The sequence below is a fragment of the Ascaphus truei genome, chromosome 2, assembly GCF_040206685.1.
Source record: "Ascaphus truei isolate aAscTru1 chromosome 2, aAscTru1.hap1, whole genome shotgun sequence".
Lineage (NCBI taxonomy): Eukaryota > Metazoa > Chordata > Amphibia > Anura > Ascaphidae > Ascaphus > Ascaphus truei.
In genome coordinates this window covers 64,337,329-64,401,840 of record NC_134484.1, presented here as the reverse complement: position 1 = coordinate 64,401,840, position 64,512 = coordinate 64,337,329, and the positions used below count along the sequence as shown (strand labels likewise).

Below are 64,512 nucleotides of genomic sequence, written 5' to 3'. Positions count from 1 at the left end.
CTGTGTCCGCTCCCGCCTCCACGGTTAGTCCGGGCACGAAGGACTGTATGGCCCATAGGTAGTGGATGCCACATTGGGGGCACCTGGCCGTTGTGCTGACCACACCACCTGGCAGCCGGCACTGCATGCATAAGCACTTAATTATTTCCTTGCCACCCGCCGAGAGCACCAGGAAGCCTCCTGGGGCTGAGTAGGGGTGAGCGGAGATGTCCATCTCTTCCTCTGCTTTGCTGGCCATGATGATTACAGGAGACACTTTCTGCAATGGTCTTGCCTGTTCGCCAACTCCTCGCAACTGAAGTGCAGGAGTTGGTTTGATAACTCCTCCCTCCGCCAGCTCCACTCTCATTTGGCACAATTGGAAACCACTCCCCCTGGTAGACATTAGGGGAGGGTCCCACAGATTCACTGGGTGCCCCAGCACTGGCTCTGAGCCTGTCACTGTCCATGAGGGCACGGCCACAGCTTTCGCGCCATACCCCCCAGCAGGGTGGGGTCCTTTACTTGGCACCAATCCCGGCCAACTCCTTGCAACTTTTGCATTTGCAGAATTTTCTGCACTCGGCCCACACGGTCTCCCAGGGAAGCGGGAGCCGCCATCTTGGTTCACTCGGCCATTCACTTTAGCAGAGGTAGATTTTTTGTTATAGCTCACTGTCTGGCAAGCAGATTCTCCATTTCCACCGCACACAACCACAATGTCCTCAACACTGTCCTCCAGGGTAGCACCCCTTGATCCTAGGCAGGACCAAAACGGAACAGCCACTGCCTTAGTGCCATTCCACAGCATGCTGGCAAAAGTTCCTTCTGCAGCTTGCTCTTCAGTAGCACGCACACCACGTGCACTCCCTCCATTAGCCGCGGTCCGCCATCTTGGACTATCCGCACCACGCGGATCTTCCATTCTTGCGGTCGCCATCTTTACACTGTACTTATTCATATCGCACATGGAGCTCCTCTCTGCGGGGCAGCTGCCATACCGATGCAATAAAGAATGCCACGATGCACCACCTACGTGTACCTAATGTAAGTCTGACTCATGTTGCACTACCTCAGGCTAGGCTCACTCTCTCAGTGTATGCTGTGTCCACCTTCCTCCAGTCTGTGCTCTGTGGTAAGTGGTCTGGAACTGGCTAGAGTACTCTGGCTTCTCCATGCAGTACTAGGGCGTCTATTGACGCTGCGTGGGCGTGTGACGTCAGGTCACATGGTGCCGTGGCGTCTATTGACGCCGCGTTGCCATGGTGACGCAACACAGACGGCTGAATCCCGGTAAGTAAACAGTTGCAGGGGCCTCACGCGATCCCCCGGCATTTAATTTAAATGCCTGGGGGAAGAGCGCGGGGCCTCTGCAACTGCCCGCGCCCCCCCAACACAATCTCCCGCCCCCCCTGGGGGTCGCGCCCCCCACTTTGCGCACCGCTGATCTAATGTATTGATCCTATTGCCCGCTCATACCAAGGGGGGTGCATTCAATCCCTAGAAATTAACATTGTTAATATTTCCTTTATCACAACTCGTGAAATGTTTAGAAACTGGATGAGTGGTCTCATTCTTAATGATCAATCTGGCATGTTCTATAATTAAGAATGTAGGTAACCGGTGCATCAGACATGAAAAAGTCCCTTTAAATATATACAGTAAGATCTCCGCTAGGACCACTCCAATATAAACTATATATAATATAGCTTCCCTAATAGGGATGGGGGATAGTACCTAGTGCTCCCTGGCACAAATACACAGTACATAGATTGTCCCATACAATATAGAATAAGGGCATGAAAACCCACAGGAATAACTCACTTTTTGCCTCCACAGTCCATAATGTGGTCCCAAGGTGGTAATTCAACGCCGTGCAATCCACCGAGCGAGGTAGCAGGATACAGGTGAAAGAGGCAGTGCACTGCCTAAAAAGCAGGAGGAGGCTCACGACTGCATAAAAATGGCTTTATTCCATAAGTGGATCAAACATGACCCCCAAGAGCAACAGCAGGTAACGCACCTACGCGTTTCGGGCCGTGTGCCCTTTATCAAGGTGCCTCTTTCACCTGTACCATGTTCCATAATTAGACTGTGATGTACAGACTGCTCTCCAAAACATAATGTGCTCACAGACAATTGTCATGGTTTCATCGTCATGGTACCGATCACCTACCTCAGGTCTCCCAACAATTCTTTACAGCATTCTAATTGTAAACAATCCACATTTTTTAATTCACATTGTATAGTTAAACACACCATGCTATTTATTGAAAATGTACCCTACATTTATAATATGGTTATAGAGTCAGATGTCCACATCACTTATTTAATAAAAGGGTGCTCCACTCATTTGATTCGATTGTGTTCATCCCCTCCCTTACTTCCAAGTATCCTGTGTTTAAATCCCTCTATCCTATTAGAAAGTGCCACACTGTCACCGTGGAATGTTTAGTTCTAGTGACCTCACAAACTATGGTCTTAATGTTATTATGAGGTCATCGGAACCAAGCATTTCACAAAGCAGCTTAATTTTCCACCAGCCTGTCATTGAATCACCATCTGCCCACATAGAGGAAGGGTCCAAAAAGGTGCTTTCCAGGCAAAGTCAACAACAAAAGCGATGTTGGCTGGTGGCAACTACACCCCTGAAAGACACCTCATACAGCTGGTTGCAGACATCTGGATGGCAGAATATGCCAGTGTTCCGGATACCAGCTTTCCAGTGAATTAGGAGTCCACTCTTCTGACACCCATACTGAGGCAGAAAAGCATAATGTATGGTATGTGATCTCCACAGATGTTATGGTTTTATTTAACCCTATTTAATATGCTGTAGTAAAGAGGTCTTCCCCTTGCTTGAAAAAAAAACAAAAAAAAAAACTTGAGACTCATTGAAATAAATGCAGCTAAGCACTAAGGTCAGGTAAGTCAGGGCAAATAATGTCAGGTTATCTAAAATAGTAACGGACATTATTTTCTCTGAGTTTAATGCATATCCACAAAGTTAATGATATGCTCAAACAATGGCAGCTGCCCCAAATCATTAGGATATGGGAAAAGGCTTAACACACTCTCCTTAAGTAGTGCCTATATGCAATAAAATCAGTAGCGCATATACACGTCAAGAAAATAAAATGCACATGAGCACAGAAATAGACAGTATCATCTTTGACTGCTTTCTGCTCCCTAGAAATAGAACACTTCCGCTTTGCATGCCAAATAACATTCTACTATGGCAGGGGGGGGCGCAAACGTTTTTCCCTGCGACCCCCTGCCGGCAGTCAACCCACCCCCACTTACCTCAGCTTCGGCGTCATGACGTCACATTGACATAGCGACGTGACGTCAAATGACCTCGCGGTGTCATTTGACGATGCGTTGCCATGGCGACGCGTGTGGAGCCAAAGTAAGTCAAGGTTATCAGAGGCCCTGCAGCCCCCCGGCACTTAATTTAAGTGCCTTCGGGAAGCGTGCGGGGCCTCTGTAAACCACACGCCCCTCCCATAGGCAGTCTCGCGCCCCCCCTGGGGGTCGCGCCCCACAGTTTGCCTCTTCGCACACCACTGTACTATGGTACAAAATCAGGGTCTGGCTTGGTGGAACACCCCGATTTTGCATGACTTATTTAGTGTTGAGTTATTTCCCTGTTAACCTGAAAGGCCTTTAGTGGCTATGCGATGTTAGAATAACGCTTCATTTGCATTTCATTTACACCTAACGGGGCGTACAAATGTATCGCTTTGGTTTATTTAGGTTAGCGTTGCTTTAAATAGCCTAATCCAGTTTACTGCATCTGGGCCGAAGGGTTCGAAATGTAAAGTTCAGATAGGTTCTGATTTTGCACACTCGGCTTTGCTTTAAAGGTATTATCCATTTATGAACCTACAATAAAGTTTCCCAATAGCCTGCACTCATGGCTATTGTCCCACAACCGCTCCTACCAACCATTGTGGCCAAGCGCTGCCATATACTGTACTTATTTCCTCACCTGCTGTCTCTGTACGTCTCCCAACAAACCACTTAGATTGTAAGCTTTCCGAGGCAGGGATTTCCTTTCCTATTGTCTGACTTTGCTCCGCTTATTATAATCCCCTGTACTGTATTGTTACATATATACATACATACATACATACATACATACCTCGTCCCAAGATGTATATCTTTAAATGGTTATTGAAATGCAAACAGAAATAACAAAGGACAAAGTATGTAGTTGTAATATTATTATGTAAGGCCTGTTGATAAATAAAGAAAATAATAGCTGTGGTTATGGTTGTGGATATGCGGGGGTGCAACAAACAAAACAGACAGTTAAACACTAAAACAATTCAATGACTTGCTGCAAACGCATGATTACAGTAATCACGTGGCTCTGGCTCCTTTGGCTTGCCTTGAACATTACAGCAAGTGTAATTACTGTTTGAGCTGCGCTGGAATGAGTCGTAGCATTGTGAGATTGTCTGATTGTCCTTAGGGCCATAGGCACAGCGACTCTTGTATGATGCCTGGAATAGCAGGCAAATCCTATTTTACAGCACCAATCCATGGTTCGAGATTACCTTGGACACATATAGCCATCTTTTCATGAGAGTCTCTTATTCCCGAGAGTTGCATCAAAAGTAAAATTACAAGTTCAACCTTATGTTTTGGTTTAGATAAGACTGGAATATGTACCTATCATGAGGAGACTCGGAGAACGATTTGATGAGACCTTTCCCTAGGAAACAGGCATCAATGCCATATTGAAAGCTGGCAGTAAAGTCTTTCCTTTCCAGTGTACAGGGCTATATCTCTATATGGCAGTCAGTCCTGTTCTCTATTCTTTTCCGTTACAGGATTGAAAGTAGACGCACAGGGCTGGATCCGCCTGTCTATCAGAGTCTGTTTTACATTGCCTAACGATTTGTTGAAACTTGTTTCTAAAAGCATATTGTAAATCCCCCTTCCCCCTCCACTTTATTGCTCTTTTAAAGTAATTATGCCTTCATTAAAAGCATACAGGTAAAAGTGGCAGATTACAAGTATCTGACAGACAGTGAATTCCACAGGCCCAAAGTAAAATGATTTCCCAGTTCATGCACAATATGTTGGGCCTCTCCTTGCTTCAATATACACATTCCTAGCAATGTTTGAATGTTCAAGAATTTGAACCCCCTCCCCCCAAATGTTTTTCCCCAAGTTGTTGTTAAACCGTGGCCTCCCTCAGATCTGATCCATGGTTCCCCATCCTCTGAAGACACCTTAAGTCCCAAGATGTTTAAAAAAACATTTTTTTTTAAATTAAATTCAGTCCTGGAAGCCCTTACAGGGGCTACAAATAAACCAGGATATAGAACACACATTCCTTTGTGATATAGTAAAATTAACACTTTGTTTTAGGGGGGTGGGGAAGGCGTGTTTTTTTTCCCCCCATGGTGCTTAATTTCCAAAGAAACAAAGCAGTCAAACATTTGCTTTAAGCATGGTTAGATTTGTTTATGGACTACATTGTAAAAAAATGATTCACAAAATGGTTTCGGTCTGCTTTCAGAGATGGCACCTTTAAAATGTAGAGAATGTCAGGATGTGTAACCCCTCCTTGCCCGGCTCCCTCTAAGGTGGGTTACAACTAAGTGTGAGGTGATGAAATAGGTTTGTGCAAGTGTTGGTATGTAGACTCTCATACCTCTCTCAGGCATCCGGGCTGGCTGGTACTGCAAGGTGACATAAAAAGGGTGCCAGGGACTTTATGTGACAAATATTGCGTTTATTGAGACAAGACATATTTCTAGTTAGGGGACACTCTTAACTATAAAACAACAAAAGGTGACTGGGCTTCTTCTTTCAAAGTTACACATTAATGACACACTATTACCACCATACATTTAAGACAGTGAAACCCCTCTCCTCTGGTGTCCTCAGGCAGCTCCTTTTATACCCCTGTGTGATGTCACTACCCTGCCCCTGTAACTGACCAAGATGCAGACATCCTTAACCAATCAGAATCCACACATGTCATGTTCCAGTAGGTTCTGGAACTAGGGAGGGGCCACTCACCTGACAGGAGCTACTTTGGCCATATAAACTGGCAACCTGAAATTAATTACATAGAATAAGCTACATCTCGTTCGGACCTTTCCTATACATGAACCTGTTACTCCCCTTATCTTTACTGAAGTACTCCCACTAGGGGTGGTTACAGATGAAAAAGTAAACACAATTTGGGATGAGGCGTCAGGGGAAGGAATGGTGTAAATAAAACAACACTTTTAAATGCCCATGCTTGCCAATGAATTCCATTAAGTTGTAAGCTCTGAAGGGTAGATGCTCCCACATTCCTACTTGTTAACTTTCTGCTAAGGTGCTTGTGGAAATGTATATATTGTCTCCCTGTAGCAGGGCTGGACAGACATATAGAATTACTTTAGGTCCCAGACAGAATTATTAGGAGTCCGCATTGAGAGGGAGGGGGGTTTGTGTTCCGCACTCGCCCCCTCCCCCCTGCTCATCCCAGATACATGCCAGTGTGTATCTGTGACCTGCTGACATACACATTGACAGACGCTCCTCCCCCCTCCCCAATGTCACATTGTGATTAAGGCCTTGCCCCCGCTGCCTACTACAGCGTCCGCTGTGGCGGATGCTGCACGGACGAGAGCCCTCCCCGCAATGGCGCCGGGCCGCTGCGAGGGGGGGCCGCAGCGCTCGCGCGAGAGCTACTCCTGCTCTCAATAGAATTGAGAGCAGGACTCGCATCGAGCGATTAGGCACGCCCCCCGACGGTTCAGCCAATGAGGGCGAACCTGCCGGGTGATGTCATGGCCGCGCCCCCATCACTCCTCCGCCACGCCCCCCCCCGGTCTCTGCTCCTGCAGTGAGCTGCAGACCGGGGAATCGGCTGAACGCGCCGCCAAAAGCGCGGGCACGCGTTACAGCGTCGTGACCGGGGCCTTAGCCTAAGGCCTCACTCAGCAGGCCGCGTGGCGACGTGCATGCGCTTACGTGCGCGCGCACATCCGTCGCAATTTCGGGTTGTTCGGTGGGAGTTTTCAAACTGAAAACTCCATCGGCGGCAAAGTGCAGCGTTGTCGCTGGGACATTTTGCCGCCACAACCAAAATTTAAATTTGGTGCTACAGTCACGTGACGTGAGCTGATTCAGTCAATAAAGGCGAACCAGCTCCGTGACGTGTTTGTTACGCACCCCCCGCCACACCCCAAATGCCGCGACCCAACTCTTGCAGTTTGCGCAGAGATCGCTGGGCTGCAGGAGCGCGCGGCGGAGGCGCGAACGCAAACACGCTGAAGTAGCAGTCTGTCTGAGCGAGCCCTTAGAAAGCAGGAGTCCTGGATCGCTCTAACTCGCTTCCGCCCCCAGCTGTCACGTCTCTGCCACCCGCTCTCTGATCCAACCCTCCCCTCCCTACACACTAAGCAGCATGGTGGCTGATCTGTCAATCACTACCGCGGCCTGTCAGAGCACCCGTGAAGCAGCATTGGGCATGCAAACTGGAGAGTACTGTTGCTGCTCATGGTGGGTAACTGATGGTTTAGTCAGCACTGAGCTCAGCACAGGCGCTAGGGGCTAAATTTTAGGTAACCGGGACTTTGCCACCCCCAGCTCGAATACCTCTTATCGGAGTTTAGCAATCCCCTCCTCCCCACCCCCAAAGTGCCATGGGCAGTGTTGTGTATGTAGCCCTTTTTGTGAACCGGCCTGACCCACCCAATCTCACATTGGCCCCTTGTGGTCTAACCGGTCCCTTTCCTTGCGACACACCTCTTCTAAGGGACTACTGGTAACTGCGTAACACCTGTGGCTCCAGGAGATCTGAGCCTCCGCTAGCTGGGAGCCTGGGGAAACCCTTACCATTTACCTGGTGCAGCGCCTCCACTTACCCAGGATCCCCGTTATGAAAGATAGCCCTGGGTAAGAAATACAATAACACACATATGCGATAAAACAATAACTAACACTTTTACTTTAGAACATATAACACATTACATAACATCATGCTCTATCCGCATCACCTTAACCATATCACCTCAGCCCAATGTCTGGTGTTCCCACCCAGTGTCCTGTGATCCCCCACACCCAATGTCCCGTACTCCTACGGAGGTCGTGGGTGACTGCGCAGTCACTATGAACTAATAGGCCTGTTGGTGCACATATAATACAGCGTTACCTGCCGAGCACTCTGGTGCTCGGGCCTGCAACGATCTTCACAAAGGGTCAGACGTGCGATGCATCCGTCTGATCCTATCCAGGTGACATTCTCCAGGAACCCCAACGAGGGTCCCACCGCTTCACGGGAACACAACCGTCTCTCGGTAACACACCGTCTCACGGGAACAGCAACCGCCGCTATCCCTATCTATCCCTAACGTGACAGGAACCCTAACCTAGGGCCTGTCCCTGATGAACCGCAACCTGGGGTGGCTTGGGGGAAATCTCCTAGGGCCTGCGGAGTAATAACCTGCCCCCCTCCCCTCGCTCGTCCCAGTCCTATCTGTAACTCACTAACAACTAGGTACTAACTCCCAGATACTAACAGCCTGCAGCAGACACACAGCTAACACAGTCAGCCTGCAGACCTTCACACACGCTGCACACACTGCGCCCAGCACATGCAGCGACAACACACAGCAACGATACACACAACATCCACTGGAACCCGCAGCAAATCCACTGCTCGCACTCTGTGCCTATTTGCCAGTGCGCACAGCACTACCCGCTGTGGCACTGCCAAACCTGCACCTTACACACCTAAGGGTGACCTTCCCTATCTAGGGCCGTCCCTCTTCAGTTACCCCCTGCCCTTACCGGGAATTGGGGCCTGCCTGGGGACCTAAGGAGAACCCTTACCTGGTACAGGAGCCACTCGCTCCCTGCACCCTTCCTTCTCCTTCCTCTGCCTCTGCCTGACTGACGCGTGCAAAGCCCGGGAAATGTATCTATTCTCCCGGGCTGAGCTTCCTCCAGCCCTATTGGCCGCTATCAGGCACCTGGTGCCTGTCTCCCTATGCCTCCTGGGAATTGTAGTTCCCAGGGGGCTGTCTATGTATTAGGGCCGCGTGCGCACTAGCCCTGCGCATGCGCGAACTACCAATGGCCGCCACAACTCTTTCCTACACTTCCCTACTCTCGCGCGATCTCTCTGGGGCCTTCCCTGCGCTGGCTGACTACTGCGCATGCGCGAGCTAACGCGCAATGGCGGCGCCCTCTCCTTTACAAGCCGGGCCGGTGGCAACGCGATCGCGGCCCTAGCGACGGCCCGATCGCGTCCCCGGCAACCGGCCTGCACCGCAGGGCAACGCGCTACTCCCTGCACTGGCCCCCACCCTCGCGAAGTGCCGGCGGGTCCGTCGCAGCCTCCGGCGGCACCCGCTACCACACGGCACTCGCGGAGGGGGGCCAGAAAGTCAGAAATTACCTCGGGGTTACATGTACTATCATATTTGATCTAAAGGATCAAATACATTATATGTTTTGTTTATGTTTTCATTAAGAATTATTATTACTACACAGACCATGCATTGCTGGCTGAGGGAGTTTTTTTTTTTTTTTTAACCCCGGAAATGAGATCATTTGAATTAAAGTGTGGCCCGAATCTGTTTTCTTTGGAGCAGTTTGGCCCTTCTCACTTTCCATGTTGTGCAGGACTGGCTTAGACCTATCCCTAGAACAGAATGCATCAGTAACACTATATCACTTTCAATACTTTATGGAGTACAGGCAAACCTCGCTTTAAGTACACCCACTTTAAGTACACTCGCGAGTAAGTACATGTCGCCCAATAGGCAAACAGCAGCTCGCGCATGCGCCTGTCATCACGTCCTGCACAGCATTACCGGCTCCCTACCTGTACCGAAGCTGTGCGTAAGCGGGGAGACTATAGAGCCTGTTACACATGCGTTATTTACATCAGTTACAGTACATGCATCGATAAGTGGGGGAAAAGGTAGGGCTTCACTTTAAGTACATTTTGGCTTTACATACATGCTCCGGTCCCATTGCGTACATTAATGCGGGGTATGCCTGTATGCAGCTAGGGAAAGAGAATTGGCTATATATTTATGGAAAACAAATACAAAAACCCTGCGCTCTAAACAAATACAAAAAGCTCTGCGCTCCCATATAGGCTTGCAATTTATTAGTGAATGCTTGCATTTTGATCCGCACGCTTTGTCCATAGTAGGACGCTATTCTGAAGCCAGGGCACGTTAGTATGAATGGCTCCCGATAGCATTAACACAGTTCCCTTTTAAATCACTCCAAGTCCTGTAATATTTCCTCCACTTTATTGGGAAAAGGTAGCAGGGTACAGATACTTGTGGATGGTGTGTAGTGGTGATTATTAGTTAGAAACCGGTAAAAAGAGATGGCCTCACCAAGGGTTATAAACAGAGAAAAGTTCTTTACTCACTGTCTCCAGGGTTGAAAAGGAAGTGAGGTGCGGTGTGGGCAAAGGAAAAGTCTAGGGGCAGACCATGTCTGAACAAACAGGAGGGGGGGCAGACTAGCCCATTCTGGTGAGGATCTCAGAGACTGCTGTAGCAGCTCACTGATGTCATGCTCGCAGGCAAGGAGTGCAACATTGTAGCAAGCCACGCAGGCACAGTATGTGTCTGCAGACTCCATGCAGCTGGGAATAAAATCTGACAAGCAGAAACTGCAAAGGAGAGAGGGGGGTGAGTCAGAAATGTGGCTCTTGTTCCATAACACTCCCCGTCTGGTATCTGTAGATACCACTATATGGCAAGCTATGTGGAACATATGTGCAATACATACAACATAACAATATACTGCAAAGGTCCATATTTCCATAGCAATGTGATACCGGCTGGTACCACTGGCATCAAAGTCCTTTGGCCAGGCCTTCCAGTAAGGGAAGCCAGGTGGGTGCACAGCTCTTGGTTAGCTTGACGCACCACAATGTCTCTTAAAAGTCCACGGCACTGGTAACCAGTTTTTCCCCATCACAGTCCGATTTGGGCATTAGAAGGATAGTCTCTGTAATGGGTCTTAGGAAGGTTTTAACGATCCCATTCTGGGCCACTCGTACTTCCACTTTGCGAACCCTTTCGTCTTCGCTTGGGATAGTTCTTATTATAAGTCCCATGGGCCATTCATTTCTTGCCACCTGTTTATCTTTCAACAAGACCACATCCCCCACTTGGATATCTGGTTTTACTGTTTGCCATTTGTGGCGTTCTTGAAGTGTCACCAGATACTCGCGTCTCCAGCGGTCCCAAAATGTGTTGGCCAAGTACTGCACCTGTCTCCACTGTCGTTTGTGCATATCCTTAGAATGGAAGTTTTCGACTGGTGTGGAGATGTTCCCTACTTTCTGGGTTAACAGCATTGCTGGTGTCAGAATACTTGGCGATTCTGGATCTGTTGACACTGGGATCAAGGGTCTAGCATTGACTATTGCTGATATTTCGGCCATGAATGTGGTTAGCACTTCGTGAGTGAGTCGAGTCAGATCGGTTTTTAGCATTATAGAATCCAAGATACGCCGAACCACTCCGATCATGCGTTCCCATGCTCCGCCCATGTGAGAGGAGTGAGGGGGGTTGAATGTCCACGTGCACTCTTGGTCGCGCAGGTATCTTTGGATACTATTGTTTCTATTGTCTTTAGTGTCCATTTGTAATTCCTTGCATGCTCCAACGAAATTGGTGCCACAATCCGAGCGTATTTGTTTAACTGGTCCTCTGACGGCAAAGAACCTTCTGAGGGCATTTATGAAGCTTGAAGCATCCATAGATTCTATAACCTCGATGTGTATAGCTCGTGTGCTCATGCAGGTGAAGAGTACCGCCCAACGTTTGCTGTTTGCTAGTCCGCCCCTAGTTCTACGCGAGATGACCATCCAGGGCCCAAATACATCAAGTCCTACATAGGTAAAGGGGGGTTCTGTATTAAGTCTGTCGACAGGTAGATCCGCCATCCTTTGGTCTTGGCTTTTGCCTCTCAGCATTCGGCACCTAACACATTTGTGGAGATTACTGGCCACGCACCTTTTCATGCCAACGACCCAAATGCCCGCCGCCCTAATGGCGCCTTCGGTGAAGTGTCGTCCCTGATGCATGACTTGTTCGTGGTAGTGGCGCACCAACAAAGTGGCGATGTGATGCCGGCCAGGGATGATAAGAGGGTTGCTTTCCTCCCTGCTCAGTTGGGACTTATTGAGGCGGCCTCCTACTCTCATGAGGCCGTCGTTGTCGATGAAGGGATTCAACTTCCAAAGTGGACTGTTTTTGTTAACACTCTTCTTTCCGCGAATGCAATTGATCTCTTCCGCATATGTTTCCCTTTGAACATGACTCAGAACAGTTTCCTTAGCCTTTGTAATTTCCTCTACGGTGCGCAGCTCTTTGCAGATGTGCCAGCCGTGGCAACCGGTAGTTTTACCGTCTGGTGTCTGGCGGAAGGAGGAGGCTATATGCCCGAGATGGGCTACTGTTCGCAGAAGGGCCGTCCACTTTGAGAAGCGTTGGAATCGATGTGATCCGAATGCGTTTTTGTGCGATACATTGGTGAGTACCACAGATACTTGTGGGGGCCTTATCTCCGTATCCTTTTCGGGATCCACGAGTTCAAAATCGTCAACTGGGGTTGGTAGCGTTTCCGCAGGCTGCGCAAGAAACATTGGTCCTGTGAGCCACGACGTATTCTGCAGTTGAGATGCGGGTACTGATCTGGTGGCGTGATCTGCGGGATTTTGCTCTGTGGGCACGTGGTGCCATTGTTCTGGTTGGGTTGACTTCCTGATTCTTTCTACGCGGTTAGCTACGTATACATAGAATCTCCTTTTCTTATTGTAGATGTATCCCAGTACCACCTTGCTATCTGTGTAGAGTTTGACGGCATCTGGTTTGCTGTCCATCTCATTCTCGATAAGCTCCGCCAGTTCTACTGCTAGCACTGCACCACACAGCTCGAGTCTGGGTATAGTATGGTCAGGTTGTGGCGCCAGCTTAGCTTTGCCAAGGATGAACCTGATGTGGCAACTTCCATCCACGTCCGTGGTTTTTAGGTAGGCCACCGCTGCTATAGCTTTGGTGGAGGCATCTGAGAACACGCAAAGCTCTTTGATGTGTGCGGCGGTGAGAGATATAGGTGAATAGGGGCGTGGGATTTGAAGTTGCTCGAGGGCCTTCAAGGAGTGTTTCCACGTTTCCCACTCTTTCCGTTTTTCTGGAGGTAGTGGGGTGTCCCATTCTTGTTTTTCGAAGGACATTTCTCTGAGGAGGGACTTCCCTTGTATAGTGACAGGAGCCACGAATCCTAGCGGGTCGTAGAGACTGTTAACGGTGGACAGGACTCCGCGACGTGTGAAGGGTTTTTCTTCGATGGCTACCTGGAACGTAAAGGTGTCTGTTTTAAGATTCCAGCTTATCCCCAGGCTCCGCTGTATGGGAGGCGTGTCGGTCCCCAGATCCAAATTCTTGAGATCTGGTGCTTGATCATCTGCGTGGAACGCCTTCATCACTGTGGCACTGTTGGAAGCTATTTTGTGCAACCTTAGGTTGGCCTTTGCTAACATCCTTTGTGTCCTCTTGAGTAGATCTACGGCTTCATCTTCGGTGGGAAGTGATTTTAATCCGTCGTCCACATAGAAGTCTCTTTCGACGAAGCTCCTGGCGTCTTTCCCGAACTCTGCTTCCCCGTCTTGGGCCGTTCTTCTGAGGCCGTAGGCTGCCACTGCAGGTGATGGGCTGTTCCCGAAGACATGTACTTTCATGCGGAACTCCGTGATTTCTTTTTCTATGTCGTCATCTTGGTACCACAGGAATCTTAGGTAGTTACGGTTGTCTTCTCGCACAAGGAAGCAGTGGAACATCTGTTGAATGTCTGCGGTTACGGCGATAGGTTCCTTGCGGAAGCGGATCAGCACTCCCAGAAGACTGTTTGTCAGATCCGGCCCGGTGAGGAGAACATCATTTAGGGAGACTCCCTGATGCTGGGCGCTGGAGTCGAATACCACTCGGATTTGGCCAGGTTTCTGGGGGTGGTAGACGCCAAACGACGGGAGGTACCAGCATTCTTCGCCTTCTTTCAGTGGGGGCGCCGACTCTGCATGGCCACTGTGGAAGATTTTTTGCATGAAGGCCACAAAGTGTTCCTTGGTCTCCGGTTTCCTTTGTAGGTTGCGGCGGAGCGAAGAGAGCCTAGACATAGCATGGTCTCTGTTGTTTGGGAGGCGTCTTCTTGGCGAGCGGAAAGGTAGTGGGGCCACCCAACTGCCCAATTCGTCCTTGAAGAGCTCCTTATCCATTAACCTCAAGAATTCTTTGTCTTCCATTGATGGCGCCTGTTTGTCGTCGTCCTTTGTTGTCTGGAACACTGTACTCCCTAGGTCGTTGGGGTATTTTCTTGCTACAGGCGCGTCTCCATAGTTCCTTTTAGTCTCGAGCTTCTCGTGGACCTGAAAGTGGTTCGGACAAGGTTTGAAGTGGGATATACGACCGTTCTCCAACAAGTTCGTATGTAGGGCGCCTACGTTGTCGGGTCCTCGTATCCTGTCTATGCATACTTCTCCAACTACCACCCATCCTAGATCGAGCCTTTGAGCGCTTGGGCCGTTGTGGTGCCCATTTCGCTGTTCGCGGATCTTGTGTGCTCTCATGATGTCTCTGCCAAGTAGCAGCAGGATCTGGGCATCTTCGTCTAGAGGTGGGATATGATCGGCAATGGTTTTTAGATGGGGATGGTGTCGCGCCACGTCTGGCGTGGGGATCTCAGTCCTATCTTCTGCCATGTGATTGCACTCGATGAGTGTGGGAAGGGGCATGCTCACTTTGCCGTCTATTGAGCATATGGTGTAGCCATTCACTCTTCTCCCTGTAGTCTCCATTCGCCCTGCGCACGTTCTGAGAGTGTAAGGAGAAGTACTGTCTTGTATGTTGAACATATCGAAGAATTCTGACCTGACCAGCGATCGGTTGCTCTGGTCGTCGATGATTGCATACATCCGTTTGGCTCTTTGGGGTTGTCCCTCTGGGTGCACTGCTACCAGACATATTTTAGAGCAAGATCTACCGTCGTTTCCTTCTCCGCATACTTCTGTGCATTTGGATGCTACTGACGTCGGGGGGGGTGTGTCTCCCACTTCTTCCTCCCCGCCCTGCTTTGTCGGAGGGTTAGGGGCTTTGCCTGCTTTGGGCTTCATAGCTTCCGGGTGTAGAGCGGCTATGTGCCTGTCGCTATCGCACTCTGTGCATTTCATAGCTTCTTTGCAGTCCTTGAATAAATGAGTTGTGGAAGCACAACATTTGAAACAGGCTCCCCATTCCCTGAGTAGGTTCTTTCGCTCCTCTATGGGTTTCATCCTGAATCCGAAGCACTTGTTAAGTGGATGCGGCTTTTTGTGGATAGGGCATTCTTTGTTAAGGTCCCTTGGTTTTTTGTCCCTGTCGGCCGTCTGGCTGGGACTCGCGTGGGTCGTAGGGGGCACGTCCGTCCTGTGGACCGAGATGGGTGTTCTGGAGTCCTTGCACCTTGCTGTTGACCTTTCGTTCCTCGGGTGGCTAACGCTGGATGTGGTTTGCGCCCCTAAGACGAAGCTGGGGTCGTTTCTTGTCTTTGCCGCTTCGCAGATGAAGCTCACGAAGAATGAGAATGGGGGGAAGACAACCTGCTTCTCCCTTTTGTATTTGGAACCTTGTGAAAGCCACCTTTCTTGGAGGTTGAAGGGTAGCTTCTCCAGGATGGGTCTCACTCCACGAGCTGAGTCTAGGGCGTTGAGACCTATTAAGGAATGGTCTTTCCTTGCGGACTCCAGTTCTTGCAGCAGGTCTCCAAGATCTCGTAACTTCGAGTAGTCTTTACTCGTGATCTTGGGGAAGCTCTCGATTCTTTTGAAGAGTGAATCCTCGACTGCTTCAGGGCTGCCATAGGTCTCTTCTAGCCTTTCCCACACTAGGTCCAGACCTACTTGGGGTTGATGTGCGTTTGCCGTCCGAAGTCTCTGCGCTTGCTCCCTGGATACGTTCCCCAAGAACTTAACTAACAGGTTGAGCTCTTCCCTTGCTGAGAAGTCCAAGCTGTCGATTGCGTCTTTGAACGTGAACTTCCACGTCCGGTAGTTCTCAGGGCGGTCGTCGAAGCTGATGAGTCCAGCGTGCACCAAGTCGCGCCGGATCATGTACTTGGCTATGTCTGTCAGACCTGAGACGTCGGCGCGTTTGCCCCGTTCTGAGGTAGTTGCTGGGACGGTCTTTGCGGTCGCCTCTTCCTTGGCGTGGACGCGTGATGACTGCCGGCCAGTGTGAGGGGCTGTTTTCTCCCGCGTGGGTGTACCTGGATTACGAGCCTGTTGTGGTGCATCCGTGTGCGCTCTGGCGTGTGGATCACTGTTGCGGCTGTGGCTATCCCAGGCAGCGTGTGCCATTGACGGAGCAGCGTCTTCTCCTCGTGGTCCTAGCGAGTCTTCGTTGTCTGTGGTGTCGCTCCCTCCGTGTTGAGATGGTGCGCTGGTGTTTACACTGAAGAGGCTCCTTACATAGTCTTCAGTGCGTTGGGCTGGATCCTCTGAGGCAATCCGTCTGTAGGGTAGCTCCCCGCCGTCCTGTCTCGCAGCTGCTTCTAGGACTTCGGCTTGGGCTATGGCGGCAGCGGCGTCTTCTTCTTTGCTTAGAGCCTCTAGATCCGCGTCTAATTCGGCCTTTCTACGTGCATTGGCAGCGGCGGTGGTAGCAGCGGTGGTAGCAGCGGCGGCGGCATTGGCAGCGGAGGCGGCGGCGGCGACCTGCTCCTCCTCTTCTATGCGCGCCTTTTCTGCCCTTACGGCTGCCTCTCTCCGACCATATTCGGCCCGGGCACGTGCGGCCTCTGCAGCGGCTCTCGCCTTGGTAGCGTTTGTGCTTGCGCTGGACGCGTTAGACTGCGCTGATCTTGCTGACCTTGATGAGTGTCTGGATGTGCTTGAGCGCTGCGATGCGGTTTCCAGCAAAAGGTCCTTTCTCCTACTCTCAGCCTCCGTGATAGTGGTACGTACGCGGCTGTGTCGTGCCAGGTCAATGTTGCTCTGTAAGTCTCTTTCTTGCAGGCTTTCGCTGGTGTTGGCCCTGGTCAGGTAAGTAACGTATGCCTCTGATAGCTCTTGATAACGCGAGTGATCAGTCCTTAATTGCGTTATTGCCTGCTCGAGCTGCTGCGCATAGTTGCCAATACTAGTGACATTGCGTATTCCCAGTGTGGTTGTTTCCCAGGCCAACTCTAATTTAGCGCGGTGCGCTTCAATGTCGCTCTCATATTTTTCGCGGGCCTTTTGTGTCAGTGTGACTGTCCGTTTAGGCCTTGCGCCTGCCTGCGCCTGTTGCAGTTGCGCGGCGGTCTCTGTGTCTGAGAGATCGCTTTCCTGCGTGATGTCTGGTGAGGCTCTGAGTTCTGCCATGCTGTAGGTGTGTGTAGGCCTTTGCCAGTGCGTGTGGCGTGCGGTCTTTTACCTTGTCAGCGATGGGCGTCTGTCTCAGATGATGCCGAGCGGTGTCCTGCAGCGTGCAGCGTTGGGGTAGCTGTACTTACAGGTGTCCGTTGGCTCCTCACTGTGGGGCTGAGCAGCGGGTGGACTCAGGCAGAGAAAAAGGCAGTTAGTAATTGTGAGAGGAGCACTGCTGTTGCAAGGCTGCTGCGCAGCTTGAGCTACTGGTTGTCTGTGAAAGCTGCAGACTGTGTGCAGTTGCAGAGGCTGCTCTGTGTACTATTAGCAAAGTAAGGCTGCTCACTGTCTTTGCATAAAGCTGTGGTAGTTTGCTGTGTAGAGGCTTGTGGCTCTGTGTAGCAACGTGCTCGTGCAATGTGGTGAGAGACTGCTGATTATTTGCTATGTAGGCTGCCTGCTTGTTCCTTTAGCATAAAGGCTGTGGGTAGCAGCTCCTCTGTGTGTATTTCCCAAGGCACACGGTCCTCTTTTTACTATTCTGAAGCCAGGGCACGTTAGTATGAATGGCTCCCGATAGCATTAACACAGTTCCCTTTTAAATCACTCCAAGTCCTGTAATATTTCCTCCACTTTATTGGGAAAAGGTAGCAGGGTACAGATACTTGTGGATGGTGTGTAGTGGTGATTATTAGTTAGAAACCGGTAAAAAGAGATGGCCTCACCAAGGGTTATAAACAGAGAAAAGTTCTTTACTCACTGTCTCCAGGGTTGAAAAGGAAGTGAGGTGCGGTGTGGGCAAAGGAAAAGTCTAGGGGCAGACCATGTCTGAACAAACAGGAGGGGGGGCAGACTAGCCCATTCTGGTGAGGATCTCAGAGACTGCTGTAGCAGCTCACTGATGTCATGCTCGCAGGCAAGGAGTGCAACATTGTAGCAAGCCACGCAGGCACAGTATGTGTCTGCAGACTCCATGCAGCTGGGAATAAAATCTGACAAGCAGAAACTGCAAAGGAGAGAGGGGGGTGAGTCAGAAATGTGGCTCTTGTTCCATAACAGACGCGCTAGCTTCTGCGCTCCTCCTCCTCCACCCCAATGTCGCGCTTGCAAAACAAACTTGTTTGTATTGCGCAGCGCCGCTCTCCCTGAGCGCATGTGCACGCGCTAGCACGCGCACCGCTATGCACTACTACATTGCCGTCCAAGTGTTTGATTGGCACCAGCTACGTAGCCTGTACTATGGACGAAGCCTCGGTCTTTTATCAAAGGAGTCATTTAGAAGCAACTAAATAAATCATCGATGTTTAATCAATATAAGTAGCTCATTTTGTTCCGAAATCCCTCTTAGGCCTCGCCCCCACTGCTCGCAGCTGCGTGTGCTATGCTGTGCGCGGCGCAAACAAGATAGGGCCCTCTATGTGCCAGGCCCAGTAGGTACCTGCGCGCGCCTGTAGAAAGCGCGATGCGTGCCCGCATTTTGAAAGACAAGGATTTTCTGTAAACCAATAATGGTGCAGATAGGTTAGACCAATGAGAGGGAAGCATTTCAAACCAATGAGAGCGAAGTCTGGTGATACGTGACGCCATGGCTGCGCCCCACCCCGACGCACGCCCTATCATCACCCCTAGACCACTGATCGCGGCCGAAAGTGGTGCAAGTGCCATCAGGCACTCCGACGCGCACACACCGACTGGGGCAGTAGCCTTAGGATCAAATTGTACTAATTGCAGTCACATGTTTAAGGGTTTACATCTGAAAGATTGATACCGATAAGTATTTTTAAATATGGTTTTTAAGTTTGTTTGTAAACATGTTGAGTTGAGACTTGGAAGGGGATTGATTTCCTCTGGCTGCTCCCTTATGTCTGATGTCACTGTGTGATCAACAAGTGCTTGCGTAGTCAGATATCCCCATTACCCTCCTCTCCTTATCTTTATTGGATCTCTGATAAGGACAGGGTGGACAAAGAGTAAAGAAAACACTTCATTGATAAACATTCCCCCACTCAGAAACCCCTAACAAATGCAATTTGAATTAAGAAACAAAAGCAACCAAATCCAATTAGACTGTAAATCGTTTACAAAAGTTTTTTATTTTTTTATTTCCCCGGTTATGTGGGATCGCACTTTTAATTCTTATCTATCTTTAACTGCCCCTCCTGAGGCCGCGTTCACACTGGGGACTTCGCGACGCAGCGTGCGTCTCTGTCCGCTGGGCGATGTGTGATCATCCCCAGCCCGACGGAATGTTCCGACACAGGGCGACATCATAAGAGTATGATTTTAGCATAGCAAGGAGATGAGAGGTTGTGTTACCAGAAGGTTTTTCAGAAAGGTTGTAGGATCATTTGCTGCCCAATACATTGCAGGCACCCCTGACAGGGAGGAATGTGTCCGATTTAACCCCTATCGTGTTATGCGATGCTTTAACTGGTTAACTCTCTATGTCCTGTATTGGGCTGTCCTGTGGGATTAACCGTCACATGAATCTCTTCCTTACAAACTCTGGGTAATAAGTCAATCTAGTTTATGGCGCTATATATAAATAAAGACATACCTGCATACAACTATCTCACTGTAGTAACAATGGAGGGAGAGGGACTAGGTGGTATGATACATTTTATTGGACCAACAGGTAGTTATGTTACAAGCTTTCCAACCTGTCAGGGTTCTTCATCGGGTATGGCAGAAATACAGAAACAACAATGATTATATTTATTTATTTATAAAATGTTTTACCAGGATAATACATTGAGAGTTACCTCTCGTTTTCAAGTATGTCCTGGGCATGGAGTTCAGATGACAAATACATGGTTACAAATATATAGTTACATTAAGTGAACAGGGTATACATTATATACAAGGCATTGCATGCACAGTTAGAGATAATATATGTTATAGGCGTATGTAACAGTTACAGACCAGATTAAAATGTGAGGCCGCATTAGTTTTGAAAGAACGTAGACTGGGGGCGGCTATGAGAGTCTCCGGTAGGTTGTTCCAGTTTTGGGGTGCACGGTAAGAGGAGGAGCGGCCGGATACTTTGTTGAGCCTTGGGACCATGAACAGTCTTTTGGAGTCAGATCTCAGATCGGTGGTTTTCAACCTTTTTTTGGTTGGGGAATCCCAGAATTCGATGGTGAAATTCTGGGGAATCCCAACCCCCGCCCCCCTCCCATCTCTCGCCCACTCACCCCCCTGTCTTTCATGTCTCTCCCCCCTCACACTCTCCCCCTTATGCTCCCTCTCCCCCACACTTTCTCCGGGCTGAGTCCCTGGTGGTCACAGCGGCGCGCGCTACCGCGTGCACGCTGCACACCACAGCACAGCCCTCTATGGGGAAGGCCCCCGTGGCTGTGTGTGGGCGCGCACGCGCTGTGACACGTACGCTAGCAGTCAATGGCAGGGCAGATATGCCCCGTCATAGCCGTGCCCCCCGCGCTCCCCTACAGACCACCGATCACGGCTCTAGCCTCTGCACGCACCGCCATGCCGCCCGGCACGTGTGCAGCAGGAAGAACTGGGGCCGTAGCCTATCACTCACTCTCCCCCTCTATCTATCCCTCTCTCTTCTATACACACACACACACACACACACACACACACACACACACACACACACACACACACACACACACACACACACACACACACACACACACACACACACACACACACACACACACACACACTTCCCCTCTCACACACAGAAACCCTCTGTCCCCCTCCCCCATACAGACACGCACACACACTCTCCCCCTCCTCCACACAGACACACTCTATCCACCTCCTCCACAGACACACACACACACAAAGACACACACTCTCTCCCCCTCCTCCACACAGACACTCTCTCACCTTTCCTCCACACAAACCCACTCTCTCTCCCCCTCCCCCCCACACACACTCTCTCCCCATACCCCACACACACAGACAGGCACACAGACACACTCCCCCACCCCACACACACACAGACACACACAGATACATACACACACACAGACACACAAACACACAGACACATTCTCTCTCCCCCACACGTAGATACACACACACACACACACACAGTGTCTTTAAGGTAGCCGGCTCTTGTGCTGATTTTCCTCTCCTGTCAGACAGAAGTTGGAGGCAGAAGCAGGGAGAGGAAAGCAGTGAGCTGCCCGCAGCCGGGTCACTCCTGCGTGGGGTTGCGCTTTCTGACCAGCAGACTATACCGTGTACGTAAGAGGGATATCTGGTTACAATGCATGTTGAGAGGAAACCGGAATATGATGAGGTAGAAACAGGTAGCCTAGTGTGAAAATTAACAGTGGAGACCTAAAAGGCAATTCTCTATTGAAATGCAAAAGTGGCCTAGACAGTAAGAAGAGGAGAGGGGGGAGTGGAATGGGACAAGACCAGGGTTGCCACCTCTCCAGATTTGACCCGGAGACTCCGGGTTTCGGGCACTTACCTCCGGGCTACGGGTTGCCGTTGTCAATCTCCGGGTGGCGGCGGGGTGCGGTGCGGCAGCGTCTCCGGCATTCTCCACTATTTCACTGCAGTTCACCCTTCAACTGCAGTTAACATGGTTGCGTGGCGTCAAATGACGCTGCGTTGCAATGGCAACAGGATGCTACGTGACATCATGACACTATGTGGCGCGACGTGACATAGCGTATGGTTGCCATGGCAATGCAGCATCACTTGACACCGCGCAGCCATGTTCATTGCAGTTGGAGGGGGAATTGCAGCAGGATGCCGCGAGACGCGGCTGCACCACACCGCCACGTACGGGGTTTTTTCCGCCCCCCCTCCAGATTGGCCTTCAGTAGAAGGTGGTAAACCCTGGACAAGACAGTGATGTGAAAAAATCTATCTAAATATAAACCCACTATAACTAGTTTAATGTCTTGTTATCTATATAAAGATTGTTAACATGCATACATACATTTAATGCAATATACACTATACAGCCAGTCCTCGCTTATCTGACGTAATGCTTCCCACAAACCGCTGTTGGATAACAGACCTTCGGATTGCGGGTTCATGTTAGTTTGCGGCAGTGAGCATAGAATAAGTGGTTCCGATGTCGAATGTGTCCAGTGGACTGCATTGTGCGGTGTCGGATAAAGCATGACCCATTCATACATATAACAGAAACAGCCCTGTGTGATAAACACAATCTGAATGAAAGAGGACGACCCTCTTTTCATTCACGCCATAACTCATAGGTCATGTTCACGTTATCGCAACTTGCTGGAAGGGTGGTGGCACGCGGGCGCTGTGCACTTTGCCGACACTGAAGAGCTATACTTCTGACTCCATTTTGAAAACAAATTGTCATGTTTTTTTTCATTGACTTCAGTACCAAAAAGAATGTAAAAAATAATAATTGTTTGGAGTACAACTGCTTTTGTATTTGTTTGTTTTTTTAAACGTAAAGGTCGATTACACCCCCAGTAAAAAAACAAAACATTTAATCTAACTGTTAATAGAAAGTAATTACTTTGTGTGTTTAGTATATATATTTTAAAAAAATACAAATTATTAATACAATAAACAAACTAAATTATATGAAGTAATTGGCTTCCTCGTTTTCCTCTGTGTTGCCATGTTCATTGTTTTTTTCTGCCCAAGAGTAACCGCCTGTGATGTCAATTAGAAATGTGTCTGATAGGGAACATTTGATAGTGACAGCAGGAGGGTGGTAAAAAGGAGGTGATCTTGATGTAAAAGTTTCCCTTTAGACTGTTTATCCTTAGCAATGATGTATCACCAATGTTAGAAGTATCTACTATGTCAGGTAATTTAGTTACATTGAATCTTTTTGTCATCTCTGGAGAGTTACTGTAGGTGAATTACACTGTTATCTATAATTCCTGGACCTTCCTGTCCCCAACATTACATTACCAAAATAGCAACATGGAAACTCCCTGTGCTACTTATTTAAATCTTCATAACTTTAATATGCATTTAAAAAAACAGATTACAAAATATACTTGTTTGTGTTTTTATTGAGAACAATGGTATTTTTAGGGTGTAGCCTGGCTTTAAAGCAGTTAAACATGTGAAATCTAACTTTAAAAAAAATAATCAGTTGTGCAGTATTAGATAAGTGACTGTTTTTTTTTTCTTTTTAAATTCAATTCAATATATGTATGTATATCTTTACTTATATAACGCCATCCAGGTACGCAGAGCTTCACAGCAGTAATTCACGTGACATAGTAATATAACACATAATGGGAATAAGCGCTTCAGACATGACAGTAACATTAGGAAAAGGGGTCCCTGTCCCAAAGAGCTTACAATCTAAGTGGAAGTAGGCAGAACATACAGATGCATTTTAATGAGTTTTAATATACTGAGCATCCTTTGATTTCTATAGCTGTTCATTCCGTTCAGCGTCAGGCCACACCCTGATATGTTTAAAAACATTTATTTTTCAGTTCTGTAGCATTAGATATTACTACATTGTTTTGTAAATTCAACTCTTAATGCCATTTTTAATTCGTTTGAATATAATGAGCATATTTCTATAACAGGTTTTAGCCCACCTACCAAGCAGTGCAAGACCTTTATAACACTTTCCTGTTCGGGATAATTTGTTGCCAATATTCCCAGCAGTTTGAGCTGTAAACTGTAATAATAATTAATGTAACCTTAGTAATATAAGGATACATTGTAGCTGCCGAGTTAGGCCGCGCTTATAGTGCCGGCGACTTTGACGTCGCTGAAAACAAATACATTGCCGCCGCGTGTGCTTATTTATTTTATTTATTTATTTATAAAATATTTTACCAGGAAGTAATACATTGAGAGTTACCTCTCGTTTTCAAGTATGTCCTGGGCACAGAGTTAAGACAAATAATACATGGTTACAAATACAGTTACATAATGAGCAGGGTATACATTATATACAAGACATTGCGTGCACAGTTAAAGAAAATATATATTATGGGCGTATGTAACAGTTACAGACCAGATTAAAGTGTGAGACAGCCTTAGATTTGAAAGAACTTAAACTGGTGGTGGATGTGAGAGTCTCTGGTAGGTTGTTCCAGTTTTGGGGTGCACGGAAGGAGAAGGAGGAACGTCCGGATACTTTGTTGAGCCTTGGGACTATGAACAGTCTTTTGGAGTCTGATCTCAGGTGATAAGTGCTGCAAGTGGTAGGGGTGAGGAGCTTGTTCAGGTAGGTGGGTAGCTTGCCCATGAAGAATTTAAAGGCAAGACAGGAAAGGTGAACTTTGCGCCTACTCTAGTGATGACCAATCTAGTTCTTTGAGCATATCGCAGTGATGTGTGTTGTAGTTGCATTGGAGAACAAAACGACAAATTGAATTGTAGAGGGTGTCAAGTTTGCCAAGGTGGGTTTGAGGTGCTGAGCCATATACTATGTCTCCATAGTCAATAATTGGCATTAGCATCTGCTGTGCAATACGCTTTCTGACCAGGAGACTTAGGGAGGATTTGTTCCAGTAAAGTACCCCTAGTTTGGCATAGGTCTTAGTTGTCAGGGTATCAATGTGCATCCCGAATGTTACGTGGGAGTCAAACCATAAGCCCAGGTATTTAAAACTAGTGACAGGGGTTAGGGTGGTGTTAGCGTTGGTTCTAATCAGGAGCTCAGTCACTGGAAGCTTTAAAAATTTAGTCTTGGTCCCAAACACCATTGTTACAGTCATGTCAGTGTTTAAAAACAGTTTGTTTTGGGAAATCCAGTTTACGAGTCTCAAAAAGTCAGACTGAAGTATGCGTTGAAGGTCAGAGAGACTATGGCTGTGTGCATATAGGATTGTGTCGTCTGCATACATGTGTATTGAGGCTTCCTTACAAGCTGTGGGAAGATCATTAATGAACACCGAGAAGAGTAGGGGCCCCAGAACAGAGCCTTGCGGGACACCACAGGTGATATCCAGGGGGTTGGATACGTGAGATGGACACGTGTTGGGATCTTCCTGATAGGTAGGACTGAAACCAGTTTAAAGCATGCTTCCCTATTCCAGAGTTCTGGAGTTTGTTAAGCAGGATAGCATGATCAACTGTGTCAAAAGCCTTTGCAAAATCTAGGAATACTGCACCAGTGAGTTGTCCCCGTTCCATTCCACACTGGATTTCATTGCAAACTTTTAGCAGGGTAGTTACGGTGGAGTGTTTGGGACGAACCCCAGATTGGAATTGGCTATGGAAATTTGTCTTGGTATAGAAATCGCTTAATTGGGAGTGGACACATTTTTCCATGACTTTGGATAGAATTGGGAGAAGTGAGATTGGCCTGTAGTTTGAGACAGTGTTTTTGTCCCCACTTTTGAAGATTGGGACAACTCTGGCAGTTTTCCAGGTCTTAGGGATATGGCCTACAGACAGGATAGAGTTGACTATGGACGCAATTGGTTTGGCAATGGCTGGGGCACCAAGTCGTAGGAACCTAGATTGTAGTAAATCAGGTCCACATTGGCTGCTTAGTTTTAGTTTGTGGAGCGCTTGTATAATCTCCTCTTCAGATACTAGGCCAAATTGAAAATTGTGGGCAGTGTTGGGAGGGGGTGGGACTATAGGGGTACTCCCAGGATGAGATTCAGGTTTGTGGTTTGGGCTGCGTTTTGCTAATAAGTTAGTGGCACACCCCACAAAGTAATCATTGAATGCATTTGCAATGTCAGTGGGGTTTGTCAGAGTAATATCCCCCTTAGTGATATTACTTGGTTGTTGATGGTTAGGAGGCTGGAATATATTGTTGATAACCTTCCAGAAGTTAGCTGGGTTTGTTGTATTTTGGTGGAGATTGTCAGAGTAATATTGTGCTTTTGCATGCCTTGTTTGCCTTGTGCACATGTTCCGCATGCATCTGTAGTGATTGAGATCCTTGGTAGTGCCAGTTACTTTGTAGCTTTTCCACAAGGTATCCCTGAGCTGGTAGAGTGCAATAAGGTCAGTTGTAACCCATGGAAGGTGGGCCCCTCGTACCCTTATTTTGCGTAGTGGAGCATGGGTATCGCAGAGTTTTAAGAACTCGGATTGGAAATAGTCGAGTGCAGAATCAGGGTCGGGAATTACATCGATTCTGTGCCATGGGCAGTTGGTAAGGTCATCCAGAAACTGTTGTGGGTTAAAGTTTTTAAATGTTCTAGTAAGGAGAACTTTAGGGCTTGATTGGGGCGGTTTAATATTCCATACACAATACACTATTGCATGGTCACTGAAAATGTCAGGAAGGATGCCAGAGGATTGGATTCTGCTGGGGTTTGAGGAGAGAATCCAGTCTAGCAAGGAATGGTTGTGCGATTTCAGGTTTATCAGTGTGGGCTAATAGGTTTATAGTGTGCGCGACGGCGACAAAGCGACGTCGCGGAAACTATAAGCCGGCAAAATTTGATTTTTCAATGGCTGTCGCGTCACGTGATGGCCCTTGAACAAATCAAATTGCCGGAATCCCGCGACCCCGCCGCCCGGCGAAACATAACTTTCGCAGGTGGTGACGGGTGACGTCACCCGCCATGTCGCCGTCACTATAGGCACGCCTAACACTGACTGAAGCAGCCATTTCGTTAGGCACACAATCAGGCTTTTTACAGATTTATAACTGGAGCATCAAACATTGGCCAGTTTAGGTACGAATGTAGAATTATACATATTCACATGCATACATATTAAGAAAGGGAAAAAAAAAAAGGTGGGGGGGGGGGTAAATGTAGTATTGCTGCTTTAAGGTATGTACACAATTGAGTATTCATGTATACTCTCCACAAAACTTAAATAGAAAGTAAAAAATAAATAAAATGTTATATATATTTAAAAAAGTTATATATCACAAATTCTGTAAATAATGACACTGAGTTTGAAGCAGGGGAACCTGGTTCAATTCCCGTGTCAGCTCCTTTGTGACCTTGTATAGGTCACTTTATCTCCCTGTGCCTCAGCACCAAAAACAAAAATTGTAAGCTCTACGGGGCAGGGACTGTGACTGTACAAATTCCTATGTTCTGCTCACCACGCACTGTACTGTAATTGTGAAGCGCTGTGAGTCCCACTGGGAGAAAAGCGTTATAGGAAATTCTATATTAACCCCGTCACCCCTCCCCAAAAGACATAAAAAAACATGTTCACGTTCCCTGTACCATAATCAAACGGTTGACAACACACAAACAACAATACAATAAGCAGGTTTAATCCCTCTATGCCCCCCTGGTGTCATGCACAGCACAAGCTATACAAGGTGTCAATGACCCCGCCCCCTTCATATTCCTCATGACGTCTCCACTCCAAAATGGCGGCTCCATTCCACCCAACACCTCCCCTCTTCCGTCTACTTCACACTGACTCAATCTAGCTCTTTCCGTTCTCGCGCCAAGCTCCGCCCCCTCCCCTTTTTCTCCCAAACCTCCCTCCTCCTATTAGCTCTCGCAAGAAGGGCGGGTATAAAGTCTCGCCTTGGCGTCAGCGCACGCCGGGTGACGTCACGGCGCGCCGTGCGTGGCGGCGCCCGTATAAATAGCGCGTCGCGGCAGCAGGGGCCTCTTCCCCTCTACCCCAGCTGTTAGTGCTGTGTGTGAGTGTGTGCTCCGGAGCCTGGCCTCGGCACACATTTCTTATTATTAAAAAAAATATAAAAAAAAAAAAAAATTACAAAAATCCTCTGAAAAAAAAACCTCCCAGAAAAATTCCTCCCCCAACTCTAACTTCCATATTTTATTTTTACTTTTTTTTTTTTTCCTTCCTCGCTCACATCTGGTTTTAACGATCTTACGGAAAATAACAAACCAACGGGGAAAAAAAGACGAAAAACATCCCGAATTATTGAAAAATACAAATTAAAAAAAAAAGAAAAAAGAAAACACGTTGAAAAAAAAAAAAAACAGGAAAGCGGTGAAGTGAAGCTCAGCAGCCCCGAGTCCCGAGGAGAGTCTCGTTAGGAAGCCGACGGTGAGACGGAGCCCCCCGGCAGCATCAACAAGACCGCGGCCCAACCGTCACCCCCGAGCCCGGTGAGCAGCCACCCCGCGGGGGAGCAGGCCGATGGGATGGGATCCGGGGATATGGAGGAGCAGGCCGAGGAGAGATCCGGGGATATGGAGGAGCAGGCCGAGGAGAGATCCGGGGATATGGAGGAGCAGGCCGAGGGGGGTGGGAGAGAGCCGGAGATATAGAGGAGCAGGCCGAGGGGGGTGGGAGAGAGCCGGAGATATAGAGGAGCAGGCCGAGGGGGGTGGGAGAGCCGGGGGTATAGGGGTGCAGGCCGAGGGGGGTGGGAGAGAGCCGGGGGTATAGGGGTGCAGGCCGAGGGGGGTGGGAGAGAGCCGGAGATATAGAGCAGGCCGGGGGTATATGGGTGCAGGCCGAGGGGGGTGGGAGAGAGCCGGGGGTATAGGGGTGCAGGCCGAGGGGGGTGGGAGAGAGCCGGGGGTATAGGGGTGCAGGCCGAGGGGGGTGGGAGAGAGCCGGGGGTATGGAGGAGCAGGCCGAGGGGGGTGGGAGAGACCGGGGGGTATAGCGGATCCGGCAGCGGGTGGTATAGGCGGCCGGTGAGAGAAGGCGCAGTGGGAACAGTACGGTTTTTTTTGGGGGGGGGGGATTCGCTGATGTAGAGGATGCCGGCGGGGTGGGGATGGGGCGCGCGGTGTGGCGGGTAGTGCTTGACATGCGGTGCGGTAACTGGGGCCAGCCCCTGGGCCCCGGCATGGAGGCCTCTCTCGGGCTCCGGGGGGAGAGGCGGGCCTTGGCTTTTCTCTCCACGGTTATGGCGCACGCACAGAGGCCTATAAATCCTCCGTGTGGGGTCTGGCTGTGGTGGGCTCCGAGTGGTGCACGGTATATTTGGGATCCCTATCCTGGGGAGAGTATCGGAGGGTCCGATGGGCCGCATGGCGAGGACACGGCAAACAGGCCCCACACACCAGTACGGGGGGATCTGGGCAAAGGTGGCGCTAACTGACCCCCCCACCCCCACCGGATGTGTGCATGGTGGCTAAGTGAGGTATTATGTGCTCGGTGCTGCAGCAGGCAGGTCTCACGTGTTCTTGGCCTCGTGGCCCATACACCGGGGTGATATTTCCGCCCTTCCTGCTGGTGCAAGGGTAGGTGCTCTTGCTGCTAGGGATCAGACCGCCACCCCCAACCTTCCCCTTAACTTGACGATCTGTGTCGTACTGTATATTACCTCCTCCATGCGGTCACACGCCTGATCCGTGCCCAGTACTTTGATTGAAACGTGATTCTCAGTGTGCTTACTCAGAAATTATCATTCATATGCTTAACATGGTTATGTTTGCAGTTGAAAGTTGCTCTAAGGGTTTGGTACAATTGGGTTTTAAGATGTTGTTTTTCTTCATGCTTGGCAGTACTTGGTTAAGGGAGGATTGGCTTCCTAATGTGACTTGGTTGTGAACACTTCATATTCACATGTACATTCTTACCGTCTTAACCGTTTTCTTCCTCCTTTCAGTGAAACTTGAAACCCAAGAAAAGATGAATCCTAGTGCTCCCAGCTACCCTATGGCTTCACTGTATGTGGGAGATCTGCACCCAGATGTAACAGAGGCCATGCTGTATGAGAAGTTCAGCCCTGCTGGTCCTATCTTATCCATCAGAGTTTGCAGGGACATGATTACACGCCGCTCCCTTGGCTATGCCTATGTTAACTTCCAGCAGCCGGCCGATGGTAAGAACTCCCTGATATTTTGATGTCTTACTCTTTCCATATGCTTGATCTCTGGAAGCCCCTGTGGTCTAGTTACAGGGGTGCGCAAACATTTCCCCCTGTGCCCCATGTCTGCACTCCCCCCGACTCGCGCTCCTTACCTTATCTTTGGCGTCATGATGCCATGGGGTCGCGTTGCCGGACACAAGGTAAGGGAAGTTAGAGGCCTCAGGCGATCCCCCTGCATTTCATTTAAATACCCTGGGGAAGAGCGCGGGGCTCTAACCACCATGCGCGCGCCCCCATGAAAATCTAACCCCCATTTTGCGCTCCCCTGGTCTAGTTTGCAGTGAGTAAGTTTGGCATTGTTTGTTTTTTCAGGCTTCCATAGATTAGTGTTTAGGTATTGTAAACTTTTCAGTGTTTGGGAGTCTAAAGGGGTTCTGCCAATCTAAAGTATATTTCCCTTTCTTCCTTGGCTGTAAACTTGCAGTCCTGCAGTTGGAGAAAATGATAGTTGACAAACTGCTTTTTTTCTGGCCTGGACTCTTATCTGTCCAACCATTCTCCCTCTAGACTCCAGAGGTCTTATTTCAAAAGAAACAAAATATTTATTTAGAAAAAAATCGATGTTTTTGATCTTTATAAAGATCCAAGTTATGGAATGAAATGTCGATATTGTCTAAATATTTTCCTACTTTTGAAATAAGACCTCTGGAGCACCACTCTTTTCTCCTCTAGAGGCAGTTGTTGGACATACTGGTTGCGCCTTGGTGTGGGGCGTGCACCCGAGGCAATTTTGACTTCCAGAGTCAAAGTACACATTTTTTTTTAATTGTACCTGGGCACTTATTCTGTAGTCCGTTTTTTTTTTCTCCAAACCATTTCTCTTATGCCTGCTCAGTGCAATCTTAAGATGGACAGGTGTCAATTGTAATATTTTGGCCAGGTTGACATTGGAACCAGGCTGTCCCATAGTTTAGCTCCGTAGACCCCCTATTCCCTCCACAGGAAATAAATGGCTGCCGCATTTCGGGCAATCGCTTGTTGCTTCTTCCTGATAGACTGCCATTTATGTCCACATTTTAAAAAGTGGTACATTTACCAGCATGTATCTCTGGAATCATGGGGTCCTCGGAGTTGAAAATTGTTCTGTTCAGTTCCAGAGGATTCCCACCTAAGACGTAAAAAGGCAGTGTAGTTATGGTGGATTGTTTCTTTAAATATGTATGTTTCTCTAACCAGTGTGCTTTAAATGATTGTAACTGCTAACGTGTTGGCTTGTTGCAAGCATGAGGAGTTTATGTACAATGAACTTGTGCTCACTCAACCCATTTTTCAGTAGTCTGAAGTCAGTCAGTGGACTGAAGGAGCGGCTCAGTGAGTAAAGACACTGACTGGCACTGAGTTTGAAATGGGTTCAATTCCTGGTGTCGGCTCCTTGTGAGCATGGGCAATTCACCTCGGGCACCAAAAACATATTGTAAACTCTACGGGCCAGGGTCCTGTGCCTGCAAAATGTCTGTAAAGCGCTACATATAAAATAGCAGCGCTATACAAGAACATTCTATTATTGCTACATGTTGCAACATTGTTCTTCTGAAAAGGATAGCTGAAAACACAGGACACTTATATACCTTGTTCCAACTTTTTAAAATTTGAAATAGTGGCAGTCTTTAATCTGCTGCATTAAAAAAAAGTTTATTTTATTGTAGTCACTTTCAAATCTGTCATTCAGTATAACCTTTCGGTCTGTTTGGTGTCTTAAATGCCCACTGACTCTGCATCACCTTTGTGAAAATAAACCTATTTACCTTGATGGGACTTGTAATAAGGTAACAAAATTCCTGTCTGGCGTTGGTAACTTAGAGCCATGTGTTGGGAGTTTTTAAGTCCCTGATCGAAGGAAAATGCGTTTCTGTAAACGAAGTTGGAAGTGGTGACTCATTTGTTAAATGCTTAAGCCGCATCAGCATAAGCTTGCTTTATTTGTTCAATCAATGGGTGGAGTCTGTAGCACATGAGAATGGCACCCAGCAGCTCACACATTGCTAGCTTGTATTGTGTAATCCTGTGTAAAAAGGCTGCAGTTTCAGAGCTTTGTTTTGTTTAACTATTGTATTGTGATTGTGAAGGACACTAGCACTCAGCTCATTAAAAATGGAGCATTTGTTAAGCACTTAGTACTGGAAGGTTTTGGAGTCCTATACTGCATAAATCTCTTATAACTTTACATATTGCTTGGATTACCTTATGAATCCAAATGTCCCCAAATTGATGATTATTAAAGCAGCAATTGCGCCTACCCATATGCATGTATTTAACAGGGTTTGAACCGATTGTTCTCTGGAGCTAAGTAAAACACTTATCGAGGCTCAGGGAGCCCTCCATCTCGATCCATACTGTTTTAGATGCCAGTGTTTTATTTTGCTTTAGGCAAAACAAAATGGTCCCCCAAACTTCCAGTTCCAAAAGGAAGCTGCTCCGTCATCAGGGAGATGACTTTGCTGCTTCCTATTGGTTGATCATTTAAATGTCCATGAAGTAACACTACTTGCACTCATATCCAGTTAGTTAAAACCGTAAGGGCCTCCAATAACGGAGACCCCTAGAGCTAAATGAATGCAGTTAAATTCAGGAGGATCCCAGTGGTTCGAATTATGTAAAGAAATACATATTGACATTTGCTGGGAATGCTGCTTTAGGGTAAATAGGAACTAGTAAAAGTAATTTTTTATGTTTTAAATGTATTGGTTAAATATGCCTCAGCCATATCATGCTTTGGGCTGCAGTTATCTTTGGTCTGATATTTCACCTAAATGGAAATAGAATTGTAGTTTTTGCTTACTTAGTGGAACACTATTCTATTTCAGGCATTATGTAGCTTGAATATTAGAGGCTGCAAATAGGTGAAATCATTACTCAGCTGCTTTTGTAGTGCTATGTCTGCTCTACTTTCAGATATACAGTTGAAGCAGGAGGTCTCAGCAGCTGGACTGTTAATTTCAGCTCCAGGGACTTGGTGCTTACCTCTGTAGGTGCTGCTGTTATCTGCAGATGGCTCCAATGTGTCTTGTTGGGGCTAACGTAATGGCGGCTTAATTGTCATGTCTTGCGTGCCAATAGGAAGCAGTGATCACTTGTGGCTTCCTATTGGGCCATGTGACGAGGGGCATTTAAACATGGTGATGCCGTCACCCCCTCTGGAGGTAAGTATCTTGAAGCAGGGGGTCATTGGAGCTGAAATTCACATGGTTAATTTTTAAAATCTTAACTTAATCTTAAAATCTTTATAAAGGCGTCACTGCCTGCACTTTTGTATTAAGAGGGAACTACTTCTTTAGCTCTATGAAGATTACATGCTGTTGGGGCTCCAACCACAATGTTATTGATGTTTTGCTCATTTTTAGGGTACATTGCAACCACAGCTCTCACCTGCAATCATGGAGTTTTTGTTCTGTTAGGGGGACAAACTGTTTATGGAATAGCTACTTTGGTGATCCTGTGACATGGAAAAGAGCGAAAGTGGTAGAAGGCAGGATTTGCTATTGGAAGTCTGAGAACCAGTTTGAAATAGTGCTGCCATCATGTATGTTACCACAAGCCAGTAAATGTATCTGCTAGGGACTTGGCCACCAAAGGATTGATTGTAATAGTTCAAAATTCATTTATTATATATCAAAAGTACACTTCCTGTGCTGCAGGTTATTTCCTATTGTATAACAATCTGCTGCAGGATCTAAAATGTGTCCTGTATTTTCACTACAGATTGATTTAATAAATTCATATTATATTTTCAATGTATGTAATATATCTCCTAATTTGTTTTTTTTAGCTGAACGTGCTTTAGATACAATGAACTTTGACGTCATAAAGGGCAAGCCTGTGCGCATCATGTGGTCTCAACGTGATCCATCTCTGCGTAAGAGCGGCGTTGGTAACATTTTCATCAAAAACCTGGACAAGTCCATTGATAACAAAGCTCTGTATGATACATTTTCTGCATTTGGAAATATCCTGTCTTGCAAGGTAGGTGAATTGCCTTTTCTGCCATAGTGTTCCAGTAGTGCTTTGAGGAAAGTGGCCACTGACAGTTTGCTCTATTGCAGGTGGTGTGTGATGAAAATGGATCAAAGGGCTATGGATTTGTTCATTTCGAGACACAGGAGGCAGCAGAAAGAGCTATTGATAAAATGAATGGCATGCTCCTAAATGACCGCAAAGTGTATGTATCAAGTTTTATTTATTAGCAAACTTACACAATAAAATGAGTCTTTCTTCAACCGTTTAAAATGTAATGGTGTAATGTAACTAGCCTGCTATTAAAAAATAGATATCCATAAATTTGCAGTCCTGGCAGCACATTCACTACCCTGTTGCTGAGCTTGGAGTGTAGAGACTTGGGCAAGTTGACATTTTGGCAAATGTTTCTCTTCCCATGGCTGTCACCACAAGTGGCTGTGTACAGCTCAAGCTTGGAACACTGGACGGCTCTCTGGTACATGACAACACTAATGCAACGGCCCTGTCTTAAAATGGCACCAAGCAGCTGGCTGAACGTTGTTTTGCATACATACCTTATTCGTTCCTTTCCTTAAAGCAGAAGTTACACGACAGCTGCAAGTGTTGGTTTGTTTCCAGAAACACTGCTGGGTGTCATTTACAAGGTGGTATAGAACGAATGATCACAATTATAATAATTTTGCTTAAACTTTGGACCGTTACACATTTTTAAAGTTTAATATCTGGACCCATCATACAATATGAGAAATACCTTTACGCGTTCTGTTTTGCCAGCTTTATGCTTATTCTCCAGTGAAGTCCCAAAATCTAAGGAGTTTCCCAATATATGGAGAAGGCATGCATATAACTGATTTAAGACTTGTGCTTGATGCTTTGGTATTTAGAAACTAATTCCAAACATTTCCAAAGGTTTGTTGGGCGGTTTAAGTCTCGCAAAGAACGTGAAGCTGAACTTGGAGCTAGAGCAAAGGAATTCACCAATGTTTATATCAAAAATTTTGGAGAAGACATGGATGATGAAAGGCTTAAAGAAATGTTTGGAAGATATGGTAACTTTTGTTTCTTGTCTAATGCTTTGCCATAAAGTGGCAAAATTGATATTTTTTTTAACATATCGGTGAGAAACTGCAGCTTACCCTCTCCACTAATTGAGATTTAGCCATGCTCTGAGAGTAAATTTTACATAGTCTTGCATTACTACAGTCTCAACACACCCTGTATTTTTTATCTGTATAGAGCAAGCATGTATGCAGTATTTTGCATAAAAATATGTAAACCTTTGTTTAGTCTCTTGAGCCTGAAAGTATTTGCTGGTAAACATGCAACAATGTGCCTTATTGAGACTTGTAGCAGTATGTCCAAATGTTTTCAGGTTACAATATTTACAAAACTCCTTGTTTGCAGGCCCTGCACTGAGTGTGAAGGTTATGACTGATGACAGCGGAAAGTCCAAAGGCTTTGGCTTTGTCAGCTTTGAAAGACACGAAGATGCTCAAAAAGTAAGTTTGTGTACCTCATTTAGTAATTAATGTTACCCTTCATGGTGTTTTTTTTTTTTATTTGATTTTTTTATATATTTTTTTTATACTGGTTTAAGCAGCCGTATTCAGGATAAAATTGGATTAGTGACTTTTACACTATGTAAGGAATGTACAAATGCAATCAAAGGAACGTGTATTACCTGATCACAGAAGCATAAGACATGGGACATAGTACAGTGAGCCGCGCTGAGCAGATGCACTTACCCCCTGCATCTGTCATCAGCGCGGCTTTTGCAGCCGCTTCCGCATGCGTGCGGAGGCTCAGATATTTTGGAGACAGGCAAATTTAAAATTTGCCGCTCAGGGAAGCGGTGGCGTGACCGCTCACATCCAATGGGAGCGAGGGACTAGCCCCGCCTCCCGACACGCCTACGCACCACCCCCAAACCACGCTCACTGCATCGCCTGCCAGGACACAAAAAAGCTCCAGTTTGAGCAGGCGAGGCAGAGAAGGAGCGCTGATCAGCGTGGTCTGAGGTACCATGCCCGAGGCCGAATAGTGGCAGGAATAGAACTGTTCAGTGTCAGAAAAGCATCAGATGTTGCATTAGAAGTAGACTCGGTCTGTTTAAAACCAATGAAAACATGGGCAAAAACAAGATTGGTAATCTGCATTAAAGTGCATTACCTGGAATTTTCAAGACGTATTGTATTTTGAGAACGGAACCATAAAAAGCACCAATCAAACGACTGGAAATAGTCTTTGTACTTGTGCACAGATGTGATGTATTTCCCATAAAGCAAAACACACTTCCCACTTTGAGAACTTATTACACGTTCTGGTCATGTAGAGTTGCCATTTATCAGATACAGTGTGCATGAAGTTACTATTGCCCAACGCAAAAATAGTGCAGTGCGTTTTTTTTGGGGTCTTCACTTTGTACTTTTAATACCCCAGGTTTTCATTCATGTGGTTGAAGTGTTTTTTACTTCTGTTCTACAGCACGGAAATAAATCAAAGGAGATGTGATGCAGTCTAATTTTATACATGCTCACTAAATCGGAGTATGGTTTGCACTTGTGCATTTGTACAATGCATTTTGGTCTTTGGTCTAACAAGGCTTAGAGGTGAACTTTGCCATATCCATCACCGGTGTCCCTGGTTTATTTGCATAAAGTTGGATTAGGACTAATTTTACCTCACTTTTTTTTTTTTTTTTCCTTGTCAAGGCTGTGGATGACATGAATGGCAAGGACATGAATGGAAAGGCTATTTATGTAGGACGAGCCCAGAAGAAGGTGGAAAGACAAACTGAGCTTAAGCGAAAGTTTGAACAAATGAAGCAGGACAGAATCACTAGATACCAGGTACGTGATATCGATCAGCCTTTTATTGTCTTTGGCTACGGCCCCAGTCACGGCATGCGCTCGTCAGAGCGCCAGGTGGCGGGTGCACCAGTGAGCTGTGATCTAGAGGTAGCAATGGGATACACGGGGGACATAGCCATGAAGTCATGACAAACTGCCATTGGTAATCAGTCAATATTCCTGTCTTTCCTCCCAGCAGTCACGTCCTCGTGCTTTGTCCGAGCACACGCGCTCCAACTTGGGCCTGCCCCATAGTGCTGTACTTTGTGTGCAACAGCGTGTGCACGGCCACTGGGGACCCAGCCTTAAATTCAGTCCTTGTACTATAAACATCCCTAATTTTGTTTTTATTATAGGGTGTAAATCTTTACGTTAAGAATCTTGACGATGGTATTGATGATGAGCGACTACGGAAAGAATTTGCACCTTTTGGTACCATCACTAGTGCCAAGGTAAGATACTACAATTCTGATATGGCTTATGTGTAAACTCTTTCTAGGTGCGCTGATCTTTTGCAGTGCTTTAACTTCCACTTGTTGCTACGAGGTGGCATTCAAGAGCAGAAGTTATGCTGCTTTAATTATATGCATATTTTCAAAGCTTCACGTGTCTCTTGACATCGGAAGATTAGTGGAGTTTATAATACAGTATTATAGTATGATCTGTCACTCCTGTTGGTAGATTAAAAGCCTAACCTACAGCATCCACCATTCTATGCTACTGATGGTTAAGAGCTATACACTGCAGAATTCCTGAAAACAAAACCACTCTGCTTGCACAATTTTATTAGTCAATGGAACCTGACAGATTTACTTATTTCCACTAAATCCGTGCCATCTTGTAAGCAGTTCTGTTTCTTGATGATGTGAATGGAAAATGTCTTTCCACTTGTAGGTAATGATGGAAGGTGGTCGCAGCAAAGGGTTTGGTTTCGTATGCTTCTCCTCCCCTGAAGAAGCCACCAAAGCAGTCACAGAAATGAATGGCAGAATTGTGGCCACCAAGCCCTTGTATGTTGCTCTGGCACAACGCAAGGAAGAGCGACAAGCTCATCTCACCAACCAGTACATGCAAAGGATGGCAAGTGTTCGTGCTGTACCCAATCCTGTGATCAACCCTTACCAGCCACCTCCATCCAGCTATTTCATGGCGGCAATCCCACCGGTACGTTTACCTTTTTCTACAACTCGAAACCTGTTTGCATTTGTACACCATAAAGTTTGGTGTATCACAATTAAATGTTTTGTTCATTTTGACATGCAGAAAACTGCATCACCGAGTAAGAACTTGTCAATTATATTTTGATGGGGAACATTGCAGTAACTCAGCCTGTTAAATTAGAACATCTGTTTTTTCAGGATTCCCTAGGATACAGTTACAAGTGACACCAAATCTAGACGGCAACTGCACTCCTACTAGAAAAAGCATTGTTTGGTTCATTTGGTTTACACCTTAATGGTTAGATAACGTGCACAGGCATTTAGATGGCAAATTTTGATTGTTGGTGCTCACTAGCATTTTCTACAATTTGGGAGCCCTACTGCAAATCTGCATATGTGGCTTCTTCAAAGTTTAGCAGATTTAGCAGTAATGATGTACTTTTATACCATCTTTGACCCAGCACTCTTATTTAGTTGTGTAATCAAATGCATAAATGGTCTATCTTGCAGGCTCAGAATCGTGCTGCATACTACCCAGCTGGCCAACTTGCCCAGCTTAGACCAAGTCCCCGCTGGACTGCTCAAGGTGCAAGACCCCATCGTAAGTCTAGCTGTATTTGCTATGGAAATTTGTTTCATATTTATTTATCAGAATTAAATCTACACTTTTTTTTTTGTTTAAAGTGAACACAATGAATGATATACAATCAGCTTTAAGCTTTAATCATGAAACTATGGGTCAGATGAATTTGCTTGTTTTAATAAGTTAACACCATGCACTAAATTTAAGTACAAATGTGTTAATCTAAACCATTTATACCAGAGTTACAGCATCAACAAGTCAACCTTAATGAGAATTTTTGGTAATGTTAACCGATGCCATACTATTGGTGCAACCTCTTTGCATGAGAATTAAGTTCATTTGGGGCCTGTGTGTGCATGTACACTATCTAAATGCCCAAATTGCAAGTTGAAAACACTGATATCCACCATTACTTTTAAACAGCATTCCAGAACATGCCAGGCGCCATCCGCCCTGCTGCTCCCAGGCCACCAGCATTTGGTGCAATGAGACCAACTTCTCAGGTCCCGCGCGTCATGTCAACTCAGCGTGTTGGTAAGTATTCAACATTGTTAACGCGGCACTTCTAACCTGTTCCTATTCTTGGGTGACCAAATGATGTCTCCTGGTGCCAGACTGCGGTGTTATAGTTGTAATTTCCTAATGTCTATTTTTGCCTTTACATCGGTATGGTCAGATGTTGACCACTACTGCTGAACCAAGAATGTAGGGAAGATGTCCTCCATTACCAATAATGTAGAATAAAGATTGTTACACATTGACGTGCTGCTTTAACCCTCATCCTGCCAAGCATCGTAATGTGCTTCTTTTTTCTTTTTTTTAATCTCTTCAGCTAATACATCAACACAGACTATGGGTCCCCGGCCAACTGCTGCTGCGGCTGCAGCTGCTGCTACTTCCGCCGTTCGGACAGTCCCTCAATATAAATATGCTGCTGGCGTTCGCAATCCTCAGCAACATCTTAATACACAGCCTCAAGTTGCCATGCAGCAGGTACGTATTGTTTTACTGAGGGAAATAGCTGTCCTTTTATGAAGTCACGTCTAAAGGCACATCATTAGCCGTCTCTAGGACAGGGGTGGCCAACTCAGTCCCAAATAGCTGCCACAGGTCAGGTTTTCAGGCTATCCCTGCTTCAGCACAGGTGTGCCTGAGTTGATGAGTGCCTGAGTTGATGACTACACTGGCTAGTCAATAAATTAAAATGTCCATTGGCAATCATTAACAGCAATTCTAATATGTGAAGTAGCGCGGTTTACTGAAGAACCCCCCCCCCCTTGTGTGTTTCCCAAATCAACAAAAACTGTTGCCTTTAAAGCAGTGTGGTGGTCCTAGATACAGGGCTTCTTTGACATCTTTAACAAAAATCCTTGTTACATTTGGTGTACACTCTGATCATAGTTTGTAATGAACACAAGTTATAATAATGTGACTTCAATGACCAAGCTTTTAAACTGTGTAAATTATCTTTCAGCCCGCTGTCCATGTGCAAGGTCAGGAGCCCTTGACGGCTTCTATGTTGGCCTCCGCCCCTCCACAGGAACAAAAGCAAATGCTAGGTATGTATGTAAGATCTTTGTCTCGGGCATGTCTGTGTACACGCCATACATGTTTGAAGTATAGTTTGATATTTAGTTTGCATAGTGGTTACGTTTCCTTGAAGTGACTTTTTAATTCCTGGAAACATGCGTCAAGAATGTCATGTCTGTATAATCTCCATCTTGTGGCGTTCAAATTACAATCATCATTTTCTATGACTTAACCAATTATCTGTCTCAAACGACCAAAAAAATCCCCAATCACATGACACAGTATTCGGTTAAATACGATCTGTTCTCATAAGCAAGCGTCCATTGGGTAATCCCTCACACATGCGCGCAACTGGCATATTAAAAAGTGAAATTGAACGTGGTTGACCTCAGTTTTATTTTTTCCCTATACTGTGGTTCTTTAATGTATTGTGTTTTTTTAGGTGAGCGTCTGTTCCCACTCATTCAGGCCATGCACCCATCTCTGGCTGGTAAAATTACTGGTATGTTACTTGAGATTGACAACTCTGAACTTCTCCACATGCTTGAGTCACCCGAGTCTCTCCGTTCCAAGGTATGAACTGAACTGCCTTTTTCTGGTCTTTAATCATGGTTTTTATTTATATTTAATATACGTTTATATTTGGTATATTTATATTTGGTATATTTTTGATAGATTTAATATATATATTAGTATGTACAGATACCAGAAATAAGCGCTCAAAAATTAAATATATCCTGTGGTCTTATTTTTTTCCTTTGCAGAATGGTTTATTTATTTTTATTTATAAAATGTTTTACCAGGAAGTAATTAAGTGTTTCCTCTCGTTTTCAAGTATGTCCTGGGCATAGAGTTAAGACAAATAATGGTTACAAATACAGTTGCATAAATTAACAGGGTATACGTTATATACAAGACATTGCATGCACAGTGAAATAAAATATATATTAAATATATGGACAGAGGAATAGACAGTTTATACTGTACGTTTGTCATACAAAGTGCTATAATTTCTACCCACAGTTAGGCCTCGGACATGGTCAAAAAGACCGTGCTGAGCCGCGCTGAGGGGAAACATCCCTATTAGCGCGGCTTTAGACGGCGCTTCCGCAGGCGTGCGGAGGTGTGTGGAAATGCAGGAGACTGGCAAGTTTACATTTTGTAGCTGAGGGAAGCGCAGGGCCGGTCACGTGACTGCCAGAAGCCAATGGCAGTCCGTGACGTGGGGCCCTAGCCCCGGCTCCCACCCGGCACACAAGCGCGCTCGCTGACGCTCATGCAGGGACACGAAAAATCTCCTGCATGAGCGTCAGCGCTGCCCAGTGCTCTTCATATCACCATATCCCACGCCTTAAACGTTACGGACTTCCTATAAGATTGTAATGCATGAGTCTAAGAGGCATTTGTGGCTTCATGGCTTTCATAATTTGCTGCTTTTGTAAACACCCAAAATGGCTGCTGTCCATTTTTGCCCATGCAACAGATTACTAGTTGGGTTACTAGTGATTCTTTCATTGGATATTTTATTACCACACAAATATGGTACAATTGCCGTGTAAATGTTAAGTGTTGCATTTTAAAGCATCTCTTTCACGTTTAACTAAGGAAACATATTATAAGTTATATTCTCATTGATTTGAACATGTACCTATGTTGCTGTTTTGGGCATGACTGCATGTGTAAAAGCTAGAAAATAAAGCCCCAAAAACCATTGCTGTCACAGTATCCATGTTTGGTTTCCTGTGTAAAATACCATGTGTATCTGATTAGGTTGATGAAGCTGTAGCTGTATTGCAAGCTCACCAGGCTAAGGAGGCTGCCCAAAAAGTGGTCAACAATGCTACTGGTGTCCCAAGTGTTTAAGATACACGTAAGTATGTAGATTTCCTCCTGTGCATGCTTCCTATTTTACAATATCTGGTCATTTGACTTGTCTTGTTTAAAAACTTTTTACATTTTAACATAATTTAGTTGGTGAGCTGAATTTTTGCACAGTCCATGCTGTGAGCAAAGTGTGGTAGCAACATATTTGATTTACTATTTTGTACAAATCTACACTTTTTCAATTACTTAAAGCAAGTACCATTTGTGTGCACATTAAAAATCAGGATCTAATGCACAATTTAATTATCAGTTTAATTCTGCAATAGAGCAGAAATACAACTTCATAATCTTTATTCTATGAAGTATCTCTCTAGTGATAATTTAAATCTTCAGACAGTTTGCTGATTTACATGCCAGTTGTAAAAAGTCTCAACTTTAGCTTTAGTTTGTCTTGGGTGGTTAAAGACCTGTTCATATGTAATTGATGTTGCGCTTAAATTGGAAATGTTCACCAGTGAAACATGCTCTGTGATTTGGCATAATAATATTTAGTATATATTACATAAGATGTTTGATTCCTAGATTGCCTGAATATGTATTGCTAAAATTGCAAAAAAATCTCTACGTTTTAGAAAAACAATTGTAATGTAATCTGTTTATTTTCTAGGTACATGGGAACATAATTGAACTGACTTCACTTCACCGAGAAAACTATCAAAACTATCAAAACATGGAAAAACTTAAATATTGCAAAAACACGGCAAAACATAAAATCAAATAAAAAAGGAAAGGACACGTTAAAGCTTACGTACAGAGCAAATGCCAGGTCTGGCAAACAATTGCTAGTCCTTGATAATATATATATAAAAAAAAAATATTTACAAAAAAATCGCAAAATACAAAACCAAAACGAATGTTTTTTTTAGACCTGGGGGAAAGGCATTTTCAGCACAGTACGAGAAGTTAAAGCATTCCTTTCTTTGATTTTGTAATTCTTTACTGTGGAAAAGCTCAGAATTTCACCACTGTTATAGTTGACACTGGGAAATGATAGCTGAGCAAAGAAACATAATTTGGATTATAAAATTCTTGCTTTAATAAAAATTGCTTAAACACTGCATTGTGTCCAGTCTGTATCAAATGTAATGTCTATGTAGTTCAATGGCTTAGTTGGTATCTGGATGAAGATTATTTTACTGAACTGAAGAAGCTTCAGTAGTTTAAAGCCAGGGTCTTAATGTTGCTGCCCCTCAAAGTGCCATCAATGTCAACTCTGCTATACTCCCTCGGTAAAAAGGGACATTTAATAATATGCATAGGAGCTTCTCCCTGCCCACTCCACTTTGCTTTAAATTTCCTATAAAATGGCGCTCGGTCATATCTAAATTTATTTTCATTTATGGCTCCTTTCAAATACTAGGTAAAACACTGAAATATAATTTAAATGTATGGTCATAGATTCAACCATTTTGATTAAATATAAACCTGGTCTGCAATTTTCATCCATTTATATGGTGTGAGGTCAGCAAGCAGAACAGTTTAAAAAATAAATACATTTTGTGAAATGTGCTTGGGTAATTAGTCCCCTTTCCAGCCATGGGAAACTGCAGTGACTGCACATTTGCCTGCAGTAAGATGAGCATTTTTAGACTTTCTCTTGCGATCTGACTGAAGCGGTGCGCGAATCTGACTTATTACTGAGTTGAAGAAAAAGTTTACATTTACTGTTGAGCGGTGAATAGTTAAAACTTAGATGATTTCAAATGTTTAAACTAGAATTGAAGTAATCACTTGGTTCATTTTGATCTTCAGTGGCCATGTCCTTGTGAACCTGTGGCCTTAAATAAAATAATGCAGAATGTAATTTTTGCTTCCTTTGCCACTGCTTGTATAAATATACATTTGCCAAACTCCAGTCCTCAGGAGCCACCAACAGGCCAGGTATTGAGGATATCCCTGCTTCAGCACAGGTGGCTGTTCTGATTGAAGCAGGCATAGGACCATATTTACTATGCAGTGGTAGCCCCATTGTTGCCCCTATAAGTCCTCTTCTGGACCTCCTGCTTGCAACTCTGTTCTCTGGATTCAGAATGCACACACAAAACTGCACTTAAACCAAAACCAAGTATAATTGAAGTAGTACTTACAGATGTAGTCAGACTTAGCTTCCCTGGAACCATGGCAAAAAAAATCGTAATGGTGTAGCTCTGGGGAAGGTAACAGCTGTGTTAATCCCTGTTGGCAGGGGAAGCCCCAGGAAATGTGGCTACTACACATGTATGATATATTTACAATGACCATCAATGTGATTAATTAGGCATTCTCACAAAATAGAATTAAGGAATATATGAAACAAAAATGAGTTGTCATGGAACAAGAATCACATCCCTGTTTCACCCCCCTCTTTCCTTTGCAGCTTCTGCCTGTCAGTTCTTATTTCAGCTGCATGGAGTGTACACACACACACACACACAGACACACACACACACACACAGACACAGACACACACACAGACACACACACAGACACACACACACACACACAGACACACACACAGTGTGATATGTAACAATGTTGCATTTCTTGCCTCTGGGCATGTAATCAGCGAGTTGCTACTGCAGCCTCTGAGATCCTTACCAGAATGGGCTAGTCTGCCCTCCCCCTTGTTTTGTCCCAAGACTATTCCTTTTACCCACATTGCTCCTCACTTCCTTTTCCACCCTGCAGACAGTGAGTACAGCATGCATCTGTTACACTCCTATGGCAAGGCCATCTCTTTCTACCTGTTTCAAACTACAAATCACTACTACACACCATCCACAAGAGTCTGTATTTACTGCTGCTTTTCCAATAAAGTAAAGGAAATGTTATAGGACTTGGGAGTGATTTGAAAAGGGAGCTGAGTTAATGCTATCGGGGGCCATTCACACCACACGTGACCCTGGCTTCAGAATAGTAGAAAGAAGTACGTGTGCTTTGGGGACACACACAGAGGAGCTGCTACCCACAGCCTTTATGCTAAAGAAACAAGCAAGCAGCTTACACAGCAAATATACAGAATAGTCTCTGCACCCCAGGACAAGCAAGCAGCTTTACACTGCCAGACAGGGCAGCAAGCTTTATAGAGCAAACTGCACACTGCCTGCAGCCTTACTAACAAGCAAGCAGATTTTCACTGGTCACAGCCAGCAAACAACCCTGCACACAAGGCAGCAGCTTTGCAGACCGTGCTTCTTACACAAAACCTAATTGCCTTTCTCTGTCTGAGTTCACCCTCTGCACAGCTCCAGAGTGAGGGATTACCATCTCATCTTACCCTGCGCACGTCCCCACGGCTAGCGCCATCAAGGGCCACACTACCGGACACCTGCCAGGACACGGGTCAGAGCCATCGGACACCTGTGAGTACAGTGAACGCTGCAGGACACCGCTCTGCATCATCCGAGACAGTCGCCCATCGCTGACACAGGTAAAAGACCGCACGCCACACGCACTGGCCAAAGGCCTACAGCATGGCAGAACTCAGAGCCTCACCAGATATCACGCAGGAGAGTGATCACTCAGACACAGAGACCGCTGTGCAACTGCAACAGGCGCAGGCAGACGCAAGGCCCAAATGGACAGTCACACTGACACAAAAGGCCAGCGAAAAATACGAGAATGACATCGAAGCGCACCGCGCTAAATTAGAGTTGGTCTGGAACACTACCACACTTGGGATACGCAATGTCGCCGCCGCTGGCAATTCTGTACAACAGCTCGAGCGGGCAATAACTCAATTAAAGATAGACCACTTATGCTACCAAGGGCTGTCAGAGGCATACGTCACTTACTTGGCCAGGGCTAATACCGGCGAAACCCTACAAGAGAGGGACTTGCAGCACAATGTTGACTTGCCGCGTGCGAACCGCCATCGCAGGTGCCTAAAGCGAGACAAAAGAGCTCCTGGAGACTGCATCGCAGCGCTCATGCACATCCAGGCATTCAGCAAGATCAGCGCAATCTAACGCGTCCAGCGCAAGCACAAACGCTACCAAGGCGTGAGCGGCCGCACGTGCCAGGGCCGAATATAGTCGGAGAGAGGCAGCCGTAAGAGCGTATAGAAGAGGAAGAGCAGGCAGCCGCCGCTAATGCTACTGCCGCAGCCACTACGCGTAGGAAAGCCGAATTTGATGCGGAACTAGAGGCACTTAATCAAGAGAAGGAAGCCGCCGCCGCCATAGCCCAAGCTGAAGTCCTAGAAGCAGCCGCGCAACAGGACGGCGGGGAGCAACCGTACAGACGGATAAGAAGACTACGTAAGGAGCCTTTTCAGTGTAAACACCAGCGCACCATCTCAACACGGAGAGAGTGACTCCACAGACACCAAAGACCTGCTAGGTCCACGAGGAGAAGACGCTGTTCCTTCAGTAGTACATGCTTCCTGGGATAGCTACAGCCGCAACAGTGATCCACACGCCAGCGCGCACATGGATGCACCACAACAGGCTCGCTATCCAGGTACACCCACACGGGAGAACACAGCCCCTCACACTGACCAGCAGTCACCACGCGTTCACGCCAAGGAAGAGGCGACCGCACGGACCCTCCCAGCAACTACCTCAGAACGGGACCAACACGCCGATGCCTCAGGCCTGACAGACATAGCCAAGTACATGATCCGGGTGACCTGGTGCAAACAGGATTCATCAGCTTCGACGACCGCCCTGAGAACTACCGGACGTGGAAGTTCACGTTCAAAGACGCAATCAACAGCTTGGACTTCTCAGCAAGGGAAGAGCTCAACCTGCTATTCAAGTTCCTGGGGAACGAATCTAGGGAGCACGCGAAGAGACTTCGGGCGGCAAACGCGAACCAACCCCAAGTAGGTCTTGACTTTGTGTGGGAAAGGCTAGAAGAGTGCTCGAAGCAGTCGACGATTCGCTCTTCAAAAGAGTCTACAGCTTTCCCAAGATCACAACTAAAGACTACTCGAAGTTACGAGAGCTCGGGGACCTGCTGCAAGAGCTGGAGTTTGCAAGGAAAGACCATTCCTTAACAGGTCTCAACGTCTTGGACTCAGCTCGTGGAGTGAGACCCATCTTGGAGAAGCTACCCTACAACCTCCAAGAAAGATGGATTTCACAAGGCTCCAAATACAAAAGGGAGAAGCAAGTCGCCTTCCCCCCATTCTCATTCTTCTTGAGCTTCATCCGTGAAGCGGCAAGGACAAGGAACGATCCCGGTTTCATCTTAGGTGCGCAAACCACACACAGTGCAAGCAGACTGAGAGACCAGTGGCGAGATACGGTAGCACCCAAACACCCATCTCGGTCTACAGGACGGACGTGCCTCCCACGACCCAAACTACTCCCGATCAGTCGGTCGCCGGAGACGAGGAACCAAGGGACCCAAACAGGGAATGTCCCATACACAAGAAGCCACACCCACTTAACAAGTGCTTTGGGTTCAGGATGAAGCCCCTAGAGGAACGCAAGAGGTTACTTGGAGAATTCAGAGTTTGTTTCAGGTGCTGCGGTTCCACGACTCACCTAGCCAGAGACTGTAAAGAAGAAATCAAATGTACAGTGTGCAAAAGTGACATCGTTACATCCAGAGGCGCTGACACTCCACCAACTCAACAACCCATCCTCTGTAGCGGAGCATGGCGGGGAGGAAGGAGAAGGAGAGCCAACATCCGTCACATCTCAGCGCACCGAGGTTTGCGGAAAAGAAAGTGATGATGTCCTGCTCCAAAATATGCCTTGTTGCAGTGCACCCCCAGGGACAACCTGAGAAGGTATTCGGATGTATGCAATCCTCGATGACCAAAGCAACAGATCATTGGCGAAGACTGAGTTCTTCAACTTGTTCAACTTACAAGACAATGCCTCACCCTACACCCTCAGAACCTGTGCAGGGTCAACTGAGTCAACAGGGAGAAGAGCAAGCGTTTGTCATATGTTCAGTGGATAACAGAGTTAAAGATAGCTCTCCCCACACTCATCGAGTGCAACCACATGGCCACAAACAGGGACGAGATTCCCACACCAGACGTGGCACGCCATTACCCGCACCTCAGAGGAATAGCCAACTACATCCTGCCGGTAGAACAAGGCGCCAAGATCTTGCTGCTGCTCGGTAGGGACATCATGAGGGTACATAAAGTCCGTAAACAGCATAACGGACCCCACAACGCACCATACGCCCAAAGACTTGACCTAGGGTGGGTGATAGTGGGCAGCACGTGCACTGACAGAGCACGGACAAGACTATGTTGACGCCCGCAGAACTGTGATAACAGAATGTGGACACACATCCCTCTGAACCATGTCTTGGCCATCTCCAAGTGACAGGAGGGCCAAGTGAAGAGAAGAGACAAGGTCATACCCCTGAGATCAACAAAAACATCCTCACATCAGGGGGATGTGACAATGGCCTAGGATGCTTAGTGGTGATTACATGAACAACCCTTAAGCCAATGCATGCTGCTTTAAACACAGCTTTTAAACATAGGCTGGGATGAGATGCAAAGCCAGTAAACCCACTCACAGACAAACTGTTTCGACCTTGTGGGTTCCTTCAGTGTGAGGTTGGTTGTACTGGCTTTGCTGGTTTGAGACTGAGAGTAGGTCTTTATCACACATTAAGGTTATGGTGGGTAAAAAGTGACAACCTCCACAGTAAAGCATATAGCAACTGTAAATATTACTGTATGCTCACTGCCTTTCACCGTTATCACCCAGCACACACATTACATGAACAATCCTTAAGCCAATGCATGCTGCTTTAAACACAGCCTTTAAACATAGGCTGGGATGAGATGCAAAGGGTGAAGGGTTGTTCATGTAATGTGAGCTTGAGACAAAAGGTGGCACTGTTTGCTCATTTGCATGTCATTTCCCAGAATCCCTTGCTGCAGTGGAAGTGCTGTGTGCTGGGTGATAATGGTGAAAGGCAGGGTTGCAGACCTATATATATATAGCATATAAATAAATATTCCACTGCAGCAAGGGATTCTGGGAAATGACATGCAAATGAGCACACAGTGCCACTTTTTGCTTCAAAAACTATTTTTAACATGGTTCCCTATAGGCTTAAGCTTGCTGCATGGTCACAGCTTTGAGCATAGCCGGGGTTAAGGTGCATGCCCAGAAAACCCACCCACAGACAGCTGTTTCGACCTTAATGGGTCTCATCAGTGTGGGGTTGGTTAACTGGGTATGCAGAGAAGCTAAAGGATGGGGTATATAGATATAGATATATAGATTATATTAATAGACAAAAAACTCAACAGCAGATACACATAATGTCAACAACAGAAAGTACCTTGAGTAGGAGAAAGGTGAGTTCGCTAGAGTAGCCGTGTGTATTAACCCTGGTTGCATATCTAAGTCACATGCTCACAAGTGTGCTGTTCGTGACAGATGGTATATGGGGACGGATTGAGGGAGATATTACTCGTTTGAGTGAATTTTGCGGAAGATGAAAACTGGGTCAGCTAGGTAGCTGTGTATTAACCCTTGTCCCGTGTAAAGGTCACATGCTCACAGCTGTGCCATACGTGATAGAGGTTATCATGGTAACCGTTAGACTGCAATGTGCTCTGGGGAGAGTTTCATTTTAACCTCCCGGATACTTAATATTTTAAATATTTTATCTCCTGACTGGAGCATCAGATTTAAGGCTGCGATTATATAAATGTAGAGCCCATGAAGGCGCACACAGTGTGCGCGAGCAAGCACGCGAATATGGAAAATACAGTTGGATTTGTTCTTGCCGTGCGACGACCACGTCAAGTGAGCGGTTCAGCCAACAAAGGCAAACCGCTCATGTGACGTCATGGCCAGGCCTCTGCCACGCCTCCCTGTCTTTCCCCCGGCCGCCTCCAGCCTAGTTTATGTTTCGCACGCGTGACATCACGGGCTCGGTCACGCGGCCACTATAATCGCAGCCTAAGAAATAAAATTATCAGTGCGTACTGCTGCTTAAATCATAGGCAGGCAATGTATCAGAGTAATTGAGAAATCCAGCAGGATGCTAGGTTGTAGAGGGATAGCTACTGAATCTTAACACATAACCTTTAACTTACTAAGCAAAGAAACAAAGCTGTCGCAACCAAACAATTGCATTTTTTTTTTTAAATATATACATATGAAAAATATAACAAGATTTGATGCAATAAAAACAAACTTAGAAGGGAAACTTTCATAATATCACCTTCAAATGGACAAAATACTCTTATATAATATAAGGGAGGGTTATGAAGGTAAGTTTAAATAATAACCTCCAACTGCCGCTGCAACCCTTACATAGGCTTCCAACTGCCACCCACGAGGTCCTGATCCACCTGCCTACCCTACGCTTCTGCAACCTAACCATCCTAACTGCCGATCGCATGCCCCCCACTGCCCAAACAACTCATTAAAAAGGGCACCCCCGCAACCACCCATGAATCCCGCATTCGACCAAGGAGCAGTACCCACGCAGACAAGCTGTCCCCTGGCCAAAGACTAGTGTCTTGCAAATATTCTGTCCAGGACACATATGCCCTTTAAAGTTAATAATCAATGATGAGACCAAACAATAGGATATGGTGGTAAAGGCCACAGCTTTATTAGTTAAATTCAACTTTAATAATCAATCATATTGATTATATATGAATATCTTACTGAAACTCTGGGTCCCAGCCAAGAGATTACATCTTAACACACATAACCTATAATTTAACTGTCACCCTGAAGCCAATTGAAACATCAAATTGGCCTCGGAGCCCCCAAAAGAAAACCCCTCTTGATACCTCCTTGCAAACCAACATTAAAAATGTCTAAACCCATGTCTGATAAATTAATTAAATCCTTTCTATAAAGGCCTCTACCTCCATTCACCAAGTCTATGTGATGCATAGAAAAACGATTCCAAGATTTTACCCAGATGGAAATAGCCTTATTTAGTTTTCTTCTACATCTCTCGATAGATTTAACATTTCTTTCAAATTAAGCCAATTAAAAGGAGGTACCACTTCGGACCAAATGACCAAAGAATTTCAAAATATCAAAGGTATGTGCCCCAAATCTCTTTTAATTTGATGCATTAAATCCAAAGTTTGCATATTCCCCAAGTCATTCCCACCCGCATGAATAATTAAGACATCCCGATCACTAAACCTGTGCTTTCTGGCTAATTACTGTGGAAAAACTTCACCCTATCTTACATTTCTACGACCCTACCATACTTCTGTCCTCTGAACTCCGATGAAAGCCATAAAGACGAATTGAAGCTCTTTTAACTGCCTACTGAATATAGGAATGTCCCAAAATCCAGATCACTTTCTTATTCAGACCTAAAAGAAATTAAGTAATAAATATGACCATGAACTCCTCTGTGTACCAACGTATTCTAGAGTCAAATGTGAGGCCATCTGTCCGACAGCTACAACTTGGCCAAAATTGGGTCATGCAACAGGACAATATCCCAAGCACACCAGCAAATCTACAACAGAATGGCTGAAAAAGAAAAGAATCAAGGTGTTGCAATGGCCCAGTCAAAGTCCAAACCTCAACCCGATTGAAATGCTGTGGCTGGACCTTAAGAGAGCTGTGCATAAACAAATGCCCACAAATCTCAATGAACTGAAGCAACGTTGTAAAGAAGAGTGGGCCACAATTCCTCCACAACGATGTGAGAGACTGATAAAGTCATACAGAAACCGATTACTTCAAGTTATTGCTGCTAAAGGTGGTTCTACAAGCTATTGAATCATAAGGTATACTTAGTTTTTCACACATGGCTTCTCCATTTTGGCTTTATTTTTGTTAAATAAATCATGACATGGTGTAATATGTCATGTGTTGTTGTTCCTCTAAGGTTGTATTTACCTAATTTTAAGACCTGCTATGGTACAGATGATTGTTATTATGTCCTGATATGTAAAACCATAGAATTCAAAGAGGGTGTACTTTCTTTTTCACACCACTGTATGTTTATATATATAAAACGATGAAGAAACGCTTGCGTTTCAAAATGCGTTGGAAGACTTCTAAGACTTTAGTGAGCTGATTCTATCACATCCGTACAGTACCCCTCTGAAGTAGCTATTACTGTGAGATCTTGGTGTTGGACCGCGCGACGTCATCCGAGGTGGACGGAGTAGCGGCAGCATACAGTACAGTCCGGATCTATCGCAGTGGAACTGACTTTGTGCTACTATCCTCCTTTATGAAGGACTAAGAGGGTTATTGCTTACCTGGGACCTACCCACCATTTACCCATTCCGCGCCACTGGTGACTGAGCCACAGATCGATCAGGCTGGAACGCCCTGTGGCAGATGTGGAACCCCTCATGCGGAGACCCCATGATATACCAGATTACATCTAAGTAGAGGCGATTCGGCTGGTTGGTGCTTGGGTAATTTGTCCCTTGAAATGCTTCATTAATTCATCCTTGATGTACGCAGTTTACTTACCCTTTATTGTGCCTCACATTATATATTTTTAATACACTATGAGCGTTGTGCGCTGTTTTTTTGTGTTTTTTCAGGCAGGTAGTGGTAGCCAAATGACAGGCAATGGTCAGAGGCAGGCAGCAGGTTGCAGTGGTCAGAGGACAGGTAGCAGGAAAACATAGTAAGGTCTGAACAGGGTCTGGTAATGGAGGGAAAGCAAATAAGGTGTGGCAGCAAGCTGGATTACTAGAGTAAACCTCAATAATCAGAAACCAGGAACAGGAAGAGGTAGGTTTATAAAAGCCTGACTGACAATAGAGTCCAGAGGTTAAAGTGACAAAGGCGCTACAACGCTGGATTCTTTCCATATGATGGTATATGTAATATACAATTGAACAGGATAGGACAGGGGGATATTCTGATTGATGCTTGTAGTAATGTCCCCAGACAGACCAATTGTCCCTGAAGGGTAAGATAAGGGCTATAAACCCAGTCAAACCCTCATTGGGATGGATCCTGGACTCACAATAAGTGTTTGAAAATAATAATAAATGATACTCACAGATGCCCCTGTCCAAAATCCTGATGGGTGTGCAGCCAAGTAGAGTGAGATAAGAAGAATCTTCAGGAACAAGAGAAAAACTGGCGCACAGCCAAGAATGGGTCCCAAATGAATGTATAAAAATCTTCTTTATTAAGCCATCTTAAAAAATGGAGGTGAACACCCTCCTACACGTTTCGTGTAAAAACACTTTATCAAGGAGCACCTTGATAGTGTTTTTACACGAAACGTGTAGGAGGGTGTTCACCTCCATTTTTTAAGATGGCTTAATAAAGAAGATTTTTATACATTCATTTGAGACCCATTCTTGGCTTGCGCCAGTTTTCTCTTGTTCCTGCCGATAGAGAACAGGTGCCGACCATTAGGTAATCAGCAGACTCAGAAGGATCTCTGCAGAAACAACAATACACAAGCAACAGGACCAGGGTTCAAGCCCACAAGGGACATCCCTGATACTTGTGCTTACCTACAAGGCTATACTTAACACTGCTCCACTCTACATCTCAGTACTAAATTCCAAGTACTCTCCTACATGCAGTCTACTTTCTGCTCTTGATCTGTCTTTCCACCTCCCTTATTACTTTCTCTCACTACCTGCCTCCCATGCTGCACCCCAACTTTGGAATCCTCTACCATGCTGTAACAGGGACTTGCAGTATCCTTGTGTAAGAAACTGCCTCTAAATCACGCAGGGATATGGTTAATTGCAGACAGACAATTAACCAGACTCCACCTGGCTAATTAGGACTTTGAGACAGGTTTAAAACTCCTGCTACAACAGACCTAGAGAGATTTTCCTCAGCACACAACAGTGCTGAGTTGAGGAGAGGGTCTTGAATATACAGGAGAACTGTATATTGACAGCGAGACACAAGGGGACCAGACCTCTTTTCCTGGCCACTGAGGACCCAGGAACCTGACAGAGGCTGGACCCTCAAGCACCCCACCACACCTGGACACCACTGACCTGAAGGGCCACCTGCTTTAAGTTACCGCTGAGACTTTGGGGTGGTAGGCTGAAAAGGGGCTTAACATCCCAGTCTTGTAAGAGAGGGACTGGGGGAAGTAAGTTAGCCCTTACAAAGGTATAGGTGTTTGTTGTTTTTGTATATTTTTGTTTGTTGCGCTGTTTAAAGGGACAGGCTTAATAAAGCCATATGTTAATTTCACCCTAAACGGTTTCCATTTGCATACCTCTGCACATATGTCTTACACATGCCCAATCAGGCTCTCCCTTACCATACATACAAAGTAACTTAAAAACACACTTTTTCATGTAGATCAAAACTATTCAAAACTTTACTGACTTCTTTCTCTTACTTTCAACTGAGAAGCACTTGTCACGGGAGACCAGCCAACTTATATAGGGATCATAGCACAAGGTGAAGTAAGGTGTTTAATAAATAGGGGCTTACTCTGGAAAAAGCAAACAGGGAACATTACAAGCATAAACACAGATAACAAAAACACACAACACGCAGTGTAAACACTTAAAATAGCCAGATTTGGCACATATGGTGTTAACAGGGATCTCCTATTTCTCTAGGCGCTGCAGTACATAAGCCAGCTTATCCATGTCAACCCCCATAGATCAAGCCTCGTCCGCAGCTATAAAGTCCATAGATCACCACTGGCTCATATTTTGAGACAGTTTCCAATCACCGAGACTACCCACGAGCAACTGTGGAATGGAGCTCAGCCAATCAGAGCACGGCAGGGAGTATGAACTGACCGATTGCAAGCGAGGGGGCACAGCAACAGGTCTGGCTGTTTGTCGATTATGATGTCAGAGCAAGTGGGAAATACGGATTAGCCAATCAGAAGAGCGCCAATGGCGGCCATTGCCAGATGAGATGATCCGAGCTGGAGTTTGATGATGGTGGATTGAATGGCACAGATTTGGTGGTCAAGTAAACAGCTCCGCTTTTGGCTTTTGATCCATGTGCAATCCCAGCGGCACCCCTTTTTTTCCCAAACATGCCTGGACACTGACCTTTGTTCCTGACCTTCCTAAGCCCTGGAAAAGAGACCAGAAATGAAGGCCTGCCATACACGGCTGTCCCCTCTTTAGCCTAGGAAAGTGAATGTCCAGCCAGCGGGAATGGCTCTCATGGTGAAAGTGGCCTCTGACCTGGCCCCCTATGTCCATAGCGAGGTGGTATTACAGCCCTGCGTGTGTAAAAGCACTACATACACGGTGCCACTACTTGCAAATGTAATAAAGAGTTAAATTTTTACAATGTATTGGAAATACACACACACAATACATGGGCAACTCCAACAAGTGCCCAACAATAACCCTGACTAGAACGGATAGCACGACTGGCTTGACCTTTATTTTAGCAGCCCTGCTACCCGTTTTGTCACACCGCATACTCAGAGACCTGATATTGATAGACAAACCCTTGCTAAGAAACCCTCACACACTATTCCTTGTGTCCCAACTCCCTTTAATTGTAAGCTTCCCTAGATTGTAAGCTTCTTGGGGCATGAATATGTTGGTGCCATACATAGAAATAATCATCCTTTTTCTGCGTCCCTGTGAAAACATGCACAAAGTGGAGAAAGGCTCCTCCAGCTGGGAGTAAGACAGAGTCATTAAGCCAGATATAAAGGAGGCTTTCAATCCACAAAGGCCAGTTATTCTGTTCTGCCTCGGGGCATTTGGGACTTTAGAGCAGGCCTTGCCCACTGAGGCCCTACCCCTGGCTATGCCTCTGCCTGGAGCATGACTGCATTATTTTTCAGTCCACGAAGTTAGCACTCTTGTTAGGCTTGCTGGTATTAAAGTTTAACAAGATACACAAAAACACGTCGCTCACCAAAACAGACAACACCAACATAAACATAAACTACCTGGTGCATGGGGGAGGGGAAATAGCATAGAACACACACAGATAAATGATCACAAGGATCACATAAAGCCCCCAATAGTTGCACTCAAGATAGATGACACTACAGATATTAGTGTCAACTCAGTGGAAGCCACAAATAGCCAAACCCCTAAGTGGGGTCAGCCGCAAAAGGTCACACTCAAAAATGAAAATAATAACGTTTTATTAAACAAATGAAATTAAAACCCGACGAAACACTCTAAAAATGCATAATTAAAATGCAGAGGTATGAGAGCTAAATCGCAAATAACAGTTATTCAGACAAAATCAGGTAGGAAAACATATTGTGAGAAACAAATAGCGAACGAATTCTCGGAGTTTTACAATAAACTGTATAACCTAAATTTCCCACAAAATAAATTCTCAGACGCAGAGGCGATCTGTAGATATTTGGAATCATGCACACTTCCGAAACTTTCGGAAAGTAACCTCCTAGACCTGAATAAGGAAATATCCCTGGAAGAATTACTAGATGCAATTGCCCAACTAAAACCCAGCAAAACGCCAGGCCCAGATGGGGTCTCCAATCAGTACTACAAAAAATTTAAGATGGTTCTAGCCCCATGTCTACTAGATGTGTTTAATGCGTTTCTGGAAGGAACAGCCATCCCGACATCTATGTCCAAAGCTAATTTAGCAATTATACCAAAGGAAGGGAGAGACCCACTACAGTGTGGTAATTACCGCCCCATAGCCCTCCTTAATTCAGACTTAAAACTATTCAGTAAAATCCTAGCGAACAGATTGGCCCCCATACTCCCAAACCTAATACATATAGATCAAGTCGGGTTTATTTCCGGCAGACAGGCCTCAGACAATACTAGGAAAATTATAGACATAATTAATCATGTACATCTCTCATCCACGAAAGCCATCCTGTTGAGCTTAGATGCGGAAAAAGCATTCGATAGGATTAGATGGGATTTTCTAGACCAAACACTAATCAAGTATGGATTTAAGGGCCAATATCTGGAAGGGGTCAGAGCCCTATACCGAAATCCCACGGCTGTAGTGAAACTTCCAGGAGGAGACTCAAACCCTATAAATATAAAGAATGGTACTCGCCAGCGATGCCCCTTGTCTCCGCCTCTGTTTGCTCTCTCCATAGAACCCTTGGCATCAACAATTAGAGACGAAAAAGACATAAATGGAATTGAAATAGGAGAGACAAACTATAAAATATCCCTATTTGCTGATGACATTATCCTGACGCTCGCCAACCCCTTGACTTCACTCCCGAATTTACACTCACAATTAGATAAATTCAGCAAAATCTCGGGATACAAAATTAACATGGATAAGTCGGAAGCATTAAACCTAACTATCAGATCCCGAAGCTAAATTATTACAATCAAATTTTAAATATAAGTGGAATTCCACAAAGATCAAATACCTAGGAATCCAAATAACAAGGGAGTATACTTCGCTGTATAAACATAACTACCCACCCCTATTTGAGAGGTTAAAAAAGGACCTCCAGAGCTGGAATGAATACCAGATATCTTGGCTAGGCAGAATAGCCACGGTCAAAATGAATATCCTACCAAGGCTCCTGTATTACTTCCAGACTCTTCCAATAAATATCCCAATGTCAGAGCTTAAAAATATGCAAAACAGAATTTTCCAATTCATCTGGCAAAACAAAAGACCCAGGGTAGCTAGATCTATTTTGCTAGCTCCAAAAGATAGCGGAGGCTTGGCAGTTCCGGATATCATTAAATACTATTTGGCGGCCCAACTCAAACAAGCAATAATGTGGAATAACGATCCAAATACAAGTTGCTGGGTGGGAATAGAGTCTACCTACACGAGACCTCTCTCTCTCCCGGCCGCCATGTGGACCAAGAGGGGAAGAGAGACCTTCTCAGAAACATTAAAACTGGGAGCAATGAGATGTACATGGCGAGTGTGGTCTAAAAATAAAGATAAATATGGTCTGACAGCCAGTCCAACACTACTGACTCCCATATTCAACAACCCTGAATTTGCCCCAGGCTGGTTCCCACAGAGACTCAATAAATTCATGACGTTAAAGCTGATGGTAGCTGACGACTTTGTAGACAATGGTAGAATCTTACCTCTCCCAGAGCTGGAGAAAAAACACCAAATAGTTAAAGTACCAGTGTTTGGTTTCCTCCAAATCAAACACTACCTGCAATCAGTCTCCAAACATTCGACATTCCAAACTCTAACAAATTTTGAAAGACTGTAGAAAAGGATATTACTGTAAAGGGCTGATCTCGGAAATATATTTGGGCCTGGCACGATCGGGGGGTTGTTCCCAACACAGCTATATGATCAAATGGGCAGAAGATTTGAATGCAGAGATCGATAGAGAAGATTGGGAGGATATCTGGGAAGCAGCTTCAAAAACATCAATCTGTACCACTATTAAGGAGAATATTTATAAAATTTTGTTTCATTGGTACCTAACCCCAAGCAGGCTGAGCCGGATTTGTGCTGGAGGGGATGCGGGCAAAAAGGAGATATGGCTCATATTTGGTGGAATTCAGGTATTCTGGGTCATGATTCAAACATTGATACGAGAGTACCTGGGGGTGGAGGTGGAGGTGGAACCGCTGACCATGATGCTGGCCAAACCAATCGAAGATCTGGAAACGGCGGAAAGTAAAATGACAATTCACGTGTTTAAGGCAGCCCGCTGTGCTATTGCAGCGGCCTGGAAAAAGGTGAACGCGCCCTCTAGACAGACGGTGTTACGGAGACTAAGGGAAATAAAAATGATGGAGCTCCTTTCAGCGCAATTGAGCCAAAAACTTGACAAATTTTACAAAATCTGGGAAATTTGGCCGGGCAATTAGGAACATATAGACATAATTACAGAGAAACTAGATAAATGGGCTTCTCCCCCCTCCCCCCCCCCTTTCTTTCTCTTCTTTTCTCTGTTCTTCTCTATTCTTTTCTAAATTCTACGAGAGTCACGCCAGGAGGCGGCTGCTTCCCTAGCACAGCCTAAGATGTGGAAACAGATCATATTAACACAAAGACTATGTTAAAACGAATATTTTATTTAAGCACTGATAACGATTGTAGAGGCTTTTTTTTTGTTTTAAACACAACTGGTAATACTTGAACAATATATGTGTACCAATGTTGCATATTTGTTGTGTCTCTCCAAAACAATAAAAAAATTGAAAAAAAAAAAAATGCATAGGAATAAAATCCCTGTGTGTTGGAGGTAAGTAAGTAAGCAGTATATTCAAAACTTGACAGCCTGAATCGCATAAACAGATAATAATAGCTGTCCACTAATAAACAATCTCACACAAACTTAGTGTGGGGCTAACCAGTGTAAATCATTCGTAGGGTAAGTATACGACCTGATTGCATATGTTGTCCATACTTACCCTACGAATGATTTACACTGTGCCTATTGGTAGTGACATTATTCTGCGGCCATACACTCTGCACGGTTTATTACAGCCCCACACTAAGTTTGTGTGAGATTGTTTATTAGTGGACAGCTATTATTGCAGTCAGTGGGGGAAAGGGAAGGGGGAGGGGTGGGGAGGGGAAAATCCTGCTCAGCTCAAAATAGACTTTCTAGGGAGGTGCTATCAGCTATTATTATCTGTTTATGCGATTCAGGCTTTCAAGTTTTGAATAAACTGCTTACTTACTTACCTCCAACACACAGGGATTTTATTCCTATGCATTTTAATTATGCATTTTTAGAGTGTTTCGTCGGGTTTTAATTTAATTTGTTTAATAAAACTTTATTATTTTCATTTTTGAGTGTGACCTTTTGCGGCTGACCCCACTTAGGGGTTTGGCTATTTGTGGCTTCCACTGAGTTGACACTAATATCTGTAGTGTCATCTATCTTGAGTGCAACTATTGGGGGCTTTATGTGATCCTTGTGATCATTTGTCTGTGTGTTCTATGCTATTAAAGTTTCCCAACACTATTTTAAACATCACCAAGTCCTAACATTAAATTCACTGAAGAACCTCAGTTCAGATACAGTAAAAACATTTTTTTGGTTTAGTATAATTTTAAAAGAAAACATGGGTTTAACAAAATACTGTTGTTTTAGTAGGTAACACCCCCTTCCCGCCCCAAAGTGCAGAACAAGCTGCATGTTATCTGTGCGCATTGTTTCATGTACAGTACAGTTGTTAGGAAAAGTACATTCTCATATGTCTAAACAGAAGATAAACACCATAAAGGTCTCACACCTGAGTGCATATTTCTGTGAAGAAATACAAAATTTGCACAGTGTAATTTTACCTCAGCGTGAGTTTAAACTTTAGAAAAATTTACATTAGGCCTTGTCCAGGGTGGTGCTGAGCGGGCGGGCACGCTCACGCTGGCCGCGATGAAACACATTGCGGCAATGTGTGTGGCCAGCGTGAGCAAGCGCCGGAGCAAGTGCGGTGCCTACCTGCTTGCCAAGCAAGCAAATTTGAATTTGCCACTTGCTTGTGCTGCCGCACATGAGCGCCTGCACGCTCAGCACCACCCTGGCCGCAGCTTAAGGCTGCGTCCCCGCTAACGTTGAGCGGGCGGCGCTTGTGGCGGTTACTTACATATATAGCTATATGTAAGTCCCCACTCACGCTGTGCGCGCGGACTCGTGCGCGGGCACACACGCTCGACTCTTAAGTAAACAAAAAACTATACTTACCCGTGCGCTCAACTACCCGCAATGCCCACCCTCCCCCCCGTGCGCGCGTATATGCAGGACACCCGGCGCTCATGCTTGGAGCGCTCTCCATGCATGAGCGAGCTCAGCGCCAGCGGGGACTCAGTCTTAGGCGATGCGACGTTGCTCCAAAACAAATCAATTGACTCCGTCGCCAGCGCTTATAGAAAGTGCGACGGCGACAGAGTGACGTCGCGTCTGAAAATTTGGAAGCCGGATCTTTTTGATTTTTTAGAGACAGTCGCCACATGTGACTGTCTCTCAACCAATCAGGGACCGCGGCCCGCCCCCTTTGGTGACATCGCTGGCGACAGTCGCTTCAAATCAAATTACAACTTTCGCTGGTGGTGACGGTCTTGTCGCCAGCACTATATGCGCGGCCTTAGGGCTGTTATATAGTGCCAGGAGCGCGCTACGCCGTGCGCACGCGTGGAATTTTAGTTGGCTGACGGTAGTCAGCCTTTCTATAATGGCGCCACGCACGCGCGCGCATGGCAGGGAGTGGGGAGGCGACAGACAGCGGCGAAGACGGGGAAATTCATCTTTTCGCGCCGCTACCGGCGCTGAATGTATGTATATGTGTGTGTGTGTGTGTGTGTGTGTGTGTGTGTGTGTGTGTGTGTATATATATATATATATATATATATGTGTGTGTGTATATGTGTGTATGTATTTGTGTGTCTACACAAATGTAATAAATATTTTATTTTTACCAATGTTTTTTTTTTTTTTTTAATAAATAATATATTACACATACATACACACATACACACACACAAACTGTACCTTCACAGCTTCTATAGTATACATACAAAAAGCATGCGGCACGTGCATGCGCGTTCGCAAAGGTACGCACGGCCGCATGCTGTATAGAACGGCCCTTAGAATAGATGTTTACAGTATCATTGGTGCATTCTGTTTTCAGTCAGCAGGTGGTGCTAACATGCATTTGTAATATACCACTTTTCTCTTTGTAAATGTCTGCTGCTCAATTGTTAGTTGTAATTTCTCTCTTCATTACTGTGTATGCTCCATGTTTTTTTAATTAAGGTGTAAAAGAGCAGTTGCTCCTTGAAGCTGGTGCATGCGTATTTCTCTATCAAGTAATAATTCAAATACATACACAATTAATAAGTTTCTGAATGTCTCTCTGCTATATCATCCTGGATGGCCCTCCGTCGCCTTAAACTCAACATGGCTAAAACAGAGCTCCTCATACTTCCTCCCAAACCTGGCCCTACTACCTACTTCCACATTACTGTTGGAACTACGATCATCCACCCAGTAGCCCAAGCACGCTGCCTAGGGGTCACACTCGACTCCTCTCTCACATTCGCCCCTCACATTCAAAACATTTCTAAAACTTGTCGCTTTTTCCTCCGCAATATAGCAAAGATACGCCCTTTCCTCTGTTGCTCGACTGCTAAAACTCTGACTCAGGCCCTCATTCTCTCCCGTCTTTTTTACTGTAACCTCCTGCTGTCCGGCCTTCCTGCCTCTCACCTGTCTCCCCTACAATTTATCCTAAATGCTGCTTCCAGAATCACTCTACTCTTTCCTAGATCTGTCTCAGCATCTCCCCTCCTGAAATCCCTCTCCTGGCTTCCAATCAAATCCCGCATCTCACACTCCATTCTTCTCCTCACTTTTAAAGCTTTACACTCTTCTGCCCCTCCTTACATCTCAGCCCTAATTTCTCGCTATGCACCACCCCGACTCTTGCGTTCTGCTCAAGGATGTCTTCTTTCTACCCCCTTTGTATCTAAAGCCCTCTCCCGCCTTAAACCTTTTTCACTGACAGCCCCACACCTCTGGAATGCCCTTCCCCTCAGTACCCGACTAGCACCCTCTCTATCCACCTTTAAGACCCACCTTAAGACACACTTGCTTAAAGAAGCATACGAATAGCACTGTGGCTATTCTGAACACATGATACATAAAGCATGGCCCCCTGCAGACGCACTTACCAGAACTCCCTCCTACTGTCTCTGTACGTTCTCCCTACCTACCAATTAGATTGTAAGCTCCTCGGGGCAGGGACTCCTCTTCCTTAATGTTATGTTTGTCTAAAGCACTTATTCCCATGATCTGTTATTTATATTATCTGTTATTTATTCGATTACCACATGTATTACTACTGTGAGGCGCTATGTACATTAATGGCGCTATATAAATAAAGACATACAATACAATACATTGTATGTATGTATGTCTTTATTTATACAGCGCCAAAAGTGTACTCAGCGCTTCACAAAGAATACAGTACAGGGAATTATAATAATAAAATAAGCGCAGCAACTTTAGACAATAGGAAAGGAAATCCCTGCCCCGAAGAGCTTACAATCTAAATGGTATGATGGGAACTTACAGAGACAGCAGGTGAGGGAATAAGTGCAAGGAATGTGGGAATCTGTCCTGCACTTCCGTGTGTAGAGTGGCAGTCTGAGATGTGTCAGATACTGGGGCAGCGCATGAGGGAGCTTCGCTTGGCCACAGAATTGACCGGTGCAGGGGGCTGTTGTTAGCTTACCTCACCTGCTTCTCCGGTCTGGGGCCTGCTCACCTCGGCTGCTCCTGCGTGCCACCGTTAGAAGAGTTACAGGGAACAATGGCGGATTTCGGCGCAACTGCGCATGTCTGACTCAGAGAGGCTGCTGGGATCTTCAAAAAACTTTATTCGTAGAACACACAAGGGCTAGCACCGCATTCTCCCCCTCAACGCGTTTCACCCTTGGAATAGGGCTTCGTCTTGGAGTGGGGAGAAGCGGAAGCTGCCTGCTTATATACAGAAAAAGCCCGCGAAAACGGGAACATTTGAATTAAAAACATTAACCCCTCCATTGCTTTTGCCTGTTAACATATATTGTCAATAAAGTGACCAGTGCTAAACACTTAGGTTCCTAATTAGATATATGACAATGTGATAGCAATATTTACAAAAAAATATATATACTGCTTAAATTCAGGTCAATCAATGGATATATAAAATAAGTAAAAAGGTTGCTGCAAACGCTGCTAGTGCATGATTGAGTCCCATAGATTACAATAACAGCTTATACATTTTCATTGTTTTTGTGTATAAAATTATACTCAAAACTATCCAATACATGTTAATATGGACTGTGTTTAAGCTGATTAACCCTCATATGCTGGGCTCCAACCTGATGCTTGAGTGTGACAGGGAGGGAGAGGGAGAAAGGAGGGGGAAGGGGGGGGGGGAGGAGAAGGGGGAGGGGGGGTGGGGGGGTGGGGGAGAGAAGGGGGGGGGGGGAGGGAGGGAAGAGGGAGAAGGGGAAAAGCGGGGATGTGGGGGGGGGTAGAAGGGGGAAGGGGGGAAAGTTAATGAGAAATAATCATAGAGAGTAGCATATTAAACTATATACCCTTACCCAAAGGGGATTCCATCATAATGGTTATTAAAAAACTTAAAAAAACTTATAAAAAACAGCGTAGATCCCAATCAATGTTGAGTCCGTTGGGCTGCAAAGAATTAAGTGTGTGTATCCAGTGTGCCTCTCTCTGGTGTAAAATCCTTAGTCTATCCCCTCCTCGGGGCGGTAACACAATGTGTTCGATGGCACAACATTTGAAATTCTCCACAGAGCCCAACGGACACACATTGAAATGCAATGGTACCGGATGTGTAGTATCGTGTTTTTTAATTAACCTGAGATGTTCCATAATGCGGATTTTTAGGACTCTACTAGTTAGTCCGACATATTGTTTATTACACCCGCATTTTAACAGGTCCTAAGCTCACTGGCTCGTACAAATGCGGGCATTGTAAAATATGTCCAAATATGATTAGGACTAAGCATTTCTCAAATTACGATGAAACACGTAGATTTCCCATCAAAACCTTTATATCATGCCAGACTAGTTTCGTGATTTACCTGTTAAAATGCGGGTGTAATAAACAATATGTCGGACTAACTAGTAGAGTCCTAAAAATCCGCATTATGGAACATCTCAGGTTAATTAAAAAACACGATACTACACATCCGGTACCATTGCATTTCAAT

General features: G+C 45.7%; 1 protein-coding gene across 2 annotated transcripts; it reads left to right on the top strand.

The window, feature by feature from the left end:
• Positions 1–27,838: 27,838 nt before the first annotated feature.
• On the top strand, positions 27,839–43,062 carry PABPC1 (poly(A) binding protein cytoplasmic 1). 2 transcript variants are annotated; one of them, XM_075582589.1, is made up of 16 exons: positions 27,839–28,323; positions 29,781–29,996; positions 33,811–34,004; positions 34,085–34,200; positions 34,908–35,047; positions 35,403–35,497; positions 36,710–36,847; positions 37,204–37,299; positions 37,742–38,011; positions 38,518–38,608; positions 39,014–39,124; positions 39,423–39,583; positions 40,065–40,149; positions 40,563–40,693; positions 41,891–41,994; positions 42,612–43,062. In XM_075582589.1, the coding sequence occupies exons 2-15, from the start codon at positions 29,804–29,806 to the stop codon at positions 41,981–41,983; spliced, it is 1,914 nt and encodes a 637-aa protein (XP_075438704.1). In that variant the 5' UTR covers positions 27,839–28,323; positions 29,781–29,803; the 3' UTR covers positions 41,984–41,994; positions 42,612–43,062. The 2 variants fall into 2 exon arrangements, with proteins under 2 accessions (XP_075438704.1, XP_075438703.1); XM_075582588.1 differs by having other exon boundaries at positions 27,840–28,323; positions 41,891–41,990.
• The last annotated feature ends 21,450 nt before the right edge of the window (positions 43,063–64,512 follow it).

What these genes read in the sequence shown, in the direction of transcription:
- PABPC1 (XM_075582589.1), top strand. Translation starts at nt 29,804, where the DNA reads ATGAATCCTAGTGCTCCCAGCTACCCTATGGCTTCACTGTATGTGGGA. An exon ending in GAAATATCCTGTCTTGCAAG is followed by an intron (nt 34,005 to 34,084) that starts GTAGGTGAATTG and finishes GCTCTATTGCAG; the next exon opens with GTGGTGTGTGATGAAAATGG. An exon ending in GGAACAAAAGCAAATGCTAG is followed by an intron (nt 40,150 to 40,562) that starts GTATGTATGTAA and finishes GTGTTTTTTTAG; the next exon opens with GTGAGCGTCTGTTCCCACTC.